The 72,089-nt window shown below is 36.0% G+C and overlaps 2 protein-coding genes and 1 pseudogene across 6 annotated transcripts; 1 reads left to right on the top strand and 2 right to left on the bottom strand.

The window, feature by feature from the left end:
- Nucleotides 1-3,608: 3,608 nt before the first annotated feature.
- LOC104099333 (uncharacterized) lies at nt 3,609-10,799 on the bottom strand. 4 transcript variants are annotated; one of them, XM_033656914.2, is made up of 13 exons: nt 10,546-10,799; nt 10,309-10,416; nt 8,425-8,571; nt 8,134-8,250; nt 7,275-7,382; nt 7,167-7,181; nt 6,912-7,038; nt 6,512-6,594; nt 5,976-6,192; nt 5,085-5,209; nt 4,391-4,465; nt 4,173-4,293; nt 3,609-4,015 (listed from the first exon to the last, which is right to left on the bottom strand). In XM_033656914.2, exons 1-13 carry the CDS (start codon nt 10,633-10,635, stop codon nt 3,912-3,914), a joined length of 1,437 nt encoding a protein of 478 aa, XP_033512805.1. In that variant the 5' UTR covers nt 10,636-10,799; the 3' UTR covers nt 3,609-3,911. The 4 variants fall into 4 exon arrangements, with proteins under 4 accessions (XP_033512805.1, XP_009604577.1, XP_009604579.1 ...); XM_009606282.4 differs by having other exon boundaries at nt 7,119-7,181; nt 10,546-10,797; XM_009606284.4 differs by lacking the exon at nt 4,391-4,465 and having other exon boundaries at nt 7,119-7,181.
- Nucleotides 10,800-17,281: 6,482 nt separating this feature from the next.
- On the bottom strand, nt 17,282-40,439 carry LOC138907404 (uncharacterized; annotated as a pseudogene).
- Nucleotides 40,440-47,192: 6,753 nt separating this feature from the next.
- LOC104099334 (protein cornichon homolog 1) lies at nt 47,193-55,232 on the top strand. Of its 2 annotated transcripts, XM_009606286.4 has the most exons (5): nt 47,193-47,493; nt 48,005-48,186; nt 50,127-50,249; nt 50,347-50,451; nt 54,785-55,232. In XM_009606286.4, exons 1-4 carry the CDS (start codon nt 47,419-47,421, stop codon nt 50,438-50,440), a joined length of 474 nt encoding a protein of 157 aa, XP_009604581.1. In that variant the 5' UTR covers nt 47,193-47,418; the 3' UTR covers nt 50,441-50,451; nt 54,785-55,232. The 2 variants fall into 2 exon arrangements, with proteins under 2 accessions (XP_009604581.1, XP_009604582.1); XM_009606287.4 differs by lacking the exon at nt 50,347-50,451 and having other exon boundaries at nt 47,201-47,493.
- Nucleotides 55,233-72,089: the final 16,857 nt, after the last annotated feature.

Here is a 72,089-nt window from a genome sequence, read left to right as displayed (position 1 = left end):
GGTATCTTTACTAAAATATTTTTTAGTGGTATCTTTACAAATAGATTTATATATTGAAATTATATAATTACATTAAATACAGTTAAATACATAAAAATACATTGAATACATGAAGTATAGCAGGTCATCTATAGTGCAAAAAATATATGAATGCATACTGCAGATACATTTGAATACATATATACATCTGAATACATAAATTATATTAATTAAAAAAATATATGAATACATTCATGGAATACAACGCAACAGTGAATACAATAAAATACATGTAATACAACGAGATACATTGAAATACAATGAATAAAAAGACAGTGAATACAATGAAATACATGGAAATACAACGAGATACATTGAAATATAATGAAGAAAAAGGTAACAGAATCTTCAAGACAAAGCAGCTACTTCTTTTTTTTCTTTTGCCGCTTTATTTTCGCATTCCTTCACCTTGTCGAAATCTTCTTCTTATAACATCATAGAATAAATTTGAATTAGTTGGACCGTGAATTTTGAATAACGAGTAGTTAAGCAAAAAAATCACTTCTCTACTTTCCATTCAAAATGGCGTGAAAGATGTTGGATCTTAGAGTTTTTCAACGTCAACTATTTTAGATCGTCACGTTTGGAAACCAAATGGTTTTCTACTGTAATCATCACTTCAGAAAAAGAAGAAGGTATCGCCGGCCGGAGGAGGGGGTTAGGGGTGACACATCCAGGAAGGGGGGGAAGTGGTCACTGACCGGATCTGTCATTGGCGGAACACAGCCCCTGCTAGGGTTTCTAAAAGCACGGAAGGAAAAAATCAGGGGAAAAAGAGAAGAAAGAGGAAAGAGAAAGGAGGAGAGAGGGAAGAGAGAGAGGGAGAGAGAAAAATAATACACAGCAAATTTAATGGCTTAAAGGTAGGAAGTGACCATAAATAGATATTTTGCTATAAAAATTAAAAGGTAGTTATAGAAGATAAATTTTTAAAAGTGTATTTATTTATAATAAATAAGGTATCAACCTTTGCTATAGGAGGTAAAATTTCATTAAACAAAGGGTGAATCTATGTATAGTGCATGTTAACGGGGTCAATTAACGTATGCGCTATACCCAGAAGTTGCTCACTGCCTCTTCACTTTACTTTGATCTCATGCTCCTGCGCATTCTCTCCTTTTTTTCTTGTGCTTCCTCAAGCATTCTTGGTTTACAGGTTTGACCTTCTGAATATATGTATTAATTAATGGACCAAAAGAGAAACTAGATACTACGGTTCTAAGCCAGGTATTCTTATTGTTTTTAATCTATACCAGTTCTTTGGTTTTTTAGATTCCTGATGATTTCATAGATTAAGAATTATTCTATTGCAAAGGGGAAAGGAATAGGACGAAAATAAGAGAATAGAACAACATTAATTTCTCAAACAAAATGTCTTTTCAATAAGGGGGATACATTAATACCCCAATAGCAAATGAAGAAAAGCAAAACCAGATGTGCACGTTTGCCTTTTTTTTTTCCCCATTCTTTTTGGCTGAAACATGGATATTTTCAGATGGCCTTAGAATTTTCAAAGCGTATAGTGCGTGTACACATGCGTTATATGTTAACGGGCTACTTAGCTCCGTAAATATATATCATATGTATTTCATGCGCTATAGATAAATTCGTTCATCTTTTTTTTACCATATATTTTGGAAGCTTGAGTTCAATTAATTATTACTTTCGTTCCGGACTAGTTCATTGTATATTTAACTCTCTTTAGATACTCTATCCTTTTGTATTTTCAAGTATAAATGTGTTAAAAAAAATGAAAAAATACATAAGTACTTCTCTGACCTATAATCGGATTTCCAACTACACACTTAAACTTTGGAGATGTCCCATTACCCCCTGAACTATTTTAAAGTAGAATAAATACCCCCTTGAGAGAGGACGTGGCACAAAAAGTGTGTTCACTTTCTTGGAGGCGCGTGAGAGCATAAAACTGCCTTAGAATTTTATTAAATGTCTACACATGTCTTTTTTACTATTGGATACTTTACAATTAATTATATTTTATTAATAAAACAATCTCTAACACATTTAATTATTTCTGGTCACTGTAAGGAATTCCCACAAGAACTCCGGCGAACTCCATTTTGCCCGTACATTTTCATTTTGCAGCAACAATAAAGACCCAGTAAAAATTACCAACTATTGAATTAAATATGATGATAATGATGGTTTGACAACTTTAAAACTTGAGAGTATCAAAACCACATGCGACGGTTTTGTCTCGGGCGATGATAACGATTCTAAATTTTTTTTATTTTTGTATTATCCTCTGAGAAGTTCTCGAGGATTAAAAGATCTACCTTTCTTTTATGTTGTACTATAATTGATGGGGCGTTAATTAGTTGAAATTATGTTTGTATTAATGTAATAAAGGTCTATGGTTATGGGGGAAAAGAAGGTGGAGAATGTGATAATAGGTGAAAATAAAAATGGTGGAAGTCAAAATTTTCTTTTGGAGGTGGTAAAGATATTGTGTCTGGTGAAGCATGTGTGATAATGATGATTTTTGGGGTTGTTGATAATAGAGGCGAGAGAAAGAAATGAGAAGATTGAAAAAAACTGGGAAAAAAAAAATCAATTTTAGTGGTAAAAAAGTTGAGGCGCGTGTACTCCACCACACAACATAGATGTGGTTGTGATATTTTAAGGGTAAATTTATTCCGTTTAAAAATAGTTTAGGGGGTAATAGGGCCTCGTAAAGTTTAAATATGTAGTTAAAAATCCAACTATATGTCAGGGGTACTTATGCATTTTCCCTAAAAAAAAAAAATTGTTCAGTCACGATTTTTATTTTCAAAGACGACAATATCCGCTTGATTTTCGGTGATTGTGCAGTACAAAACTCGTGAGTGATTTGAATAGGATATTTGGTGCCAACGTTTAACAGTAAATATTGGTAATCGTTAGAATTTTGGTCAAATCCCGACGGATCGCTAGGATTTTTTCAGCATTTGTGGTTGAAATCTTGGCAATTCATCAGGATTTGACCACATATTCTGGTGATCACCATGTGCTCTATTGAAATTTACCAACATATTTTTGTTCCAAAATTGATCCAAATCTAACTCCAAATAATTCCAAAATATACAACTTCATAATACCAATCCCGACAATTTTAAATAGTTTGATTCAATCCAAACCTTCAAAAATTAATAGACTCATTTTTTCTTCTTCAACAAATGTTTTAGGCACAACAAAATTCAACAATGGTATTTTTTAATTTTCTCCTTCCAAACAATCCACATTATTAAGGATACTATCCGCTGAATTCCAACAAAAAATAAGTAATGAATCTTAAATTTTCTAGAACGCGTTTTTTTTTTAAATTTAATTGTATGCTCATCATTGAAAGAAGAAGATTCTAACAGAAGGCTAAAAAGCACTAAGATTTTGTTAATGGAATCAGAATTAAAATGGATGTCCTAGTGGTATCCTCCCAACATAAAAACTTGAAGACTCGTACTAATATCTACTTTGTTATAATGTATTCACTCATTTGTAAAATATAAAAAGTAGTCGTTACTATATTTAGTTTCAATCTTTTACAAGTCTACATCTATTGCCAAAGTAGAAAAACAAGAAAAGAAAGATGGATGAAACTGTAAATACATTACAAGTGTAAAGTGAAAGGCCGAAACGATAAAAATAGAAAAAAGTTCAAAAAAATGAGTCTTGTTTAGTCATCTAATACAACTCTATCATAGCATTTAATTAATTATCTCAAAATCCCTTTACTGCCTTGGAAAACTACATCTCCAAGAATTCAGGCCTAGTAGTGAATTTAAAAGGAAGAGTGAATCTAGGAATATGTACATAAATTTAAAAGCATTACAAGGCGAAAATGGTCCATCTCCAATGAACTTGTGACGAGATGGTCACTCTAATGAGATAGCAAGCTCCTGAAAGGTCCTTCCTCGGTGCTCAAAATTTCTGAACTCGTCAAAGCTAGCACAACCAGGACTTAGTACAATGGCATCCCCTACAACCAAAATATATAGTTGAGTACTACTACTTGCAAACTTGAATTCACAGTATCTACTTAACTCAACCCTCAAAATATATGGTCTTCAATGCAATGACAAGGTAGATAGATAATAACAACCTAAACAGGAGATTTTGCAAAGTAAGAGACAAACCACGTTGTGCTATACTCCTTGCTAAGCTCACGGCATTCTTAAGAGTTTTAGCATTCAAACATGGAATTGTAAGGCCATTAGCACAGAGTGTCTTCTGAATCATCACTCCTGAAAATCCAAACTGTAGAACAACGGATACCAGTGTCAATTTTTTCAAAAGCAAAAGTTAATAAAGCATCCGCTGATTTCATCCCGAAGCTACAACAACAGTCACATACAGTGATTACAGCCCGATGGTGTTGAAGAGGTTCTACCAGCTGCTCAAATCCATTAGAAGCTTTTGTCTTTACCTCCTAAAGAGAAAAATGCAAAAGAAAAAAGAAAATTTTACATTTTACGAAAATTTTTGGGCATAGTGTGCACGGGCGAGAGAAGTCATGAATTTTTTTTTATTTATTAAAAAAAGATTATTGTGCATCACTTTGAGTACATACAGGATTTTTATCTGATTTTTGTTATTTTGATTTCCTATGCTTATTTCATATGTTTTGCATGGAGCATAACGTTCTTAAAGCATTCCAGATGACTAGGAGGTGATTTTACATGAGAAATAAAAATTACTCTAGACACTTATAATGTTGCAGGGATGTTACTGACTGGTCACAAGACGAATAAATTTTCTTTTGTCTTGGTTCTAGCATGACCACTGCTGAAGCCCTTAATTTTGTCGTCTCTACTGCACTTACCCTTTAGTTTTTACTTCAGAATCCAAATGTTTTATGACTACATTTTCCAATTTTAGAACTATCAAGCACCATCTCTTCTAATCTGCTCTCAAATCAACTAAGAGCATGCTTTAATCATGCTACAAGCTCTTGATTGCCCCGAACCAACTCAATTCTGTGAAGATTGAGATAGGGACAAAAACACAATAAGTTGGATTAACATTAATGAACCAGTAAGAATTTTAACCTTTGCAAGACCACCAAGTAGAAGCACCGATTTCTGTTCAAAGCCAATCAATCCAGAATATGTTGCTTCAACATTTGTTGCCTTGCTGTCGTCAACCCAAGTTATTTCATCATTGTCTACATGAACTGAAAAAAAATTACTATTAAATTTCTTACCATTGAGCATCCACCGGCAGTATTAGATAGTATTACGTAAAAGAGCTTAATCCAGAAAATATTTTTTAGCAGAAACGATATACATTTTCCTGCATGATAATGCATGTTTTATCTTAATATTGTGTCTATGCCGTTTACATTCCTTAGTTATATTCTAGAAGATATATCTGTTTGAAAAAGAAATGAGTTTCAACCTGTCAAAATCACATGCTCCATGAATTTGTACTTGCATTAGACATTCCAGTCGGACATGGATATTTGCATAATAAACTTGTGCAAGGATTTAGTTAATCATCTAGAAGTAAATTTGCAGCTAGGATTATTTGAGCAAGAATTTCAGACATAAAGACTAAGTAAAATGCAAATCAACAAAGAATTGCAGTACAAGATTCCCAGCCATTTACGAAGTCTCTTCTATTTCCCTTTAAAGGGTAATACTGTAGGCCCTTTGATACTCCTTTTGATATCGTATAGAGTTTCATTCCAAATGGGTAGCAGACACAAAAATACTCAAGCATTGCACTGGTATAAATCAATACACAACCCAAGAGAAGGAAAAGTCGATTGTGTTCTTTTTATCATGTTCCTTCAGCAAATGAATGCTTACATATACTTACTTTTCTGCTTTCATATTGTAAAATGTTAACAGTTTGTCTCTGAAAAAGATGAATGTCGAAGGATACAAACATAGTAATTAACCACAACGAATAGCATAAAGGATGTGGCTTCAACTCACCAACTTGCATTCGATGAGGCAGAGTTCTCAATTTGGAAATAGTTGAGCTTAAAGCTGTAGCGTTGATCTCAATATCCAACCCGATAACCGATAGTGCAGCCACTGCAGCATTAGTGTAATTGTGATTCCCAACTGCCTTCAGCTCACCTAATTTTAGTTGTGAAACACATCCTACTGTAGGAAGCTTTAAGTCAGCAATATTGGCCTCCACATCAACCTTCCAGTTACAGGTAAAAATTTAAGATACTTTGTCACCAAAGACCACCAACTAAATTCTAAGAGGATATGACAAGTGAAAATGTTCGTCTCAATTTCAGCCAGGATGATGGCACAAGAAACACCTATATTTCCTTTGTTATTTATGATTGCTTTAAGCTGCTACCTCATCCATATTCGGTATAGGAAATATTGCTTTTCTGAAGGACCTTAAGATTCATGGCTAAATCTACCAGCCCATTCTCTTTACACAAGTGACAATGCGTGACTCAATTCTTTGATTTCTTGATCTTTAGGTATTAAGAAATAAAGTATCTTACCCTGACACCAGGGCGAGATCCAATCCAAGCAAGATTAACGCCATTTGCGTGATCCATAATTGCTTCATCAAGATACTGGTTTCCTAAATAGATGTGAGGTTGTTAGGCATGCGTGGATATGAGATGGACACCAGTGAACTAATAATAATCTTTGATTCAGAAAAAAATTGAGGCTCGACATCACAGGCATCACACTATTGACCCCAATAGGTCATTTTGCTCTTTTTACCAGCTATTGTCATTCGTCTTTTAAAACAGCGATATCATCATTTCCAATACTTGCATATTTGGTTCCTTATTCAAAGCAAACATAAATTGTAATGGTCATTTGAGACAAGCAAGCCAACATATGGGTAAAACTAGTTTTAATGTGCCCCATGTGTTTCCTCTAATCACTTACCAAGAGCAATGATACCAATTTTCTGTCCTCTCATGTGCGAAAAAATGCGGCACTTGGTTGCAGCATAGTTCCTCATAGTTTGGTGCCTTTCGAGATGATCAGGAGTAAGATTAAGAATCACAGCAACCTAGACATGTTTTTAGAATTAGAATAACACGAACAGGTTGTTAGATGCGCTAGTTATCAAAAAACGGACAACCTACTTACTGAAGGACAGAAGTATTTGGGAGGGATTTCTAACTGATAACTACTGACCTCCACAACAGCAACCTGAAAATAAGAATATGAACAAAATTTATCAAGTATGAAAATCTCATATGCATAAATTAGGGGCTTGAACAAGTACAGGAAGGTCATACTTGCCTGTAAAGGTCTTTGGTGAGACCAAGTTAAGCACTGAAAAGCAGCTTCTGAAAGTGGAACTCCAAGGTTCCCGCCAACGAATGTCTCGAAACCCAAACAGTTAAGCATCTACCTTCAGAATAACACAGAGAATGATGTTTAGTAAAAGCAACCTAAACTCAACATGTATGATCTCTGTAAATTGACAAGAAAAGTTAATGCTCCATATGATACTGAAACTCTTATCCAACTATCAATAACATGCCTCAAAACTAAACGAATTGCTCTACCTCTGGTTTCTTGTGCTTTCATGTAAACCTATGATATGCAACAACTTACAAGACACTTGAAAAATTTACAGAAATCCAGATTTTGACAAATATATACTAGATTAGTAACATATTTGCAAAGATAACAAAGAAAAGGTTGACTAAAGGGTGTGTTTGGCATGACACAAGTCATTTTCCAGAAAAAGCATTTTCTGCTGTCTGGTTGCCAAAAAATATTTTCTTCCACCAAAAGGGGGAAAAAATGACTTCCCTCACTTTTGGGCAAAAGTTATTGTCCATCATAAACTATCTCCACTCTTTAACTTCATGTCACTGCTCCAACCACTAATTAGACATTACTATTAATCTTTAGTACTCAAAAATATCATAAAAACACTCTCTGATTTTCTAATATTATTATTAATCTTTAATATACATTTTCTTTGGAAAATACTTTTCACTTACTAACCAAACACCGAAATTCAAGAAAATATATTCCATGGAAAACATTTTCCAGGTTAATACTTTCTATGGACAATGAATTCTGTCATACCAAACACACAATAAAGAGACGAAAAAAAGCACAGAATATGAGCAATTAAAGGAATAACCTGTCCTGCAAATGTGGCAACAGTAGATTTTCCATTAGTTCCTGTCACAGCTAAGATCTTACTGCAACTGGGAATAACTTGGGCAGCAAAATCCAACTCCGAGAGTACTTTCTTCCCCTAAATATGAAAGAGAATTAAAAAATTGAGTAGTGGAAAAGGCCGCAAGAATCAGCCTATGATCCTGCAATATTTTCACGATTCCACTTTTTTTTTCCTTTCTCTGTGTACATAACAAAACTTGTATATCAAATTGGTCATATCACCCTCCAAAATCAGACTAATTATGCTTACCGAACATAACATGGAGAAAAGTCCATATTTTTCAAGCGGAACTCCAGGAGAAACAACTACTATATCTGCCTCTTTCAGAAACTCATTATCAAAATTACCAAACACCGTCTTCAAATCATCATTATACTCATCCAAGCAAACATTTTGCTGCATAAAAGCAAGGACATCTTTTTACTAACACTAAAATCAACAAAATGGATCACTGATTATTATCCTGAAAACATGTACTACTCCCTCTGTCCCGTTTTATGTGGCACACTTTTCCTTTTTAGTCTGTCCCCAAGAAATAACATCTTTCTATAATGGCGAAATACATAAACGGCTCCTTTAAGTTGTCCCCGACGATCAGTTGGACACCTTAATTGAGCTTATTTTCCAGTAGACACTTCATTCATTCACAAAAGAAGATCAACTAAACACCTGACCCTGTTAGCCCAAATCGCGTGAAATGCACTCTCCGAGACGCGAGTTGCCTACCTAAAATTAGGTTTATCTTTTTCTTTTCCTAAAAACAATGTGGACCCACCCTAAATCACCTTCTTCTTCAAATCTTTTCCACCCACCTCCAACTTAAACCACCATTATTACACACCAATGAAAAATACACAGAAACCTCACTTTAAACTACCATTTCATATATTACCAATTAAAATAATTACAAATCGAGTAGGGCCTTCGACTCCACCGTTAGATCTCGACTGGGGAAAATTTCCCAATCTTTTTCACCCACTTCCTTTCTCCCTTTAATCGAAGCAAAAGTGGAAGGACATGTAATTTCTGTTACTGGTGAGTAACAGAGAGGAGAAGGAGCGTGCTTAAGAATTTCACAATTTTCTCATCTGCTTGAATTTCAAACTAAAAAATCATAGAAAATCCTCTATGTAAAAGACCACAAAATATTGAAGATGGAGGAAATATTCATTTCCGCACTCGCATATGGATGGCTCTTTCTTCCGCCATTGTTGCGCTTCAAAGCACGACGAAAGAATTTGAGATAATAAAAGGAAATATTGGTCGGTGACTAGGGAGGATACACGGTGGAGCTTGTGCGACATTTAAGGTTCTTGGCTGAAGCGAAGGAATTTCATTAGTGTTTGGATTGGAGTGCTTGGTGGAGAAACGTTGATGTAGCGGCGTAGTAGCAGTGTTTTACGGTGGCAGGAGAGAGTGACTCAAGGTGGTTTCATGGTGGTTTTGCGATAGCCTCGTTGGCGGACATCCAGCCGGCGATTTAATTTTTATTTTTTAATAAGAGTGCATTTGTTTTTAAAATTCCAGGTGTCATTTAATGATTGGTCTGCTTGACACGTCATCCGCGATTGTAACTCACACATGAGGTTTATTGGACCGAGTGTTTAAAAGACACACTTTTGTGAAAGAATGAAGTGTCTAGCTGAAAATGGACTCAGTTAAGGTGTCCAACTGATCGTCGTGGACAACTTAAAGGGGTCGTTTATGTATTTCGCCTTCTATAATTAGAAACAGTTTAACTTTAAAGGTTTTACCCTTACGGGTTGTTTGGTACGATGGATAAGCAAAAATAATTCAAGAATTAAAATTTAGTACCGCCATAGGGTGAAATAGTAATCCCATGATAAGTTATCTCAGCAGTAAAATTGGCAATACCAGGATTAATACAACATACCAAACAGTCAATAAGAAATAATACGAGTATAACTAATCCAACATAACTAATCTCGGTATAACTAATCCCGACATAACTTGTATTCAAACCAAACGACCCCTTAATGTGATAATTTATAGTCACACAAATGGTTATGACTTTTTTTTAGCCGACAAGTTTCAAAAGTATTTCTTCCTTTCTTAAACTCCGTGCTTAGTCAAATACTGTCACATAAGGAGAGTATTAACCATAAATTGTACCTTAAAGATTGGTCTCAAGTTCTCATTTTGATCAATTGCCAAAACTGAAGCACCCCTAGCAAGAGCAAGCTTAGTAGCAGCTATCCCTGATTTCCCAAGACCAACTATCTGTAACCAAACCAACAGTAGAAACCCTTTTCAACATTAATCTAATTATAAAGATTTTAACCAAAAAAAAAAATGGAAGGAAAGAAACTAGCAAAATTCAAAGAAATGGCCTTATTTCTAAATACTTACAGCAACTGTTTGGCCTTTAAGGTCTTGTTTAGGAAAGCAAGATTGAATTTTTGTATGTGAGATAGCATTCTTGGCGAGTTTGAAGCTCATTCTTTGGTGCTCAGTGCTCAATATTGAAGCTTTTTGTTGCCATTATTTTGAACTCTTGAGTGGGATTTTAACGGTTTGATACTTCTATGGGTCGGGTCGATAATTTGGGCACAACCAACTCGTTAATTAAAGTGTTGGCTAGTGAAGTATCAATTCTTGAAAACAAACATGAAAATAGTCACCTCAATGAATTGTGCGTTTTCCTTTTACTAATTAGGTTATTTCACTTATGCATATAAACTTGACTGGATCTTGGTTTCTTTTTTTAGTTTTCTCTTTTGGACTTTCAGATAATAACAACTAAACTAGTTTAATTACTACAAGTTCACCACTTAACTAATTCAAATTAATTATACTAGTCTCATCGTACGCGCGTTACACGTGTACCTGTGTCGATGAGTAAAAATTTTTAAGAAATCACATAAATATTATAAAAATTTGTATTTTGAGTTACATAATAAAATTTCAAGAAAATAATATAAATTTATAATAATGATTACTATTTATCCTATTTAACTAACTTACTTACGAAAGAAAAATTGTTCCATGGAGTCCTTATAGCCTTAAGTCAAATTATTTACTCATTTATTAATTGAAGGAATATTTTATTTATTCCAAGAGAACCACTTGCAATTTGAATTGGAAGTTTATACTAATCATCCAGCTTTATATTGTTATAATTTAAGTGAGTTTTGTATTTAAATTTTTTATTAGTATTAGTGAACTTCAAGCTGTAAACAATTTTTCGTACAAGTTTGAACTTTGAAATTTGTCCTTTTAATTTTATAACTACATCTAATAGCAGTAAACTATGTCTCCTCATAAATATGAAACATATGATAGATATTTATGAAAATTGAAATCAAAATGTACAATTTTAAATTTTGCAAATAATTTTCCATTTTTTTGTAAGTATGGATCCGGCAAAAGAAATATTGAACATATTATTATAATATATAGAAAACATGTGATAAAAACCGTAATAATATAAATAGAAATAATATGAATGACAAATAAAATTGTGAAAAGAGCATGCTTTTAAATAACTCTCTCTCTCTCTATCTCATATCTATATTAAGTATGAGTAATGAGTTTAGAATTTAAATGTTTATCTCACATAATGTATTTAATTAAATTTAATACGTTGTTTCTTGTGGGCCCAACTTCTTTTTCTCTGCTTATATAAATGATTCCTTTGTACATAAATGACTTATGAATTTGTCTTTAATTAAATTTACATACTGGATTTATAAGTTGTTCCTTGTGGCCCAACGTCATTTTCTATGCTTAAATAAATGATTCTGTAACAACCCGGCCGGTCGTTTTGAGTATTACAACTCCGCTTCCTTCTTTACTGCTCGAATTGTACTTTACAGTTGTTGTGTGAATTGCCGGGGTAATTGGTTCGGGTCCAGTGAGGTTTTTGAAGGAATTGGAACACTTAGTTCCAAGGTTTAAAGCTTAAGTTAAAATAGTGACCGGATGCAAACTTATGTGTAAACAACCTCGGATTCGAATTTTGATGATTTCAATAGCTCCGTATGGTGATTTTGGACTTAGGAGCGTGTCCGAAAAATTATTTGGAGGTCCGTAGTGGAATTTAGCTTGAATTGCCGCAAGTTGAATTTTGGAAAGTTTGACCGGGGATTGACTTTTTGATATCGAGGTCAGAATCCGATTCTGAAAATTGAAATAGGTCTGTACTGTGAAATGTGACTTGTGCGCAAAATTTGAAGTCATTCTGGATTGATTTGATGTGTTTCGGCACAAGATGTTGAATTTGAAAGTTCAAAATTTGTTGATTTTGAATTGAGAAATAATTCGCTGTTTCGATGTTGTTAGGTGTGATTTGAGGCCTCGAGTAGATCCGTATTATGTTATGGGCCTTGTTGATACAATTGGTTGAGGTCCCGAGGGGCCTCGGGCGAGTTTCAGACGGTTAACAGATCAAATTTGGACTTAAGAAAATGCTGGAACTGCTGCCTACTGGTGTGATCGCACCTGCAAAGATTTTGATCGCAGGTGCGAAGCCACATGTGCGTGAAATAAGCCGCAGAAGCGGCCAAGAGTGGGACTGGGCAGTGCTCACAGGTGCGAGGAATTTTTCGCATCTGCGAGGCCGCAGGTGCGAAGGTGTTGGTACAGATGCGGACTGGGGCTGGCGTGAGGCGACCGCAGGTGCGAAGGGGAATGCGCATCTGCGAGCCCGATGCGAGAAAAGGGCTGCAGATGCGAGGTTTTGGAAGGCTGGCTATTTTCGCAGGCGCACATTTTTGTCCGCAAATACGGATGTGCAGGTGCGAGCCCAGGCACCGCAAGTGCGGAAATGCCTGGGCAGTGTTTAAAACGAGGGTTCCGAGATTTTTTTTCCATTTTCGGATTTTGGAGCTCGGGTTGGGCGATTTTGGAGAGGAAATTTTCCACACAACTTGGGGTAAGTGTTTTTAACTCCCTTGTGATTATATTCCATGAATTAATCTTCATTTTTGGTGTAAGATTATTGAATCTTCAAGAGAAATAGAAGGAAATTTCTATAATGTCACAAAACGATTTTTTCAAGTTTGAATACCAACTGGGAGTCGGATTTGAGTGAAATTAGTATGGTTGAACTTGTAATTGGATGTATTGTCGTATTTTATGAGTTTCATCATATTTCGAGACGTGGGTCCCACAGGTAATTTTTGGGATGTAATTTCGAATTTTATGGAAAATATTAACATTTTGATATGGAATTAATTTCTATAAATTGTGTGGACTGAATCAAATTAATGATGGTAGATTCGAGCCGTTCGGGAGTTGATACGCACATAATGAGATTTCTGGAGCATTGTTTAGCTTGCTCGACATTGGATTCGGCTTGTTCGAGGTAAGTAACTTTTCTAATCTTGGAGTTGAGGGTATGAACCCTAAATATATGTATTTCGTAAATTGTTGGGAGGTGACGCACATGCTAGGTGACGGGCGTGTGGGCGTGCACTATAAAAATTATGACATAATTATTTCTGTGGAATTTTGTATTTAAATAATTTTGGCATTTTCCATGCAATTTTATGAGTTAAGGAAATCGAGTTGAAAAGCATATTAAAAATCATGTTGAGGCTATGTGCAAGTATTATTGGGACCCACAGAGGTCATATTGTTGTGAAATATTTATTTTAAATTGAAAATTCAAAGTCATATTCATTTCATTGCATATCATATCTCAGTCTCTGTTGTTATTTATTGATACATCATATCATCATTTTGGGCTATTCTCATGACATTGTGAGCCCATAAAAGAGAGACTGGAAAGATTGATGACTGAGGGAGGCCGATGGCCTAATTGTACATATATATATATATATATATATATATATATATATATATATATATATATATATATATATATATAATACTATTGCACATGAATTGGTCGTGCGGATCCAGATATTATTATAGCACGTGAATTGGTCGTGCGGATCCAGATATTATTATAGCACGTGAGTTGTTCGTGCGGGTCCAGATATGATATTATAGTACGTGAGTTGTCCGTGCAGCACGTGAGTTGTCTGTACTTATAGCGCTTGGGCTGTAAGAGTCCCTCATGAGTCTGAACACCCCCCAGTGAGCGCAGTCGACTATAAACAGGGGTCGGGCTGCACGTCGTAATAGGTATTGTATAGCGCTGAGTGATTGAGTGTGCTGAGCATAGTGAGAGAGATTGTGAGACAATGAGATTGAGTACTCTGAGAGAGTGTAAGTACATGAGTGCAATCTCTGAGATACATTGTATTGACATGCACACATGACATATATGCATAGAGATATGTTTTCCTCATGCTGTACGGTGTCACATTATTCATGATTTCTCACACATGTTGACAGATGGGCATAGTGATGCATTGTTTTACACTGGTTATCTGGGAAAGAAAATGAGATATTTTATTTATTATTGAAAGGACTTTGGAAAAATTAATGTTCTCAAATTATTCATATTTTTGGCAACTTCGGCAAAAGATTTAGATTTTTACTGATGTACTTGAAAGGAAGAACTATTATTGCTGAAATCATGATGTGACTGAGCACTTTATCTCTCAGTTACTTATGGTAATATTTGCTTTATGTCGTTATTAATTGTCGTGGATTAATGGTTTTGGACCCGACCTTAGTAGAAGCTCGTCACTACTTTTAACTTAAGGCTAGATTTGTTACTTACTCAGTACATGGAGTCGGTTGTACTAATACTATACTTCTGCACATTGCGTGCAGATGATGACTGTTGTTATTGCTGTGCTCGATGGTTGCGGGATTTGAAGATGTACCTGCGTTTCTGTTGTAGCTGCCTCTTGTTCAGGGTAGCCTTAGATTTATAAAAGCTCTGTTTATGTATTATTCAAACAGACTATGTATTTATTTCATTTCCGCTTTATATACTCTATTCTTAGAAGCTCATGATTTGTACTACCAGTTCTTGAGGGATGTATAAGATTTAGACTTTTATTCACTTAAATTACTTTAATAATGGTTATTGGAATTGGATAATTGAAAGTTGGCTTGCCTAGCGGGTTGGGTTAGGTGCTATCACGACTAGTTGAATTTTGGGTCGTGATAGATTCCTTTGTACATAAATGATTTATGAATTTGTCTTTGATTTTTTTAATTTTGCAGAAAGCTTGACGTGGAAATGTTGATTCACTAAGGGGTTAGTGATGATATTACGTGCTTGTTATTTAATTATAACATATTTATAGATTTTGTAGGGGTTTAAATCTCTAATATTAGGAGCTAGTATCCAATCCAAATAAGGAAAGATTTAATGACCACAATTTTTTAATTAATGCTAAATCCCTAAATATTAGGAATAGATAAAATTTTAAAAGTCCTAAATATTAGAAAAATAATTAAATGACAAGTTTGTCCAATGAAAAATCTATTTTGAAAGGGTAAAAAAGGCGAACGATATTTCGCTAAGGGTCTTTGTACTTTTAATATAGTAATAGATTAATGAACTAAGCCCGTTATAGTTGATTAGGGTTGTTTAAAACCAAAATGTAACCAAACCGCAAATTTAACTTATTAGCTTACTAATATCGAGTTATCGGATTAACAGTTGTTATCAATTCGAGTGTCAAATTAGTCAAATTTTCTTAACGGATAATTTATATTCTCTGTCCTTATGTATATTAAGTATCTAACTAGTTTGTAGCATTTTACCATAACTACTTTGTAGCACTTTAAAGAGTGGAGATGTTACTTTATGATTGGAGAGTGGAATCGGTTGGAATTAAGACAAAATCAGGAGTTAATGATAAAGCGTTATAATTGCCAAATTTTGGTCTTCTTAGAGAAATATTTATTTTTAGTCAATAATTATCTAATAATTGCTAACCTGATATCAAACTACCCAATATCTTATTGGTAGTCTAGCGGATTAATATATTTAAAAGCCGATAACCAATAAGCTAAATTGTTAAACGAAAATAAGCAACCCTATAGTTGATTATTAAATAAAACCTTGTCTAACTAACAAATAGCATCCTCGTTAATTTTCAACATTAATTTATCTTCTATTGCACAATAACTATAGATGCAATTGATTTTCAACATCAAATTCTTTCTTTTTTGGTACAATTAAAACTAAAAGACAAAGTTAGCGTTTCAGCATAGATGTGGTGAAACTTGAAAAAATTAAGTTTTTGAAGATGAGATGAAAAATAGTCTTTGAAAATTAAAATTGTATTTGGACATATATTTTACTTGAAAAGAATTTAAAATTTTGTGAGTAAAAAACTTTAAAAACTACTTTAGAACTGTTTTGGGTTTTGAAGATTTTATTTTCAAAATTTGCCAAAAATGGTTAAAATTTATAAACAAATAGTTATTTGAAAAAGAAATTGAAAAAAAACTCCTAAATTTTATGGTCGAACGGGAGCAAAATCTTCCTAAACTACATGTCTTAAGGCCATATCTAACATTTCACTCCAAATCTTTACTCCAAAATGGAGTAAACTAACTCCAACTATTACTCCATTTTTTACTTCAAAAAAGAATATTCTTTTTTATATTCTTCTCTCTCTTCTATATTATATTATTATCTTTTATTTAAATTTTAGTTTCTTCTTTCCATTAAACAAATTCTATCTTTTTTATATATATATATTTATCCCATATAATTCATATTTGTTTTTTATATAACCATTTAAAATATAATTATTTTATACCATAAATATTTAAATAATATAATTTGTAAGCAAATATTATATTCTTCTCTCTCTTCTATATTATATTATTATCTTTTATTTTCTTCTTTCCATTAAACAAATCCTATCTTTTTCTTTTACATATTCATCCCATATAATTCATATTTCTTTCTTATATAACCATTTAAAATAAAATTATTTTATACCATAAAATTTTAAATAATATAATTTGTAAGCAAATATTATAGATTATACATATTAATGGATAATAAATAAAAGTAAAATAATTGAAATACAAGATAATTCAATACATATTACATGTAGTTTAAAATTTAGTTTAAAAACTACTTAAATATTCAACTTTCACCTCTAGTATGCTCTCATAAATGATCTATTAATGCATTACGAAGTGCAAAATGAGCATCTTTGTCCTTAATTTTTTTGTGTCAACTTAAAAATTATTCAAATCAGTGATTTTTATCTACTACAATTTCTACTGTTGGAGTTAGATCTTCCCAAGTATCTTGAATTGATGCATTAAGATCACGCTCATCCTCGATCATGTTGTGCAGTATAATACATGTCGTTATTATATCATGTAGCACTTCTTTTCTCCAAAAACGTAACCGTTCTACAATAATTGCAAAACGAGCTTGCAAAACTTTAAATGCACGTTCAACATCTTTTCGACATGATTCTAGTTTCATCGCGAAATATGTCTTATTTGATGAACGTGGCTCACGAATAGTTTGCACAAGAGTAGACTATTTTGGATATATACCGTCATCTAAATAATAACACGCATCATATTCTTTTACTTGAATAACATAATGGGCGGGAGGAGCAATACCTTTAGCTAAATTGAAAAACAAATGTGATGACTATAAAATATTAATGTCATTATTGGTGTCGGGCATCCCAAAATATGCATTCCATATCCAAATGTCATATTCAGCTACCGTTTCAAGAATAAATGTTAGGGATCCACTACAACCTGCATATTGTCTAGCTCATGTTGTTGGACATTTTTCCATTTCCACTGCATGCAGTCTAAACTGCCTAGCATTCCTAGAAAACCACGATGTCCACCTATCACGACCCCAATTTCTCTTCATAGGATGTCGTGATGGCATCTAGTCTCTAAGACTAGGTAAGCCTAACATTCATGCAGAAATAACTGAAATAATGATTAAAGTCTCAATAACTTAGCAACTAATATAAAAAGAACTCTGCGACTCAGCATACACAACTTCTCTATAACCCGTCGAATATAAGTCGCAATCTATATAAAGTGGTATTGAATATCCATATACATTAGTATCTATAAAAGGATAAGAAAATAAAATAGTCTAGGTAGAGGGGGACTCTGAGGCTTGCGGACGCCAGCAGGTATACCTTGAAATCTCCGAAGCTCAGCTCTCGCTAGTGCCTGGACTAGTAGGAGGTACCTGGATCTATACAAAAAGATATGCAGAAGCGTATCATGAGTACACCACAATGGTACCCAGTAAGTGACATGCCTAACATCGGTAGAGTAGTGCCGAGGTCAGGTCAAGGCCCTACTGGAATAAATAAGAAACAGGATGAATAATTTAACGGTGCAATAATAATAACAATAAAAATTAAACAAGCAAGGAATATGCCACAATTAACTACACAGAATCAAGGCAAAATAATGCATCACAGAAGAAAGCAAGAAATGTTAAGTGAAGAAAAACAAACCAACCAAACATAAGTGAAGCAATAGAGAAGTACCAATAAGAGTCACTATCGAGGTACCGCCTCGTAGTCTCAAATCACAAAAATAATTCACAATCTTTCCTTATATCACCGTGGGAGCCTTGCATTTAGTTTTGAAAAATATTTTTCTCGAAATAGCATCCTGCGTTTTAGCCCACCTTATCACACCACGTGGCTTCAAGTAGTTCCCCTACTAGCAATACACGTATTAAGCCCACCTTATCTCACCGCATGCGTTTCAACCCCAAAACCTTATACCACCATATGCGTATCAATAACACAACGTATCACAAATCGCACCTCAAGTGCCCAATATCACAAGTTGCCAAAGAAATCAACAACAATGGTATTTTCACAATAAATAGCCCATGGCTCAACCACAATATACACAAGAGTCTCAACAATAATAACCGGAAGTGAATAACTCAACAAGAATAGTATTTCATAACTTGACACTTTGCCTCAATGTATATCACGGCCTTTATACCTCAATACAATTTTAACAACAAGATATTCCAAGAATAACAACTTCAAGTAGAGAATTCAACGGTTACATAATGAATATGGAGTAAAGGAAATAAGAACTTCAACTAAACATGTAGAGCAATTAACAAGTAGAAGATAAGACAAGTAAAGCATGCAAAAATAGACTAATGGTGATGAATATAACATGTTAAGATAACTCAATTAAGGCATAAAGGGAATCTACATGGCTAAAATCGGAAAATTTTTACATTTAGCCCATGTATACACTTGTCATCTTGCGTACACGGCTTCCACACATCACAATTATCATAAAACAACACCAATCCTAAGAGGTAATTCCCCCACACAAAGTTAGGCAACACACTTACCTCAAAACACGCTAACACAATCCATTAGTAGGACTTTCCCTTGATTTTCCAACTCTGAACGGCTCGAATCTAGCCAAAACAACTTCATACTATAATATAAACTATAGAAAACTATTTCGAACAATAAAGTTACGATCTATGCAAAGAAATAAAAAGTAAATTCAAAAAGCCAACCGAGGCACGCGTCTCGGAACCCGACCAAAATTATAAAAATCTGAACTCTCATTCGATAACGAGTCCAACCATACAAGAATTACTCAAATCTGGCCTCAAATCGCCTTTCAAAACTCTAAAATTTAGTCTAGGAAGTTTTCACAATTTTCCCCCCAAATTTTCAACTCAAATCACTAATAAACTAATAACAGATTCATGAAATATAGTCCAATCCGGGTTACAATCACTTACCCCAATAATTTCCTTGAAAACCTCTCAAAAAATTGCATCACACCGAGCTCTCTAGGTCCAAATTATGAAAAAATGAGATGAAACCCACGTTTTGAAACTTTAAATTTTGCCTAGGTGTTCTTCTTCGCGATCGCGGTAAATGCTTCGCACTCGCGAATAACAAATTTCACAGGCTGCCAAAATACTCTCTGCAAATGCATAACTCCACACATGAACGCGACTCACAAACTCCACAAGCTATGCGATCGTGGAACCCTTGACACGATCGCGAAGAACAAAACGCGTGGACCTCCAGCCTCTTCATTTCTTCCTCGTCGACGCGACCAATGACACGTGTTCGCGATTCACTGACTCTCCAACTTCGCGATCGCGTAAACCATCTCACGATAGCATAGAACAACTTTCACCAATCACCAAACAGTTCTTTGCGATCGCGTACAAGAAAACCAGCAACAGAAATTTCATCAGTCTTCAAAGTTCTGAAATGCACCGAATATGATCCGAATTACATCAGAGGCTACCGGGACCTCAACCAAATATACAAACAAGTCTTAAACCATCATACAAACTTGCTCGAAGAATCAAATCACATCAAACAATACTAGAATCACGTATCATGCATCGATTCAAGCGTAATGAACGTATAAACTTCCGAATTTTAAAACTAATGCCGATTCATACCAAAACAACTCCGATTGACTTCAAATTTTGCACACAAGTCATAAATGACATGACAGACTTATTCCAACTTCCGAAATCGAAATCCAACCTTGATATCAATAAAGTCAACTCCCGGTCAAACTTTCCAACCTTCCAAACCTTCAACTTTCTAACTTTTGCCACTTCAAGATGAAACGACCTACGAACCTCCAAATCAACATCCGGACAAGCTCCTAGGTCTAAAATCACCATACCGAGCTATTAGAACCGTCAAAACTCAATTTCAGAATCATCTACACAAAAGTCAAACTACGGCTAACTCTTTCAACTTAAAGCTCTAACTTAGGGATTACGTGTCTCATTTCACTCCGAAACTCACCCGAAACCAAAATCAAATACCCAGCAAGTCACATAACCACAATATAATATAAAGGAGGCAATAAATAGGGGATCAGAGCAAAAATACTCTAAACGACCGATCGAGTCGTTACATCCTCCCCCTCTTAAAACAAACATTTATCCTCGAACGAGTATAGAGACATATCGGAAGTGGTGAAAAGATAAGGATAACGGCTACACATATCATGCTCGGTCTCCCAAGTCGCCTCCTCGACTGGTTGACACCTCCAATGAACCTTTACTGAAGCAATATTCTTCGACCTCAACTTTCATACTTGCCTGTCCAAAATGGCTACTAGCTCCGCAACATAAGACAAATCCTTGTCCAACTGGATTGAGCTGAAATACAACACATGAGACGGATCACCTTGATACTTCCAGAGCATAGAAACATGGAATACTGGATGAACTGCAGCTAGACTAGGTGGTAGTGCAAGCTTGTAGGCCACCTCCCCAATCCTCTTAAGAATCTCAAAAGGTCCGATATACCTAGGGCTCAACTTGCCCATCTTTCCAAACCTCATAACACCCTTCATAGGTGAAATCCGGAGCAAGACCTGCTCCCAAACCATGAATACAACATCGCGAACCTTCCTATCCACATAATTCTTCTGTCTAGATTGGGTTGTGCGAAGCCGGTCTTGAATCAATTTAACTTTTTCCAAAGAATCCTGAACAAAGTCTGTACCCAATCGCCTAGCCTCACCCGGATCGAACCAACCCACCAGGGACCGACACCGACTCCCATTCAAGGCCTCATATGGAGCCATCTGAATGCTCGATCGGTAGCTGTTTTTGTAGGCAAACTCTGCAAGCGGAAAAGACTTATCCCAAGAACCCCCAGACTCCATCACATATGCACGAAGCATATCCTCTAATATATGAATAGTGTGCTCGTACTGTCCGTCCATCTAAGGGTGGAATGATGTACTCAACTCAATCGCGTTCCTAACTCATATTGTACGGCCCTCCAGAATCGCGATGTAAATTGTGTACCCCGGTCAGAGATGATGGATACCGGCACGCAATAAAGTCAGAAAATATCGCAAATATAAACTTGAGCCAGCTGCTCTGAAGAATCAGTAGTCACCACTGGAATGAAATAAGCCGACTTTGTCAACCTATCTACAATCACCCATACTGCATCGAACTTCTTCTGAGTCCGTGGCAACAACAAAATCCATAGTAACCCGCTCCTATTTCCACTCTGGGATCTTTAGTCTCTGAAGCAATCCACCTAGCCGTTGATGTTCATAATTTACCTACTGGCAATTTAAGCACCGAGATACATACTCCACTATGTCCTTCTTCGTATTCCTCCACCAATAGTGTTGCCTTAAGTCCTTATATATCTTAGCGGCACCCGGATGAATGGAGTATCGCAAACTGTGGGCCTCCTAAAGAATCAACTCACGCAAACTATATATATTGGGCACACATCGCATGCCCTACATCCGTAGCATACTGTCCTCCCTAATAGTGACCTTCTTGACATCGCTGTGCTGAATCATGTCCTTGAGGACAAGCAAATAGAGGTCGTCATACAGACGCCCTCTGATACGATCATATAGGGAAGACCGAGAAACCGCACATGCCAAAACTCGACTCGGCTCTGAAACATCCAATCTAACAAACTGGTTGGACAAGGCCTGAACATCCAATGCTAATGGCCTCTCCGCTGCCAGTAGATATGCTAAACTGCCCAAGCTCTCTGCCTTATGACTCAAGGCATCGAACACCATATTGGACTTCTAGGGATGATATAGAATAATGATATCATGGTCCTTAAGCAACTCTAACCATCTCCATTGCCGCAAGTTAAGATCCTTCTGTTTAAATAGATATTGTAGGCTCCAGTGGTCGGTATAGACCTCACAAGGGATACCGTACAAATAGTGCCGCCAAATCTTCAAGGCATGAACAATAGCTGCTAACTCAAGGTCATGGACATGATAATTATTCTCATGTACCTTCAGCTGTCTGGATGCGTAGGCAATCACCCTACCATCTTGCATCAACACCGCGTCGAGGCCAACACGCGATGCATCAAAGTACACAGTGTAAGACCCCGAGCCCGTAGGCAACACCAACACTGGAGCTGTAGTCAAATCAGTCTTGAGCTTTTGAAAGCTCTCCTCACACTCATCGGTCTATCTGAATGGAGCACCCTTATGGGTCAATCTGGTCATAGGAGCAGCAATAGATGAGAAACCCTCTACGAAACGATGGTAATACCCTGCCAAACTAAGAAAACTCCGGATCTCAGTAGCTGAAGATGGTCTGGACCAACTCTACATTGCTTCAATATTCTTCGGATTTACCTTGATCCCCTCACTCGACACCACGTGACCCAAAAAGGCCACTAAATCAAGCCAGAATTCACACTTTGAAAATTTTGCATACAACTTCTTTTCTCTCAATGTACGGAGCACGGTACTCAGGTGCTGCTCATGATCCTCCTGGCTCCGGGAGTACACCAAGTTGTCATCAATAAACACAATGACGAATGAGTCAATAAAGGGCTGGAATTCATTGTTCATCAAGTGCATGAATATTGCTGGGGCGTTGACCAGCTCAAATGACATCACAATGAACTCGTAATGACCATACAGAGTCCTGAAGGCATTCTTCGGAGTATCCGACTTCCGAATCTTCAACTGATGATAGCCTGACCGCAAATCAAATTTTGAGAATACTCTGGCACCCTGTAGTTGATCAAATAGATTACCAATGCGTGGCAATGGATACATGTTCTTCATTGTAAACCTGCTTAACTGCCGATAATCAATACACATGCTCATAGAACCATCTTTCTTCTTTACAAACAAGACTGGAGCACCCCAATGTGATACACTAGGCCGAATGAAACCCTTATCAAGCAACTCTTGCAACTGCTCTTTTAACTCATTCAGCTCTGCTGGGGCCATACGATATGGTGGAATAGAAATGGGCTGAGTGCCCGGCAATAAATCAGTACCAAAATCGATATCCTTATCGAGCGGCATGCCCGAAAGATCCACCAGAAATACATCTGGATAATCCCTCACTATCGGAACTGACTCAACAGTAGGAGTATCAACACTGACATCACTCACATATTCAAGATACGCGTCACATCCCTTTCTAACCATTCGTTGTGCCTTAAGGAAAGACACCACTCTGCTAGGAACATAATCCAAAGTACCCCTCCACTCCAACTGCGGCAAACCTGGAATAGCCAATGTCACTGTTTTGGCGTGACAATCAAGAATAACGTGATAGGGCGACAACCAGTCCATACCCAAGATAACATCAAAATCTACTATACTAAGCAACAATAGGTTAGCTCTGGTTTCAAAACTACCAAGAACAACAAAACACAACCGATACACACGGTCAACAATAATGGAATCTCCCATAGGCTTGGACACATAGACATGAGAACTCAAAGAAGCACAGGATATACGCAAATATGGAGCAAAGTAAGACGATACATAGGAATAAGTGGAGCCAGGATCAAATAAGATGGATGCATCTCTATGACAAACCGGAACAATACCTATGATAACTGAGTCGGATGTAGCCGCATTTGTCCTAGTGAAAGAGCATAACATCTGGCTTGGCCTCCCCCTCTAGAGCGAACCCTACCCGCCCGACCTCCACCTCTAGCTGACTGTGCAGGTGGAGTGGCAACTGGTGCTGTAACCATGGCTTGAGAAGCCTGAGGACCCTATGAAATACGTGGGGCCTGAGTAGTCTGTGGAGGTGCATCCTTCCTAAGTCTGGGGTAGTCCCTCACCATATGATGAGTGTCATGACGAGCGCAAACCACACACTCAAATTGTGCCCGCTAGTCAAAGATAGTATAGTATAATTATTGTCTCCACAAGGATTGGATTTAAACAGTATTCTCTTAGTTCGTAGCTCGATTTCTATCCAGGAGGATCAACAATGGAGAATTGTACAATTAAGAATTGAAACTAAATAAGAACTTAAACTATTGACTAGTGACAATCTCAACAAAGGTAAGCAATGAAGTTATCAATGGGAGAAAATATGGGTTGTTAGGATAGGTGCAAGATAATTGTTCGCGATCTAACTCCAGATAACTCACTTCTAATGTTCAAGTGAGTCTCTCGAATTCACTTAATTATCAATACAAATGTTTAGCAGAAACTCCTCTCTCGATTAAATCTCAACCTCACAATATGAACCAATTTAAGCTCGGTGAAGATATGCAAGAATTCATAATGGATTGGTCTTTAGGAGAACATCTTTCGATTATCCTCCTAACTAGGTTTAATCAAGGATTCAACTAGCCTCTTTCGATTACTTAGAAGAATCTATGAACTCAACCAATAATATAGTGCAAATATATCACAAGTTATGCCTCTCTCGATTACAAGAACAAGTGAACATAGATGCAACAATTAAATCTTCCAAAAATAATTCAAATACATAAAAATAGAGTTATAATCCACAAACAACCATCAATACACTAAATCCATCAAAACCCAAAAGGTTCTACTCCATAGACATAAAGGAGTTCTTCACAAATGAAATAAAGGTAGAGGAAAATATAAATACAATCCAAACCCGGATCTTGAGTTAGGAAGGAATCACGAAATCCTTGTGCTTGTATTCTTCAAACTCATCCTTAGCCTCCTTGGCCTCCCTAGGTCGAAATCTCTCCAAAAGTCTGGCTAAAATGGTGTTTTGGGGTGTTTTATCCGCCCCCAAAATCAATCCCGGATGAAACTAACCTTTCTTAGCGAAATAAGACTTTTTCCGGACAGAACATGCGCAACCGCGCACCTGGTCGCTCACTTTGCACACCATTCTGCCCCAAGTGCACGACTGCGCACTTGGTCGCACACCTGGGTTGTATTAGTTGGAATTTGGGAAAGTGTAAAACAAGAAAGTTGTATCCCTTTTAAATATCTTTCCAACGAAATATTCTGGAGCCCAAATGAAGTTCCGAGTAAATATTTATGTGAATTTAACAGGACAGTGCGCAATATGCCTGCTCGATTCTTCGTTTCGTTCCCACTATCATCTGTTGATCCCCGAACTCGATCCTGACTTAATCCTTGGGCTTTTACTCAGACTTCAAAGCTCCAAAATAGCATGAATTCATGCCATAACACCTACATAGATCGGAATCACTCCTACGGGGCATAAAACACACAATAAGTGCAAAACACGCCTAATTAAAGCTCAACATAAGTAAAGTGCAGTGAATTAGAGTGCAATAAGCGACTAAAATACGGGATTATAGCCTACCATCAACACCCCACACTTAAACCATTGCTCGTCCTTGAGAAATAAAACTATACTTCACATAGACATTACCTTTTTAAATAGTTCTCCTAACTCATCACACCAATAATATTAGTAAAGATTAAGCACTAGAGCGTAACATCCTCGCCTCAAGAGTTGACTCAACAACACCATGCATTTTTCACAATCTGCTCACTTACTCTAACACATAGGTCAATGACATTACCATTCCTTCATGAATCAAGTGCCCTCACACAAAAATAGAGAGTAGTTCCACAAACAATAATGTTTAAGAACAATTAGGAACTCAATATAGGAAGAATTCGCTCACTCTCAAAACAACATTCATGTGCAACAAAAGATGTACCATAAGCTTGCCCATAGTGTACTACTCTACTAATTGAACTTATTTAGTCAAGGATCAAGTATAACTTTAATTGGTTGTAATGTAGGCTGTGGGACGGGTAGGATACATTTGGATATACTGACTATACCTCTCTAAGCACTTTAATAAATACAATTGACCATTCAAAATCCCACACTTATGTCAATCCATAACTCCACATTCACATCAATATACATTAACTCCCTACTTCTTTAAGCACAATTACATCAAATAACTACTATCAAGGAATATTTTTCACAATCATACACTTACTTTTTCTTTCTTTTTTAATTCAAGTGGCTCTTTATTTTTCAAAATAGTGCACAGTTCTCCTTAGTTCAATAGTCCCACTCAAAAGCCAAACCAACCACCCCACACTTCAACTTTTACAAAGTTCATACAATTTCAAGTGCTCACGGGAGGTAAATGGTTCAAATAGATGGTCAATTCAAACAAATGGGTAAGGCTTGTAATGTGATTGCCAAAGAAACAAGATTATAGGCTCAAAGGGGACTAACTAAGATACATAATAATTTGGTAGGTAAACACATATATCTGGCTCAACAAAGAAACGCCTATATCACTTCCAAGACTGAATAAAACTACTATTTCACTTTGCAAACACACGAGACAAGTTCTAGACATCAAATGCAATGCACATAATCCACGAAACCTCACACACACATGGACATAACTCACTCAGAATCGGACTCATCAAGACACTCTAATCAAAGTAGTTAAGCAAAGTTAAGATCGTACAATTTGAGATACTTATAAAAGAGTCAAAAATTGAGCCTAAGCGTCACAACTAAAACACTTATTTATTCTCAAGCCATAATAAAGTCAAGAGATATTGCTTTCATTTAAAATCACAGCACAAGGTTTCCTACTCCTAAAAAAAACTAACTACACCCGGTTCAAATAAAATTCTTGGAAAAGAATCACGGCACAAATAAATGTCAAGGGGAATTTATTATACTACCTAAAGAAGATAATATATATATATATATATATATATATATATATATCGACTTTAAAAATTTCAATCAAAAGCAACGAAAACACACACAAAAAACAAAAACAAACATTTATTTACATATTTACATCCCACCCCACCATTTAAATTGTGGCATGTCCCCATGACATACAAATAAAAAGTAAGAGGTAAAGAAAACTCTCGTGGACTTTTTTTGCTTCCGAGAACTTGTGAACTCCACCCCTAATTATGAATGCATTTTCCGATTTTGCCCCTCGGGATTCTTTATGGAGCTCATCAGGCCAAAGTCCTTTAGGAATTTTTGAAAGACCCACTCTTTTCTTTCTTTCTTGGCCTCATTTTGAGTGGAGGATTGTTCTTGTAGGATTATCCTTAACTTGTTTTTGCATTCATTTACAAGATCAATCCCTGCATATTTCTGTAAACCCCCCCCCCCCCCCAAAAAAAAATCTACATGATCAAGGTTAGAGTAAGAAAATGAAGAGGAAAGATCATGTGAGTACTCCTCTGGTAAGTCCAAGGCCATTTGTTCCTCATTTTTCTACTAAAAATTGCAACTGTGGATAGGTAGATGGGGGTTTGAACTCTTCTTGTATTGCTTTATAATCAACCAAAGCCTCATTTTCAATCATTTTAGTTGAAACAAAGTCCTCTTGCAAAGTGGACAACTCTCTATGTAGATGTTCATCATCTCGGGTAGGCTCATTCTCACCTGGTGTATCCTCCATATATTCACCATCACAATGCAATGAGCTTTGTGAAAGTGTACTTATTATTTGACTCACTCGCATTGTTAGGTTGTTAATGGCTTCATCATCTTGTGTAAATCTCTCTTACACCTTATTTATGAACTTATACATAAGCTCTTCTAAACTGCCATTCTCCTCTTGAGGTGGTTGTCTCACTTCGCTTTCATTCCAATCATAATAAAGGTATTCATCCCAAAAAGAGTCAGAATTGTACCCATATGAATCCCCATACCTATACGAACTAGAGACAAAGTGAGAGTGTTCAAAAAAATGAATCATAGGAAGAATACCTACCTGCTTGACTATCAACCCATAGATGATTTCCACCGCATTTAAAATACCTAGCAGACCGCTGCCAATGTTCAACTGCTAACTCTTCAAATATTTTCTTAGGCTGGTTGTACTCCATCTTCACATCATTTAGAGTTCAATAACAAGAATATGCTCTTTAAGATTTCTTCAATAGAAAAAAAAATCTTGAAGAGAAGTTAACCAAACAAACTAAAAATAAAAGAAAACAAAACTAATTCCTGAATTAGCACTACAAACTACTTCAAACACCATTGATTTCCAATTCCCAGCAACGGCGCCAAAATTTGACGAGCGCAAAACACACACTCAAATTGTGCTCGCTAGTCAAAGATAGTATAGTATAATTATCGTCTCTACAGGGATTGTATTTAAACAGTATTCTCTTAATTCATAGCTCGATTGCTATCCAGGAGGATCAACAATGGAGATTTGTACAATTAAGAATTGAAACTAAATAAGAACTTAAACTATTGACTAATGACAATCTCAACAAAGGTAAGCAATGAAGTTATCAATGGGAGAAAATATGGGTTGATAGGATAGGTGCAAGATAATTGTTCAGGATCTAACTCTAGATAATTCACTTCTAATGTTCAAGTGAGTCTCTTGAATTCACTTAATTATCAATACAAATGTTTAGTAGAAACTCCTCTCTCGATTAAGTCTCAACCTCACAATATGAACTAATTTAAGCTCGGTGAAGATATGCAAGAATTCATAATGGATTGGTCTTTAGGAGAACCTCTTTCGATTATCCTCCTAACAAGGTTTAATCAAGGATTCAACTAGCCTCTTTCGATTACTTAGAAGAATCTATGAACTCAACCAACAATATATATTCCTCTCTCGATTACAAGAACAAGTGAACATAGATGCAACAATTAAATCTTCCAAAAATAATTCAAATACATAAAAATAGAGTTATAATTCACAAACAACCATCAATACACCAAATCCATCAAAACCCAAAAGGTTCTACTCCATGGACATGGAGGAATTCTTCACAAATAAAATAAAAGTAGAGAAAAATATAAATACAATCCAAACCCGAATCTTGAGTTAGAAAGGAATGATGAAATCCTTGTGCTTGTGTTCTTCAAAGTCCTCCTTAGTCTCCTAGGCCTCCCTAGGTCGAAATCTCTCCAAAAGTCTGGCTAAAATGGTGTTTTGGGGTGTTTTATCCGCCCCCAAAACCAATCCCGGATGAAACTACCCTTTCTTAGCGAAATAGGACTTTTCTCGAATAGAACATGCGCGACCGCGCACCTAGTTGCTCACTTTGCACACCATTCTGCCCCAAGTGCGCGCCCAGTGCGCGACCGCATACTTAGTCGCACACGTGGGTTGTATAAGTTGGGAATTTAGGAAAGTGTAAAATATGAAAGTTGTAGCCCTTTTAAATATCTTTCCAACGATATATTGTGGAGCCCAAACAAAGTTCCGACCAAAAGGTTATGTGCATTTTATCGGATACTGCGCAATATACCTGCTCGATTCTTTGTTTCGTTCCACTATCATCCGTTGATCCCCGAGCTCGATCTAGACTTAATCCTTGGGCTTTTACTCAAACTTCAAAGCTCCAAAATAGCATGAATTCATGTCACAATATCTACATAGCTCGGAATCACTCCTACACGGCATAAAACATACAATAAGTGCAAAACACGCCTAATTAAAGCTCAACATAAGTAAAGTTCAGTGAATTAGAGTACAATAAGTGACTAAAACACGGGATTATAGCTGACCATTATGTAAATACACTAAAAACAAGATCTCGAAGGACGTGGCTGCTAGAACTGGCTTGTGCCTGGTCGGATAGATTGACCGCTGAAAGCACCTTGTGCAGGACGTGCACTAGATAGTGGCGGTGCATAGTGGGCGACCTGAGACTTAGGAGTGGCCGGAACATCGCTAGAAGCTGGGAGTGCTGAATGAATAGGACGGCTCATGTAGCCTCTACCATGAAGGGCTGCAACTAGGGCACGGGCACCACTATATGTGCCAAAATCTCGAGGCCTTTTGGCCTCTCTCTCCTCTCTCTCTCTCTCCTGACTCCACATACCCTCCAATATCCTAGCGATCTCCACAACCTACTGGTATGGGGTATCGGTCTCCAACTCTTGAGCCATGCTGAATCTAATACCAGGATTGAGCCCCTCGATAAATCAACAAACTCGCTCTCTGATAGTGGAAACTAATACATGTGCATGTCTGGAAAACTCGCTGAACTGGACTGTATACTCTGATACAGTCACAACACCCTGGCGCAACTGCTCAAAATTTGCGCGTCATACATCCCTAAGACTCTGGGGAACAAACTCCCTCATGAACATCTATGACAATTGATCCTAGGTGAGTAAAGCTTCCTCGGCCGGGTTACCCAACTCATACGCTCTCCACCACTTATAAGCCATTCCCTTAAGTTGGAACATAGTGAAATCAACCCCACTCAACTCCACAATACCCATAGTACGGAGGATACGGTGGGTGGTACTTCTTGTACCTCTCGAGCCTAATCTGTTCCTCCTTAGATACTACTGCCCTAACCTCGAGCTGAGCTGGGACAACCAGCTATATTGGTATGAGCTCTGGGACCTGGTCAACCTGGACTCACTACTCTGGGGTACGGACTGTGAGAGTCTGTGCTCCTTCCCCGGCCTGAGATGTGGCAGGAGTAAGTGAAGTCAACCCCGCCTGGGCTAGAGTGCCAAACATACTCAAAAATTGGGCGAGAGTCTCCTGAAGTGTAGGGGTAGTAACAGGCATCTCAGGTTCCTGCCCTCTAACTAGAGCTACTGGTGGCTCCTCTGTAGCAGCTTGGGCAAATGCTCTGGATGCACCACGTGGCTGTCCTCGGCCTCTGCCCTGGCCCCGGACTCTCGCGGCTTTGGCAGGGGGCACGAGTGTCTGATCATCAGATCCAGCTGTGCGTGTCCTCACCATCTGTGAGAGAATAGAAAGACAGAAATATAGAATTTCGAAGTCAAAAAATTGGCACGATAAGGAATCAAAGAAGTGAAACTTTTCCTAACAATTCCATAGCCTCCCGAAGATAAGTACAGACCCTCTGTACCGATCTGTGAGACTCTACTAAACTTACTTATGACTCATAACACCTATGAACGTAGAGCTCTGATACCAACTTATCACGACCCCAATTTCCTTTTAGAGGATGTCGTGATGGCACCTAGTCTCTAAGACTAGGTAAGCCTAATATTCGCAGAAATAACTGAAATAATGATTAAAGTCTCAATAACTCAGCAACTAATATAAAAAAACTCTGCGACTCAGCATACACAACTTCCCAAAACCCGACGAATACAAGTCACAAGCTCTATAATGTGGTACTAAATATCCCTATACATCAGTATCTACAAAAGGATAAGGAAATAAAATAGTCTAGGTAGAGGGGGACTCCGAGGCCTGCGGACGCCGACAGGTATACCTTGAAGTCTCCGAAGCTGAGCTCTCGCTAGTTCTTGGACTGGTAGGAGGTACCTGGATCTGCACAAAAAATATGCGCAGAAGCATAGCATAAGTACACCACAACGGTACCCAGTAAGTGCTAGGCCTAACCTCGGTAGAGTAGTGACGAGTGTTGACGGCCAATTTTGACCCTCCCTTTTAAAATTAATTTATTTATACTTAATAATTTATAATAAATGTTTTCAAAGTATTTTCCAGTAACGAATACCTATTTCTACAAATTAATTCAGTATAAGTCTCAAAATAAATCATTTGGTATTAGTACTATGTAATTACAACTTATATTTACTATTTTAGGATTATGAAAATAATTTCTATATGTAAGATTTATAATTAATTCAATAAATTACTTCTTAAAATAGTTAATAGTTTACTACTCCCTCCGATTCAATTTATGTGAACCTATTTCCTTTTTAGTCTGTGCCAAAAAGAATGACATCTTTCCTTATTTGGAAACAATTTACCTTTATGCAATGATTTATAGCCTCACAAAATATATGTGCCTCATTTTACACCACAAGTTCAAAAGTCTTCTCTCTTTTCTTAAACTTCTTGCCCAGTCAAATGGGTTCACATAAATTGAAATGGAGGGAGTATTTCAATAATTCAAAATTAATGCCTAGTGAAGTATTTTTACAAATAATAAATTAATTACAATAATTAGTAGTATTTAACAATTATAATTTTTATTATATTTTATTGAAAATTATTTAGTTTATTTAACTTAATTTCAAAAGGGACCAAAGACCAAAAGGCCACAATTGTAATTCCTTAACCAATTATAGAGTGGCTATCTTTTAAATGATTTTTAGCCCAAATACAAGGCCCAATTCAGAACCGACCCAGTCCAAACACCCATCTCCTTCTCCACTTTGGTAATCCATGCCACTTCTATTAGACCAATCGGACCTCTCCATGTCACAATCACTCTCAACTCACAGAACAAACACACCCACATCTAAGCTGTTGATCCATCTGATCAACGACTCACGCTTATTCCCTAATTTCTCTTTTAATTTAAATACCCGTCCCCCAGAGACCTAATCTCAACTGTCCAAACCCTATCATCTAACGGCCACCAATTTTCTCCATCTAAATCATTTCTAAATTCCTAATTATCAAAATGATATAAGTTGTTGATCAACAGATCCAATGGCTCCCATTCCATCTCCCTATCTTAACTCAGAGACGGCCAAACTCATTCCCCAAACCCTAATCATTTCATTCAGAGACTTGGTTGCCTCTCTTTACCTTTCTCCTCTCTTTTCTCTCAACCTTACGAACTCAATCAGTCACAAACCTTGCACAAATTAATGCAAGGTCACAAATCGATCAGAGACTTCATCTTCTTTGCCTTCTGAATTCGCGAATCTCGCCGATTTCATTCCCTTTTCATCACACAAATTCAAAATCCCCAAAGCTTAACCCTAGACTCAAAGATGAAAGCTCAAATCGCCTGAGCTCTATTATGATCTTTCAAATCGGAGCCTGCAATCACCTCTTGCCTCCTAAAGTCCGTGAATCCTGCTAAAAATTCCTTTTTCAATCACAAAATTCAAACCTCTGAATCTTGAAACCCTAGACCCAAAGACGCAATATCAAGTCTCTGATATTCTTTCATCGGAGCATGCATGAATCCTTCTTAAGAAAATCATCATGGAATCCTATACCCAGAGATCAAACGCAGTGGCCTCTGGGTTTTAGGGTTTGTCCATTGGTTCGAAGTTTCAATAACCAATTACCCTCCACTCAGGTAAACTCAATACTGACTTCCCCCCCTTTGTCTTTTGATTTTCACTCGATTTGCTATCATAATTATCATGAGTCATCTTCTACTATCTTAGTTGGAATCCTGAAACGCTTTCAATGCTCTCACCTAACAAGCGATAACCTAAGAACTAGGACCTAACACTGAAGAGATACACACAAAAAAACATTGAGAAGTTTAGCCTTAGGTTTCTCACTGTTTTTCTTTTCCTTTTTATTGAGTATTATCGTTGGTCCAAACTCGAGTGTTCTAGGATCTTAAGAAGTTGAAAAAAGATCTCGTTTGGTCTGCTTCTCTCAAAAAGGTCACCACCTCTCTCATTCTCCTCTTTTATTCGTTTTATTTGAATACTACAAGCATGCTAAGTTAGGTTCTGTATATTACAGTTGTTCTATGGTGTTTAATATGTTAATATTTATGCTATGTTAGTTTAATGACTACTTGTGATTAGTTGTCCTGCTATGAGTCTTTAAATGATGGTTGATTAAACTATATGATTGATTCTTGCTAATCTTATTCCCTAAGTTCTAACAGTCGACATGCTTAAGTTGTTATATGTTCATGTTCACATGAATCTTATAAGCTTTGTTGGCATACAATAACCTTTATCCTTGCATGTTGCATCTTTGTAGCTTGTGAGTTTCTGAAGTTGAACCTATATTCTGATAATTATGATTGAATGAATCTTAAGGTGTTTCAGTTTATATCTCTTATCCTTTAATCTTAACCAGGAACTCTAGGTGTTTATATGTTATTTTCCTGCTCATGTCTGTTAGACTATTTCTGAGTTACTATTATGGCCTTTCATTTTGTTTAGTTGCTTGTTGCTTCTGTTAACATGATTTTGTTTGAACTAAACCTCTCCTTTCTTCTCTCTGTAATCTTATTGTACACACCTATTAAGGTTATGTCATCTTTCCTCATAATGTGATTAGGATTCTGTTCTTTCCTCTCTATTATAAAGACTGGTAATTGGATAAATTGAACTTAACTATTTTCTTGATTAGTCAACACCCTCAGCAGCATGTTTATTTGATATCTCCTATCTCTTATCTTTAGGGTCATCATGCATATTTATCTTTTGAAAGAACCTAGCTACTCTGCGCTAGTTAAGTAATAACTTGTAAAAAGGAAGTATGATCAACCTTCTATTCATATACTGACTTAGAACTAAGTTTTGAGTTAAACCTGTCTTGTTGTAGTGTCTTTCCCTTGTCTGTAACCTTTTGCTTAATTCAACTCTCAAAATGTGTAAGGTTTTCCTCTGTTTACATAAGAATCATCACTGCATTTGAAATGTTTAAGTATCTGACTGAATGTTGCATGCTCTTGTTTAGTTCCTAATTATATATCATGTCCAAAACTACCCTAATCCTTGCTCTTTTGATAACTTTAAAACCAAGTCTAATCCCTAAAGTCTCATAAGGATCCTGGCTAATGTTATCTGAACTTGATGATTTATTATGAGTACGATTTGTAGAAATCCTTAGGAACTCCCTGTTGTGGTCTGTAAATTGTAAATCTGTTGAAAGCCTTGATCATGTCCTAGATGTCTTCAACAACCATTGAAAAATGACTAGTCATGACTGTGTTGCCGGAATTGATATTGTTGATTCTCTTTAAAAGTATTAATGTAGCAGTACCAATCTATGTATATACTGAAAAACAAAGTCAGCCAGCTCACACTAGGTTTACCATACACAAGAAACCTTTATATATGATGAGTTGCTGTTGTATAGCTTTACCTTTCTTTGGAGTATTGCTTTACTCTAAATTTGGACTGTTATAACATGGTCACCTGTATGAGTTTCAGAATCAGATTTTTTCTTTCATGTGATACATATGTTTGTTTGGTCATCCAATATAGTCCATATGTTCTTATGATATGAGAGAAGGTATATATTTTGTGATAGGTAATACTGTAGCATTTAATTTACATTGGAAGGGCCTCATTGGCACTTAAACCCGTAAGAAAAATATGTTGTTAGTATTTAAGGGTATTTGGGAGCGGAGTTCGACTCTAGGTTGGGCTGCTCTCTCCGGCACAAGCATTACCTTGGGCCTTGAGTCCCTTGGGAACTTTGAAGTGTCGGGGGATCCAAAAGGAGCATCGACCTCGAGTGGAGCTTCCTCTTTAGCCCTTAATTCATTGACACATTTAGTTCTTTAAGGGTTTAATGTTTAATGACAACTAAAGATTTTCAATGTGAATTATTTGCTAAATAAAACCACCACTTTAATATATAATTTCCCACAGTATTATTCATTTCCTCGTTTTAATTATTTGTTTATATACCTATCTGTGTATTACAATATACTGAGAATATGAAGTATATTTCTAATAACCTTCTTTGTTCTTTTGGGCATGTATACATTTGGGCCTACCGAGTTTTTAAGGAACTCAGGCCCAAACCAGCTCTTGTTGTATTTTTTAAGAGTTTAGTCTTGTCATGGCCGCATCTCTCAAGTCGCTGGGCCTACCTTGTTGAGGCCCAATCATCAGAGTCCAGTCTTCTCTCCCTACCTTTTTCGTTACTGTTCTTCATTTCCATAGCTTAGTTTACTGCTTTCATTATCTTTCACTTACCGCCCTTGTTGTTTTTTTTACCATATGATGTACTCTTGTATTTAACACTCATAGATTAGATTATATGTTTTTCTTTTATGCTCTAGTATTACATGGAACATAGGAAAACCTTAACTAATATAGGACTTAAAAAGAATAGCTAGTAATTAATCTTCGCCTCCTGTTAATTATAACCTTCCATCTTGCACACTCATTTTTTTCTTAAAGATTTTTGTAGCTCAGGTCCTTAATCAGAACGGCAACCCGTTTCCAAAGAAAATTAGGAAAGAATCTTTGATTTTCACTAACAAGGAATGGAATCAGATTTTCATAAAAAAGCAGTAACGGACAGTCTCAAATGAATTTTCAAAGACTCGCTTCTTGAGATCTTCTTTTTTTAGAAAAACCAAGGTACATTTGAAAATCATCTTTCTTACAAACAACTCTTAAGACTACTCTATCATCTATTCTTCAAAGTACTTACTTTCATGATTTAATAATTCAAGCTTTAAAATATAAATCACTTTTAAAACTCTCAGCCTCCAATAACCTTTTTATAATCCCACACCCTTCTTAAGTCTTACACATAACATTCCCTTAGTATATAGTGACCCCTGCCTTAGTAATAATCAAAGCATAGTATAAATAATTGATCCTTTAAAATTAGTCTAAGTCCTATGAAGCTACCTCAGGTAGATTTTAAGAGATGTCTAACACCTTCCCCTTAGAAGAACAAAAATTCTTACCCATAATCTCACCAGTTTGCAGACCTGTAATGAACATAACTTAGTAATTAAATAGGTACCCTGGAATACCATTAAATATTAGGTGGCGACTCTCTTTCATCAACAACAAAGAAATCACAGGTTGAATCATGTCTTATTTAATACAAAATAGGGTGCAACAACGAGGTCAGGTCAAGGACATATTGGAATAAATAAGAAACAGGACGAATAATTTAACAGTGCAATAATAATAACAATGGAAATGAAACAAGTAAGAAATATGTCACAATTAACTACACAGAATCAAGGCAAATAATGCATCATGGAAGAAAGCAAGAAATGTTAAGCCAAGGAAAACAAAACAACCAAACACAAGTGAAGCAATAGAGAAGTACCAACAAGAGTCACTACCGAGGTACCACCTCATAGTCTCAAATCACAAAAATAATCCACAATCTTTTCTTATATCACCGCGGAAGCCTTGCGTTTAGTTTTGAAAATTATTTTTTCCGAAATAGCATCCCGCGTTTTAGCCCACCTTATCACACCGCGTGTCTTCAAGTAGTTCCCTTACTAGTAACACGCGTATCAAGACCACCTTATCTCACCGTATGCGTATCAATAACACAACGTATCACAAATCTCACCTTAAGTGCCCAATATCACAACTTGCCAAAGAAATCAATAACGACGGTGTTTTCACAATAAATAGCCCATGGCTCAACCACAATATACACAAGAGTCTCAACAATAATAACCGGAAGTGAATAACTCAAAAGGAATAGTATTTCACAACTTAACACTTTGCCTCATTGTAAATCACGGCCTTTATACCTCAATACCAATTTTAACAACAAGATATTCCAAGACTAACAACTTCAAGTAGAGAATTCAACGGTTACATAATGAATATGGAATAAAGGAAATAAGAACTTCAACTAAACATGTAGATCAATTAACAAGTAAAAGATAAGACAAGTAGAGCATGCGAAAATAGACTAATGGTGATGAATATAACATGTTAAGATAACTCAATTAAGGCATAAAAGGAATCTGCATGGCTAAAGCTGGTAAATTTCCACATTTAGCCCGTTTACACACTCGTCACCTTGCGTACACGGCTTCCACACATCACAATTATCACAAAACAACACCAATCCTAAGGGTTAATTCTCCCACATAAAGTTAGGCAAGACACTTACCTCAAAACACGCTAACTCAATCCACTAGTAGGCCTTTCCCTCGATTTTCCAACTCCGAACGGCTCGAATCTAGCCAAGACAACCTCATACCATAAATATAACTATATGAAACTATTTCGAATAATAAAGTTACGATCTTTGCAAAGAAATAAAAAGTCAACCAGGGCCCGCGTCTCGAAACCCAACCAAATTATAAAAATCCGAACACCCATTCGATAATGAATCCAACCATATAAGAATTACTCAAACCCGACCTCAAATCTCCTTTCAAAACCCCAAAATTTAGTCTAGGAAGTTTTCACAATTTCCCTCCAAATTTCCAACTCAATCACTAATTAGATGATGAAAATAACAACAGATTCATGAAATATAGTCCAATTTGGGTTAGAATCATTTACACCCACGATTTCCTTGAAAAACTCTCGAAAACCCACCTCACACCGAGCTCTCTAAGTCCAAAGTTATAAAAATATGAGATGAAATCTACGTTTTGAAACTTTAAATTCTGCCCAGGTGTTCTTCTTCGCGACCGCGAAGCACAAATTTTATAGGCTGCCAAAATACTCTCCACGAATGCGGACGGCGGAACTCCACATGCAAACGTGGACCTCCAACCTCCTCCTTCCTTCTTTGCCGACGTGACCAATGACACGCGTTCGCGATTCACTGACTTTCCAAACTTTGCGATCGCGTAAACCATCTCGCGATCGCATAGAACAACTTTCACCAATCGTCAAACAGCTCTTCATGATCGCGAACCTCCACTCGCGATCGCGTACAACGAAACCAACAATAGAAATTTCAGCAGTCTTCAAAGTACCAAAATGCGCCGAACATGATCTGAATTACACCTCAGGCCCCTATGACCTCAACCAAACATACCAACAAGTCCTAAAATATTATACGAACATGCTCGAAGAGTAAAATCACATTAGACAATACTAGAACCACGAATCGCGCATCGATTCAAGCCCAATGAACTTTTGAACTTCCGAATTTCAAAACTAATGTCTATTCATAGTTTCATACCAAAACAACTCTGATTGACTTCGAATTTTACACACAATTCATAAATGACATGACAAATATATTCCAACTTTCAAAATCAGAATCCGACCCCGATATCAATAAAGTTAACTCTCGGTCAAACTTTCCAACCTTCCAAACCTTTAACTTTCTAACTTTCGCCACTTCAAGCCGAAACGACCTACGGACCTCCAAATCAACATCCAGACACGCTCCTAAGTCTAAAATTACCATACGGAGCTATTAGAATTATCAAAATATCATTCTAGAGTCATCTACACAAAAGTCAAACTACGGTTAACTCTTTCAACTTAAAGCTCCAACTTTGGGACTATGTGTCCCATTTCACTCCGAAACTCACCCAAAACCAAAATCAAATACTCCGGCAAGTCACATAACCACAATGTAATATAGAATAGGCAATAAATAGGGGATTAAGGCAAAAATACTCAAAATGATCGGTCAGGTCATTACACCACCGATGTGCACTAGCCTTGCAACATCGTTAGCTGTTGATCATCTCAATACTGCTCGCCAAAAAACTTTACGATAGCTCGACAAAATATCTTCATGATTTTAATTGTAGTCGACTCTAAAATTTTCCCATATTCGTCAGTGGCATCCGCTGGCAAACCATATACCAACATTCTAAACACGATTGTGATTTTTTATAGAGTAGATAATCCAAATCTACCCCATCGCATTAACATGTTGTTCGAAGTACATATCATGACCTTTAATTGTATCAACAATTTGAAGGAACAAATTCTGGGACATCTGATATCTACAATGAAACATACCCTCATTAAAGCATGAATTATCTAAAAAATAATCGAGAAATAAATTATTATCAGCACCTTCATGGTCTCGATTGATTACCAAATGACCTGGAATGGAACCAACTATGATAGGATGATTATTTTGATTTTCTTGCAAACACTGCAATACATAATTGTTCATGTGAATTGTTTGTATGCACAATTGCATCTCAACTTCATCATTGGAAACTAAAGATAATGATGCTGATGCTGATGATGATGAAGTGGAATTTGAATCATTATTATTAGATGAACCTCCCATATAGAAATTCATTTTCAGAAGACAAATAGGATATTTAATTTGATTTTAAAATAAATTGAAAATCCAATGTCTAGCGATAACCTTGCCTGACCGCTTCTGCTCTGACTGAGCTGACCGTCACACCTGACTTCTATATCCCATTATCTATAGATCTCCTTCCTTATAGTTGTAGGTCTAAGTAGAAGGTTGCTAAGTCAGATGTTGGGTGAACACATTCGTGAAACTCTTTCATTTCATAGAAGTGGATTCTTATTCTTATGAAACAAATATCATTTTCTATTGATTTATCTTCTGAATTATCCGTCACTACGCTGTTCCCAAGGTATTATTTTCCTAAATGATGTTCACTTTTATAGAATGGAATTTTAAAAAAAAGATAAAATAGGAATAAAGATAAAATCTATTGGACGATTGAGATTAGGATGAAATCCATTCGACGGTTGTGTCTACTAGTTGTCTACACATTGAATAATGTGTAGAGATTTTTTAAAAGATAAAATAGGAATAAGGATAAAATCTATCTGACAGTTGAGATTAGGATGGAATCCATTCGACGGCTGAGATCAAGATAAATCTATCCTATTCTTATCTACTAAATTATTGTATCTACTAGTTATCTACACATTAAATAATGTGTAGAGATTTTTAAAAAAGATAAAATAGGAATAAGGATAAAATCCGTCGAATTGTGGAGATTAGGATGAAATCCATTCGACGGTTGAGATCAAGATAAAATCTATTTTATTCGTATCTACTAAATTATTGTATCTATTAGCTGTCTACACATTGAGTAATGTGCAAAGATTTTTTAAAAAGATAAAATAGGAATAAGGATAAAATCCATCGGACGGTTGAGATTAGGATGAAATCCATTCGACGATTGAGATCAAGATAAAATCTATCCTATTCTTATCTACTAAATTATTGTGTCTACTAGTTGTTTACACATTGAATAATGGTAGAGATTTAAAAAAAATATAAAATAGGAATAAGGATAAAATCCATTGGACTCCATTCGTCGATTGAGATCAAGATAAAATCTATCCTATTCTTATCTACTAAATTATTGTGTCTGCTAGTTTTCTACACATTGAATAATGTGTAGAGATTTTTTAAAAAGATAAAAAAAGAATAAGGATAAAATCAATTGGACGATTGAGATTAGGATGAAATCCATTCGATGGTTGAAGATCATGATAAAATCCATCCTATTCTTATCTACTAAATTATTGTGTCTATTTTATCTCTATATATTGAAGTGCCAACATACCCTTCCATAACCACAATTGGCTTTTATTTTTCTTTATCCATATAATTCACTTTTCCTCCAAAATCACTTGAAAAAATGTCCTCTCGATCTGCATGATACTTTACAAATGAAGATGTTCTATTATGCCAAATTTATTTAGATATTTCTCAGATCCAATAATGGGAGTCAATCAATCCAGAGATCATTTTTGGGGTCGAGTCGTAGATGGATACAATAATGCAAAGTTAGAGAGTTGGGAGATTCACACCAAAAAATCGTTGCAATATCGAAGTCAAACGATTGAGAAGGCCGTAAGAAAATTAAATGGGTGTGTACGTCAAGTAGAAAATTTGTGTCATAATGGTGCTTCGGATCAAGATATTGTGAGTATTTATTTTGTAGTTACTTATACTTTACTTGTATATATTTACTTAATGTTTTCCTTAATTTTCTAATATTGTAGATTACACAAGCAAAAGATTTACTTATACAAGATCCGAACTTCAAAAAGTTTTTAAATTTGATCATCTGCGGGCTATAATGAAAGATTTTGAGAAGTTTAACGATGACGATGCTGGAAGAAAAAAAGCAAGAAAGCAAGGCTATACTAATATATCATCTGTAACGACCCGATCGGTCGTTTTGAGCATTTGCATTACGTTCAGCTGTTTGAGGTCTTGAGTAGTTTCATATGACATATTATGACTTGTTTGAATCATTGGTTTTGATTTTTAGATGATTCGGGATCGATTCGGAAGAGGGATTCTCATGTTAGAAGCTTTGAGTTGGAAGAGTTGACTGAGTTTGACTTTTTGCGTATTTGATCCCGGATCGGAGTTTTGATGGTTATGTTAGGTCCGAGTGGTGATTTTGGACTTGGGAGTGTGCCCAGATTTGCATTTGGATAATTTTAGGAGGTTTCGGCACGAATTGGCGAAAGACATAAATTTGAAGATTTGGAATGTTCATAAGTTTGACCAAGAGTTGACTTTGATGATGCCGTGTTCGAATTGTGGTTCCTGGAATTGGAATAGCTTCTTTGTGTCATTTGGGACTTGTGTGCAAAATTTGATTCCATTCCGAATTGGATTGATATAGTTCGACATGAATTTTGGAAGTTGAAAGTTCAAAAATTCATTAAGTTCGATTCGAGGTGCGATTCATGATTTTGATATTGTTATGTGTGGTTTGAGGTCTCGATTAAGTTCGTGTTATGTTATGGGACTTATTGGCATGTTTGGACGGGGTCCCGAGGGATTCGGGTATGTTTCGGATTGACTTTGAACCATTTCGGAGTTACATGAGATTGCTGGTTTTCTAGAGTTTCAGTTGTGCTTCGTGATTGTGGGAGATGGAACGCGATCGAGATGGGTATTTTTGTCAGTGGAGCTATTTTTTCTTCGCGTTCGCGCTTCAGAGATCGCGTTCGCACTTTGTTGAAGTTTTTAGTCTTCGCGTTCGCGTCCATGGCTATGCGTTCGCGTAGTGTTGAGCGGGGCTGGTCAGTCTTGATGGGTTCTTCATCGCGTTCGTGATGGTTTGTCCGCGATCGCGGAGGTCTGGCAGTATGCTTCATCGCGTTCGTGAGGTTGTTTTCGCGAACGCATAGAGTAAAGTGTGGCAGTGTGAGTTTGTGCTTTGCGAACGCAAGGCTGCTACCGCGTTCGCGAAGGGTATTGCTGGAGCAGTGATATAAAGTACTCTATTTCGAAGGTTTTGGCCATTTGAGCATAGTTTGAGCCATGTACTCGGATTTGGACGATTTTGGAGGCGATATTTATCACATGGATTGGGGTAAGTGTCTTATACTCGGTTTTGATTATATTCTGTGTTTCCATCTTCATTTTTGGCATTTGATTCATGATTTCAAAAGGAGAAATTGAGGGGTTTTGTCTAAACTTTCCTAAAGAAAAATTTTGAGTTTTGAACATTGATTCAGAGTCGAAATTGAGTAAAATTAGTATGGTTGGACTCGTAAATGAATGAGTTGTCGGATTTTGTGAGTTTTGTTGAGTTCCGGGTGCGGGCCCGAGTTTGAATTTTTGGTTGACCTTGAGTAAATGCATAAAGATTAAACCTTTATCGATTGGGTTTGCTTCCTATGGCATTATTTGATGATTTTGAGTTGATTTTGGCTAGTTTCGAGCTGTTTGGAGCATGATTTGAGCAGTATGACGCTTCTAGTATATCGATTTAGCTTGTTTGAGGTAAGTGTCTTGCCTAACTTTTTTGGAGAAATTTTTCCTACTAATTGTTATTATTTGCTATATGCGGGGGTGATACATATATGAGGTGATGAGCGTATATACATGTGCCAGGGTTAATCATGCTCGGGGGTAAATTATACGATTAATTGTGCCTTGTAGAAATTACGTGACCTTCTTGTTTCATGTATTACTTGACTTCTAGATTACTAAGAATATGAAATTAAATACTAGAAACCAAGATCTGGCTTATTATAACTTGATTAAAATTTGACGGATTTTTGTGAAACTATTGATGTGTTTAAGTCGGGCACCACTATGCTTAATCACCAATACATCACTATGACCGTTATTCTTGAGATATTGGATTCTATACTTGAGTTGAAGATCATTTTGAGACTTGTTGAAATATTTGTACAATAAAGTAATTGAGGTTTATTGAATTGTTATTGGCTTGAAAGCTGTGATTGATGTTCATTTGGAATATTCGCTTAAACACTCTCCTTGATGTTATTCATGCTTCCTACCATGTTTGTCATTGATATACATATACTTGGTAAGGAAGAGTGTAAAGAACGAAAGGTGATGCTGTGCCATTGCATATACATTATCATGTGAGGAAGAGTGTAAAGCACGAAGGGTGATGCCGTGCCCTTTTATTTAAATTATCATGTGAGGATAAAAGTAAAATCACGAAGGGTGATGCCGTGCCGTTTTATTTATATTATCGTATTTTCATTTACATTATCATGCGAGGAGGAGAGTAAAAGCACGAAGGGTGATGCCGTGCCATTTTATTTATATTATCATGTGTTCATGGCACGAAGGGTGTTTCCATGCAGGCGAGGATGATGGACATGTACTATGTTATGATATCTTTTTCTTGTGTATACATTCATGACTTTACCTTGAATTGTTACTGTTGTACCTATGCTTTCTATATGACTTGTCGTGGTTGTTCTGTCTTTGTCCTCTATCTCAATTGTTGTTGTGTTATCCATACATGCTAGTTGTTTAACTTGCAAATATTATATTTTTTCTTCTTGTTGTTATATCTACATCCATGTTGTTCCCCATTTATTGCACTTTCGTATAAGCCTTCTACCATGTTAGTTATTCATGCCTTCTATTTGTTAGCTCATGAAATCGTGCTTTCTCTCTTATTTGTTATATCTACATCCAGGCTTTCTACCATGCTAGTTAGTGAAATTTGTGTTCTTCTTTCCTAATTCCTATCATTACTTCTATGCCTTTTACCTAGTCTGTTACCATTGTCCATACAGACTGCCTTGTTCGTTATAACTACATGTGTACTTCCCGCTTTGTCATTATTGTTACTGGCATTCTTTCATCTGGTTGGTATTGTTATACGTATATTTGGGGAGGATGAGATAAATGCACGAAGGATGTTGCCGTGCCACTCGATTTGATATCTTGAGTACATTTCTTACATTATGAAAGTTATGGATTTACTATTGTGGTTTGTTGGTTATCGCTCTAAGGAAAGGATTGGTCGATGTATTGAGGAATATTTAATTGTGATTTCTTCTAGTAACCATTTACTACTTTGCATATTCGTTTATTGTACTCTTTTTCGTTATGTTGTAATTTTGTTCTATTGATAGTCTTCTGTACGGGTTATATCAGTGAGTATTTTTTAACTAAAAAGTTTCGTCACTACTTCACAGAGGTTAGTCAAAATAATTACTGAGTATATGGGGTCGGTTGTACTCGTACTATACTTCTGCACCTTACGTGCAGATCTTGGAGCGGAGCTGCGGTGGATGACGGGGGCTGACACTGAAGATGTTCGTGCCTTCCGGGTGTGGCTACCACTTGTCCCTGGGTGATTTTAGAATTGAATCTTGTTTATATACATTTCAAACAGAAGTTGTATTCATTTCTTATCAGTCTTAGTAGCTCATGACTTGTACTACCAGTCCTTGGGATAATGTATGGAATCGAGATATATCATTTGTTGGTCACCTTTACTTTATTAGAATTGTGTTAACAATTAAGTGGCTGACCTAACGGGTTGGGTTAGGTGTCATCACGACTAGTGAATTTTGGGTCGTGACATCATCAGAGTCTGAGACTCCTACCCCTGATTCACCCTTTGTATCTTCTCCTAATTTATCATCATTTTCATTGAGTTTAAATGAGGATGTTGCAGGTGATTCCACATTATCACATCGACCTAGTGGGGTGAAGAAAGTAAAAATGAAGAGAAAAATAGATGAAGATTATATGAAAATGGTCCAATCAGAATATAATCAGATTGTTGAGGTGATGAAAGATTCAAATAAGACAAAAAAGAAGCTTTGAGACTAAAAGAACTCAAAGAAGAGAATAAAATTTTACTCTTCGATGTGGATTCTGTTGTAGATCCGAATTGTCGTGAATTTTTGTGACAAGAACAAAAACGAATAATGAATAAAAGAACTCAACAATTTCAACAGCCACAACCCCAACAATCCTCTACACCCATTCACTCAACACAATTTTAATGTATTTTCAATTTACACGTTTCAATTTTAGCAACCTCTTGTATTTTATATTTGCACCTTTCCTTTTTGTGATGGTTATATAGTTTTTTATACAATCATAACTTATAATGAAATTAACTTACAATTTTACATAAAAATAATATATGCACGAAAATTAATTTATCAAATTATACGCCAAAATTAAGAGGTAAAGTTAATATTATAAAGATATTACATAAACATAATTAGGTATATATAATATGATAAATTAAAAGGATTAAATAGTAATAAAATAATAGGAAATAATGATGGAGTGGGCGAATAGTATCACTGTTCACATTCCAAAATGGAGACAAATTTGCAGCTGAATTAGAGTAAAATTCTTCTATTTTTGACTCCAAAATGGAGTTTGGAGGTAAAAAGGAAAGGTGGACTGAAGATGGGGGTACAAATAGCACGTTGGGGAAGATGGCCTAAATCAGTCAGGTAAAAAAGCTCCAAATTCTTGAAGTTGATAAAATATTGTAAGAACCATTTTCTAAATATAAAAAATACACACACATTTAACCTAAAACAAAGGCGTTTTTCTTATGCTCTGTTTTCCACACCTTTTATGATTGGTGTTGTTCGGTAAAATACTAGATTAAATTTGAGATAATTTTACTATAAGATTGGTGAAATAAAATTATGATATAAATTATAGTGTTACTTTTATTTGCTAAGAGGGTGGAGTAATAATTTTGAAATTATCTTAAAATAATTAATGCTACCATAACTTATTTTTCAATCAAACGACCCTAAATAATCATCTTAATTCTTGTTCTGTATCCTTTTCTCCGAGGAAACAAAAAGTCTCATTTCTGAAAAAGGCCAAAGACACCCCCTGAATACTTTTTCTTCTTTTGCCTGGGGCTGTTCCTCCCAAGAAAACACCAGCCATCATACTAAAATTTGCTGGGGTTTTCTTCTAAATCACCATTTTTACAGATTTGCTTTTTCTTCCTCTGCATGTGAAAAAACAAACAAACCAAACAGAAGAAAGCAAAACAAAAATGGCTTGGGAACCTATTCTTTGGCTGATATTTTTAGTCATTAATATATCCCTCATCTCATTAATCATCTATCAGGTACCCTTTTTGCCCTTTATTCCCGAACTCCATTCAGTTTCTATTCTTTGTTTCTCTTTCATATGGTTTTTGGAAGATTAAATGAAAATTTAATTTAAACGTTTATTTCACAAATTCTATTTCGGAAAGTTATATTTTCTTTTCAGAAATTTAATGATTATTTGTGTATAACAAAGTATTACTAGTGATTAGTGCATAGTTAATTAGTTATTGTTATATTTTGTTTTATTTTTTTTCTGTATTTATTGTGTGTTATTTTTAGGAGTCATCTTTGACAAAGTTTCAACTAATATGTTCATCTAATAGTTATAAAAAGAATCTTTGTAGACTTGTAATAAAGTTGATGACTAAAGGTTTGAGTTTTTTCTTGTATACGTTTCTAGGTTTAAATGTTTTTGCAGTTATGAAGGTTCTTGTTAGTTATTTACTTCATTTCAAGACCACTAAATTGTTCTTTTTATGCACATTATGTTAATTTTATGTCTGAAGTTGTTTATTTGGCTTTTTGTAGATTGTGTGTTTAACAGATTTGGAAGCTGATTATATGAACCCTTACGAGTCTTCGTCTCGTATCAACTCTGTGGTCCTTAAAGAGTATATATTACATGGTGCATTTTGCATCCTATTCCTTATCACAGGGCACTGGTTTATCTTCCTGCTAATGCTTCTTCCTGCTTACTATAATGCCAGAAAGTAAGTTTCTTTTTTCAAATTTTATGTCTTTTACAAGTTGATATTCATGCTATGTAGTTGGACATTATACTTCCATTCCTGACACCAGATTATATTTTCAATGCTCTGTTTCGAATGCCAACAAATTCACAAGGGATTACTGTCTCTTTCATGTGCTTAGTTTCAATAAGTGAATTTATCTACTCGGTAAAGGAGAAGAAACAGAAGTGGAACCTTCACGGGTTCGAGCCGTGCAAACAACCTCTTGCAGAAATGCAGGGTAAGGCTGTGTACAATACACACTTGTGGTCCGGCCCTTCCCTCGACCCCGTGCATTGCAGTAACTTTGTACACTGGGCTGCCCTAAAGGAGAAGAAACGGTTTTCTAGAATGTACATATGTCGAGAGGAATTTCTTAAAATGGGAGATACGTATGGCTTACCGTAAAAAATGTCGCTGTTCGTTAATCTTCTGATTACTTGTTCGGCTATTTTGTTTTGTCAAAGTATTGTGGAGAACTTGGTGTCTGTATAGGTATGCAACCTCATTGCTTACTAATGCTGATATGCAGCTCACTGCTTTTATCTTATTTTATTCTGTCGCTATTACTTTCTGAAATTAGCGAAGGAGCTTGGTAGATTGATATTTGACCTGATGCTATTGCTTAAGTTATAAAGTGTATATTTACACCTTATGTATGATAAAATAAAACTCTTCCTGATCTGTCCTTTCAATATCTTAAAGAGATACCACTTAAGGTCTCTTTTACTGTTGTGCAGTTTGCAACTATGCCTATAACTGTGGTAATTCAGTTTACTGGAAAACTCCATTCTAACAGATTTACGTGTGAGGAAGATGAATTTTCTAGATAGACAGATATTATATGTGATAAGGAGGAGTACGAGCTGCTTCTTAGTCAATGGTTAAGCTCAGATGTTGACAGACCAGTTGCCAAATTCTATGTTTATACTTCCAAATATGGTTATGATTGAGCTGTTCATAACTGCATCTCAAGAAACTTTTGCAAGATCTAAAATCTGCGGAACGTAGTATAAGAAAATAATAAGAGCGTTATTCTATTACAGTAGATACATGTGCAATGCTTTCTAAATTGAACAAAAAAGTAAGAGGAACTGGATGACACACAGTGGCAGAAAAAGCTTAAAAGTCTGTCTATTATCGACCACAAAAATTCATGGTGGTGGAATGAATAAGGTGCATGGAGATTTTAAGCAAAAGGAGACTGGTATAGAAAGTTATTGACATCGAAAGATGGAGAGAGCTTTTGAATAGTAAAAGAAGTTAAGAAGACAATTAGCAGAATCTCATATAAAGCATAACGACTTCTACTAGAAGTTAGGGATGCTGGAAATGGAGAAAGAACTTTATAAGCTAAGCTAACATGATTGTGAGAGAACAATTTCCTTTCTCAAAACAAAGAGAAGGTAAAGATAATTTCCAATAAATTGTGACAGGAGAGAGTGAAACAAAAGAGAGATAGCGATGCTGCTATTCTGATCAATTGCTCAACACAATTGATGAGGATAACTACAGATCTTCATACATTTGTGAGAGACTTGAACCTTAGCTCCTAAGTTTCTTCCTCTTCTACCAACCTTGAACTCTTGACCTAGTGGGGTGGAGTAAACTCCCTCAACCACGATGGCAAGAATGGCCGGTGAGACATAAACCTTAGCCACACTCATAGAGTTAGGTCTACTAAGATGAGAGAGTATGACAATTAGAAGAGTATGTGGTCCAGATGATATCTTTATAGTGGTTTTCTTTCAGTTAAATATTCATTTGTGTCTTCTGCTGTGACGATGCAGCTTGTTTTGTTTACATATTTACATGAAATCAACACAAAGGATTCTAGATACAATTTAAAATGTATGTTCTTAGATGCTTTTTTAGATTGCTTTATTTTAATCTTAACTAAGGGAGGTGTTATTGCATTGCAGATTCTTAAACCGGCAGCATCTTATTGACGTGACTGAAGTTTTTAGGTTCATTGAGTCTGAGAAGAAGATTCGGATATTCAAGCTGGGTTTCTACTTGGTCCTCTTTGTTCTAGTGCTTGTCAGGTTTTATTATGACTCTTGACCCTATTATTTTCCTACTTTTACTCATATCCTCTCTCAAGATATGCTAATACATAGCTTGATTGCTGTTTCTACATAGAATATCCAATGGAGGGACGCATCCTACTTTGCTATCAGTTTTCCAGTCCAATGATGGAGATTTTGATATTCGCTCCTCAGTTCTTGAATTCTAGACAGTTTTTAGGTCTGATTAGGTGTCTCCTTTGATTTTGAAAAGTAAAATGTGTTCTTTTTCTCATAATAAAACAGACAGGAATGCATATGTTGATATGACTCCCTGTTCTTGTTTGCACTCCATTTTAGGCTTTCTGTTTCTTTGGTTTTTTTAACTATTAATAATTACTGGTATAAAATAATAAAATAAAGATTATAGAATAAGCTTGGGTCGATCCAATGAGAATATCTTGCATCTTATACAGCTGTAGTTTGCTCAAAGTTTCTTCACATCTTGTGGAGCCTCTATCTAACCATCTGATAAGTCCAGTAATGATGTATTATAATTAAACTCAATTCCAATTTTAGCTCCAGAGAAAAACTTTGGCCTTAGTACAATGTATTCCAGTTTCCATGGTATGAGCTTGACATTTTTTAATTCAAATTACAGCTAACAGATGACAAGGTTGTCCATCTGCATTACAGTACATGGAATCTTGAATATTTTTTTCTTTTTTGATAAGGAATCTTGAATATTCACTTAAGGAGAAGTGATCAAGATTATCTTAAGAGCTACTAAAAAAGGAATGGCCAGTGTTTGTTTGGAAAAGTTGGTACTTGTGAATTGATGTTGAAAAGTATATTGGAGCTGCAGATAGCTAGAGAAAAGAAATGGTAGGCTAGCACAAAATGATGTCACATGTTCAGTTAAGCAGTAGCAGCCATACTCATACAACCAGTGCAAAATGAAAAATATTGTAGGTTAACCTGAGTGGTATTGTTTAGTTACTGAAAACTGCGATATTGGTCTGGAGTAAAATGTTAGCTCAAAAATGTTATTCCCTCTGTCCGAATTTATCTGACACTCTTTCTTTTTTAGCCGGTCTCATTCCCAAAAAGAATGACACTTTTCTATATTTAGTAACAATTTAAACTTCTTATTTTTCCTTTAATGTGATGATTTATAGCTATACAAATTTCTTTGGCTTGTTTTAAACCACAAGTTTCAAAAGTCTATCTTTCATTCGTAAACTTTGTCCCCGGTTAAACACCTTAACACCATCGCGTAAATTGGGACGGAAGGAATATCAAATTCTCTTAGCTTCGGGCTGTTCGAAGATGTGATAGAGCTACATGTAAGAATTGTAAGGTTATACCAAGAGAAACACTAACTTCTACCCACCATAGACTAGTAGTCTTAGATGTGAGAGGAAGAGTATTGCATCTAAGGATAATACAAGATATCGAGAATTAAGGGACGGGTACTAAAGGGCACAAACCAAGTAGCATTGAAGGACATGTTACAGAAAGAAGGGGCATGGGATGTAGAAGGATACGCAGATACTGAATGGAAGGAAATGTCAAGTAACACTGAGAAAGTAGCAAGTGAAGTTCTAGGAGCATCTAAAGGTCTAGGGACTCGACCAAAAGATTTGTGGTGGTGGAATGAGGAAGTGTAAAAGGCTGTTAAGATCGAGAAAGGGTGATCCTTATCAAAGAAGACCTAGAGGGAGTACTAAAGGAAGCTACTAAATTCATAAGGAAGAGAAACCTTGAGGAAGACAAGAGAGCTAAGAGAGAAGACAAGAAAGTAATCATCAGAGCTAGAGGGAAAGCTCTAGATTGTTCGTACGAAAAGTTAGGGATACGAGAAGAGAAAGCAAAATTTTATAAAGTAGCACAGCTAAGAGAGAAGTAAAGATTTGAACTAGGTTAAGTGCATCAAGGACGAGTCCTAGATAGTCTTACAAGGAGATAGTGAGATAAAAAAGAGATGAAGAGCCTATTTTGATCAATTGTTCGACTCAAGCCACTAGGATAATTTGTCAGATCTTCATACTTTTGTGCTAGACAACAACTGTGACTACACTCGTAAGATTAGACTCATAGAAATAAGGGATGCCATGAAAAACGTGGAAGTTAGAAAAACTTGTGGACCTGATGGTGTCCCTATTAGAAGTTTGGAAGTGCCTCGTAGAAGTTGAAGTAGGAATTACAAACACTCAATTCCTTCTAAAGAAGTATTTATCTCTTTTACACCAAATTGTTCAAATACTTGAGTGAGTCAGAACCCATATGCCAGTGCATCCCTTCCTTGAGATGGGGTGGCTGCCCTAGTTACGTGCTTTGATCCGAAGAGTACTTCGATTCTCGTATTCAAGAACTAAGGAGATATTCATAGTTGTGATAACTATCAGGGCATTAACTTTTCAGCCATACGATGAAGCTACGCGAAAGAGTAATCAAGCGGAGACTTAGGTTACCAATTTGGATTTATGTCTTGTAGGTGTACAATAGAGGCTATATTTTACTAAGAAGATTAATGTAAATTTATAAGTAGAAAAAGAACCTACACTTGATATTTATTTACTTAGAAAAAGCATATACTAGAGTGCCAAGGAATGTCCTTTGGTGGGTATTTAAAATAAAAGAACTCATGTCGAATATATATAAATGTCATAACGAGTATGTAAAAAGCAACTGTCACACGTGTGAGACCAGCATCAAAAGACATAGTGGAGTTCCCCATCACTGCGAGTTTGCACCATGACTCTTTGCTAAGCCCATATCTTTTTACCCTTGTCATAGATGACTTAACCAACAATATGCATGATGAGGTTACCATGGTGCATGCTCTTTCCGGATAATATGTCTTAATTGATGAAACTAATGAGATTGTCAATCAAAAACTCGAGCTGTGGAAAAATACTTTAGAGAGTAAAGGATTCAAGATAAGTAGGGGTAAGTTAGAATACATGCACCACAAGTATAGCCAACGAGATAGGAGTGAAGTTGAGGGGAGATTAGATGGAATTGAGGTGCCTAAATATAGACAGTTTAGATATCTAGTTTCAATGTTCGAGGAGAATGGAATGATAGATTAAGATGTTATTTCTACTTTACTTTATCAAAAAATAGAAGAACGAAATAGATGGAAGATGTTACACACAAGATTAAAATAGGATGGCTGAAATGGAAGAGTGCCACAAAAGTGTAATGTGATAGGAAGATACCTACTAAAGTGGAAGACAAGTTTTATAAAACGACTGTAAGGTCGGCAATGTTGTATGAGAGTGAATATTAGGCATCTAAAGCCCAACATATCCACAAGATAAGTGTTGCAAAAATGTTAAGATGGATGTGTGGTCACACAGGATTAGATAAGATAAGAAATGATCACATCCGTCAGAAGGTGCAAGTAGCGCATATGGAGGATAAAATGAGAGAATGTTGCTTGGATGTTCTTGCCACGTGTTAAGTAGGCCTCCAGATGTATCGGTTCTTAGCGTGCAAAAATGATGATTGAAGATGTTGAAAGAGGAAGAGATAGACCTAAAATTACATGAAAAGAAGTTATATCAAAAGCTTTGGAATATCTTGGAATCTAGGTAGATCTTGCAAAAAGTTAGATAACATAAGAAAGTTGAAAATCCATATAGGTGATACCAACTTGAAGGCTAATATTTACTAGGAGGCTCTTAGTATATTAGAGATATAATCACTAGAGTATATTAGAGAATTCCTAGAAAAAAAAATAATCCTTAACTGCGGAGTATTGAAATATTATGGGACCTAACTAGAGTAGTTATGATATTGAGGATCTATACAACCGAAGCTTGGGATTGAGCTGTTGTAGTAGTTGTGTGTGTGTGTATATATATATAGGGGGGGGGGGGGGGGATGGTTATGACCATACATTTAGATTCCTACTTATCCGTGTTCTGTGCTTGAGTGTCTACAATTATAAGTACAATAGTCGAAAGCAAAATGGAGAATCAAAAGTTATGTAGGAGAGAGAGAGAGAGAATCAACTAAAGAAAATTTATTTGTTCGACTAAGAACTCATTTCAGAGCAAGTAGGAACATCTTGCTTGTAGTTAAAGTTACTTGTGGCGTTGAAATCCCAGCCACGATGGCTCTTATATTTTTGTATGCTTTTCTGAATCCTTTTATGAAGCAAAGTATGAAGTCGCTATGAGGTCATTGGTATTGTAAATTATGCATAGTAAAGTGTTAATTCATGCCTACAGATTTTGCATCGTATTTCTGAACAGAATAGATGATATAGCTGTTTTATGAAATGTTTGACATAGTTTCAATAGCAAAAAGCACTTTTGATGATGTTCTCTTTCTGGAAAATCCTGTCAATTATGGAAGGAGTAGATGTCATCTTAACAAAAAAGTTTGATTATACCCTGCTACACCATAAGGATGGGCATATTTAGTTGTATAAAATACTGTTTGCGGCATTTAGAAGCCTTCTATTCCTCTTCTGATATATTTTTGTTGACTATAACATACTATATACTACTAAAAAGGGTCGTTGCCTTTCTTTTCTGATCAAAATGATTTCTTCCATGCAGTCTGGTCCTATCTTTTATCAACGCTCTAGTCGATGAAGATGATGCTATCGATTTTGGTTCCTTACCACTGCCCAGTTTCTTTTGAAGATATTTTCCAGTTTTTGGTCAAGGAGATAGATAGCTGAGGTCTATCAACCAATATAGTCCTGGGAAACGTCTGCTTGAATTCCGAGCTAACCTACTTACTCTAATTTGTATCTGCTGGTTATTTTTGAAGAAAAAATTGTTCAAACTATATCAGGGCTGACTTTTGACAGCCATTTCGACATTAGATTGTTCGCTTACTCTTTTTGCCTCAGTCTGGACTCTTCTTCAGTTCGACTTTTGGTTGGGTAACTCTGGCAGTTGAATATCCATATGAGCTATATGTGACTTAATTTAGAGGTTACATTATCTTGTAAATGTCCTGTAGACTTTTTTCGAATAGAAAGCCTCATTTTGTCTCCCAGATTGGAGGATTTTTTGTTTTTGGCTTTTGCTTTATGTGTTTCCCTATAGCATAACACAGAGCTGCTTTAACACATCTAGTTTGACTTTAATTTTGGCATATTATGTAAATAATTGAAGAATTTGTGAACACGGAAAAAGTATTTCTCTCCTCAATAGTCAGTAAATCAATATATAATAGTATTTCATTGCATCATTTCATGCTCATAATTTAAATGAATAATATGTTTCTTAACAGATTTAGTCATAAGTTTGAGATTTGAACTGCTTCTAGTTGGCTTATTGGAACTCTTTATGGTTATCCAATTACGAATGTGAAACATTGATATTCAATTGTTAAAATGAAAGATAAAAATGATATTACTTCAAGCTAATAGCAATTTCTTTGTAGAGAATAATAAGAGTTAACAGAAATCTCGTCTTTGTTTCTCGCGTATGAAGACACTATTACATTTAAAAATAAATAAACAAAGCTGTATCAGCTCCTTTTGAATCCCTTTAATATGTGTCACGAATGATCCCTTTAAAATTATTGTATGGTCAAGAATATACTTTTTTTTTTCTGGCAAAATATAAAATCAGCCGGTCGTTCAAAATTAATTGTATTTTTTAGCCAAAAAGTGTATAATATGTACACACAAAAAATACAATTAGTATAGCGATTATTTTTGGGACAGCTAAAAATATATATTTCTCCTTCCAGTGACCGATAAATTAGCGGGCCAACTTTTTTTTTTATTTAAACCCCTCCCAAATTAGGAGGATCTATAGCGGACCAACTTAATCTTGCATCTGTCGTAAAAATAGCACGGGCTAGCCAGTTTTCGGACTAGTCATGGAAAAATAGCCAGCATTTGCAAAGTCATTGAAAAATAGTCACTATTTTGCTGCTACACGGAAAGTTCTAGCATAATATATTGGAGATCGGTGCACCTGTGTATGAACTTCCATCATATTATGTTGGGCCGGTATATTATATTGGAACTCCAGTATATTATGCTGAAAGTCCAGTATACTTATGCTTGAACTCCAGTATATTATGCTGGAGTATTTTCAGGATTTTGAACAGTGTTTTTGTTCAAATTTATCTTTACATGAAAAGTAGCTAAATTTTGATTATTTTTAAAATTGTGACTATTTTTGAATTTCTCTCGCATATGTTGATAAGTGATTATTAGGGAGACAAGACTTTGACATTTCACGTACAACTGTTTCATGAGTTACCTTTCTCTGTTTACGTAAAAACTACGGTAATTATTGAGTGCTCGTTTGGTACAAGGGATAAAGAATAATTAATTTTGGGATTAAATTTGAGATGAGTTTATCCTACGTTTGGTTGGGATAAAATCGTGGTATAATTAATTGCGGGATTAATTATTCCGGGATTGTAATATTTTTTTTTATCCATATAGGAGGTTGGGATAACTAATCCCGAAATAATTAATCATGCGATAACTTTTTTTCCAACTACGCTCGCAAATTTAGTAGATCAGGCCAATCTAGATTTTGAAAAAGCGCAATGGAGACTTTTGCACTTTTTGTTGATTTTTTATGTTAGGCATCTATTACTTAGTTACTTGATTAATTCGTTTTTGACTCTCAAAATTTGAACTGGCTCAATTGGGATAGAGGAAGTATTTATTTGGGCAAGTTACATATTTAATCGATCAACGAAAAAATTATATCCGCTAGCGTGAACAGGCAAAAATTCCGCATTCCAATCATCATTAATCTATATTGTTAACTGGCGTCCAGGCTTGTATGTTGGTTTTATTAGCCCAAATGTTGAGCCCAGTAGGACAAGGCATTTATGAGATTTTTATCTTCCTATACACTATTTAAAACCTTATTACCCTCAATATTCAAGTTTCAATTTAATTATATGGTCATATACAATTTACCAATTATATACAAATAAGTTTTAAATGAGTATCCCTTTATATTAGGAATTGAATAAGGAATATCAGTTATTTTCTTATCCCTTTATACTCCCCCCCCCCTCTCTCTCCGTCTCTCTACTCTCCTTCTCCGTTTTTCCCCAATTTTTCTTCATTTAATGTTCTCTGTTTTTTTATGCTTTCTTGTAGTATAGAGTTTTAATGAAATTTATCAATGGATTTCAATCGTTTTAACTTAGCAATTCTCTTTCATGTTGCACAATTTATGTTCGAATTAAAATTGTCAATCAATAAATTTTGAAATTGTTTGATTCTCCACCATTGACAGCCATTAAAAACTTTCGAAGCTTTGAATTCGAATTTGAGTTTTTAAAAACTATTATTTGTTTGGATTGGGTGTTATTGCAAACAATTGAGAATGTTTTTTTAGAGTTTATATCTCAATTTTGAGGGTGTTTGGTGAAAATTAGACTTGATTTTGGCTGAATTTCATATTGAAACTCGAAGAAGAAGAAGAAGAAGAAGAAGAAGAAGAAGAAGAAGAAGAAGAAGAAGAAGAACATATGACATACAATATACTTACGAAATTGTAGTAAAGTTTATTATAATTATATATAAATTGTATTATATTGTAGTTATATATATATATTTTTTATTTGAATGTTGTATGAAAATTGAAAAATACTTGGATAATATATGAATCGTTGTATAAAATTTATAATTAAGTTATTAATATTATCTTTTTACATAAAGTTGTTGATATGTATCAAAATTGTATTAAGAAAGTAAGTTTTGATTGGAATTTTAGAGAGGAAGAAGCACACACCACATACATTAGACTTATTTTCTCCAAATTACTATGGAAAGATAGAAAACTCAGTTGAATTCGTTATACATACATCTTAAACTAAAAACTCATGAATCGTGATATTGTGGTTCAACGTGTGTCCTAGGCCTTTTTCTCTTTTCTTTCATTCTCTCGTGTGATAACTAATCCTGAAATAATTAATCATGTGATAACTTTTTTCCCAACTGGCAAATTTAGTAGATCAGGCCAATCTAGATTTTGAAAAAGCGCAATGGAGAGTTTTGCACTTTTTGCTAATATTTTATCATAGGCATCTATTACTTAGTGACTTGATTAATTTGAACTGGTTGCACTTTTTGCTAATATTTTATCATAGGCATCTATTACTTAGTGACTTGATTAATTTGAACTGGTTGCACTTAAATTGCACTCATCTATTGCCCCTCTTTGCTTGAAAACACGAAGTATTTTTGAGCAAAGAAATAAGTAAGCGACGTAATTGATTTTCTGACCCGACACTTATTTAAAAGAAAAGAAAGATGGATAGAAGATTGTGACCGAGCCCTGGTATATCTGAGCTGCCTACATATCCTTGGCTATAAAGGAATCAGGCTACGCGTAGTTCAAAAATGAATGAAGTGATGGAGTGTGTGGAGAGGATGAGAGAGTTGAGTGAGGTTCCGTCGAGGCTCCGGTCCGTGGTTCTATTATTACATTAAAATCAAAACCTAAAAGAACTAAACAAGTCTATCAGCTATGAGTTACAAGATTCCTATCTATAAGTCTTCTGAAACTTGATCTTGAATCTTGAATGGTTCTTCATGCAGACTTTTGATTTGAACCTTGATGCTTGCTAGTTGCAGGTGCTAGTTCATTCTTCTTCAGCTTTTCGGAACAAGACGATACATGCAAAGCTTGTGACTTCAGCCATGTCTTGAGCAGTTCACATCTTTCATCGGCTTCTGCATTTTGGATTCACTTTTTTTTTATTTTCTTTTATTCTGGATTGAGACTTCTTCCTTTGGTCATCTCGGACTGTCGACTCGCATTCTTGAGGCGATCTTATGCTACTTCTAACTTGAATTGAATTCTGAAATGACTTCCCTCGTTCTCCAGGTGGGAGCCTGCTACTGACTTGAAATTTGAAGTAACTCTGAAATGAATTCCCCCGTTCTCCAGGTGGGCGCCTGATGCTTCTTGAACTTGAAAATTGAAAGTTGACCCTGTTCTTCAGGTGGGATCCTGATGCCTCTCTAACTTAAAATAAATTCTTTCATTCTCCAGGTGGGTGCCTCGTTCTCCAGGTGGGCGCCTGATGATTTAAAACTTGAAATAAATTCCTCGTTCTCCAGGTGGGCGCTTGATGACTTAAAACTTGAAATAAATTCCCTCGTTCTCCAGGTGGGCGCATGATGACTTAAAACTTTAAATAAATTCCCTCGTTCTCCAGGTGGGCGCCTGATGACTTAAAACTTGAAATGAATTCCCTCATTCTCCACGTGGGCGCCTGCTACTGACTTGAACTTGAAATGAATTCCCTCGTTCTCCATGTGGGCGCCTGCGACTGACTTGAACTTAAAATAAATTCCCTCATTCTCCAGGTGGGCGCATGCGACTGACTTTAACTTGAAATGAATTCCCTCATTCTCCAGGTGGGCGCCTGATGACTTAAAAGGTGAAATAAATTCCCTCGTTCTCCAGGTGGGCGCCTGATGACTTAAAATTTAAAATAAATTCCCTCGTTCTCTAGGTGGGCGCCTGATGACTTAAAACTTTAAATAAATTCCCTCGTTCTCCAGGTGGGCGCCTGATGACTTAAAACTTGAAATGAATTCCCTCATTCTCCAGGTGGGCGCCTGCTACTGACTTGAACTTGAAATGAATTCCCTCGTTCTCCAGGTGGGCGCCTGCGACTGACTTGAACTTAAAATAAATTCCCTCATTCTCCAGGTGGGCACCTGCGACTAACTTTAACTTGAAATGAATTCCCTCATTCTCTAGGTGGGCGCCTGATGACTTAAAACTTGAAATAAATTCCCTCGTTCTCCAGGTGGGCGCCTGATGACTTAAAACTTGAAATCAATTCTCTCGTTCTCCAGGTGGGTGCCTGATGACTTAAAACTTGAAATAAATTCCCTCGTTCTCTAGGTGGGCGCCTGATACTGACTTGAACTTGAAATGAATTCCCTTGATCTCCAGGTGGGCGCCTGCGACTGACTTGAACTTAAAATAAATTCCTTCATTCTCCAGGTGGGTGCCTGCTGACTTAAAACTTGAAATAAATTTCCTCATTCTCCAGGTGGGCGCTTGATGACTTAAAACTTGAAAACTAAAAGTTGACCCTGTTCTTCAGGCGGGCTCCTGGTACTTCTGACTTGAACCTAAAACCGATTTTTGAAATATTTTCCCTCGTCCTCTAGGTGGGTGCCTGCAATCAAAACAAACAAAACAAACAAAATTTTCTGTCCCAGTTTGCACTAGGAAGATTTGTGAGTTGTTAGCAAAAGTGTAAATCACCTATGCTATCGATGAAGGATGCAATGATGAGACTAGAACCAAAGACTCTACTAGGATGTGCGTCTCCTGTGGGTAAACCAAGAAAATTTTGACTAACAAATGCGTCTGCTAAAAATAAAACCTGAATGCCCCAAACTAGAAAGTGCATCTTCTAGGGGTGACACTTGAATAACCCAAACTAGGAAGTGCGTCTCCTAAGGATGAACTCAAACTACCCAAACTAGGAAGTGCGTCTCCTATAAACTGAATAACTCAAACTAGGAAGTGCGTCTCCTAGATGTGAGATTGAGCTTGAGGAAAACTATAAACTAAGCTTGACTAGAATAAAAACTGACCCCATTTTCCAGGCGGGACCGCTGAACTTAGGGAGCACTAAAGATTAATAACTAAGAACTGAAAATGGACCCTATTTTCCAGGCGGGACCCCTGAACTAAAGGAAAACTAAGATTAACAACTTAAGAGAATTAAAGACTGACCCTATTTTTCAGGCGGGATCCTGAATTCAAAGAAAGCTAAAGACTCTTCCGACTAGGGAGACTACCTAGGAGGTACGGTTCTTTTCAACTCTGGATGATGTCTAAAAGGTACAAACCTTCTCAAATAGCCTTTGTGCTGACAAAATCTGGGCACGACACCCGAAAGTTTCAAGCTTCCGAGCTTTGATTTGGACATAGTCTTTCCCTGTTTCAAACAAAGAAAACTTGTGAGTTTAAAACATGGTGGTTGGTTTGTGGCCTTGATCGTGATGGCGATTGCTCCTACACTTAGCATGATAACTTTGATTTTAACTTGGAAGATCTTGATTGTTATTGACTAACCACTTTATCTGCCAACCCTTGCCACAGAAAACACCGCTGATCCGTTCAGAACCAATACCTTCTGTCTCTTGCATTGTGCTCATGAATTGACATTTACCGAACCTTTACATTTCACATGAATCCCGAAGCACGTCAATTGTCGCCTACTCAGTGCGCATACTGCTCTTTCCTGACTTATGCCACTTTGATATGCTAGCCAAAACTCCGCTTTGTGTAATCGGAAAGCTGGTAGCAAATTTTGAAGTCATTTCTCACTTGTTCTGACAAAACAGACTCAAGAGGACTTAACAAAGCAAGAAAAACAGAGAAAGGGGACAATGGAAAAAGATGACATCTAACAAGAAAATTACCAAGTAGAAGCTTATCAAATGTGGATACCAACTCTAATGACCATGACATACATTTTGGATTAAGTGGCCTGATCTTTCACGCAAGTCTGATCTTCAACTCTTGTTGTACCTCTAAGCCGTGAAACTGAGATTCAATGCTCCAATTATCCTGTTTGATTCACGATCCTTATTCGACTTGTAGTGCCCGAAGGGTTTTCACTATCAAGCATCTCTCATTTTGCTCTTTCTCTCAACTCACTATCGTCTTATGGTGCCCGTGAGGATTTTTACCAATAAGACTCTCTCATCTTGTTCTTTTCTTCTTATCTTCTCCGATTCTGCAGATGGCAAGGCATTGACCATAGTACAAACATCATATGCTCCTAGCATATCTATCTCAGCACTCTCAAAGATTATCTGGGAGGTCTTTTTTGGACTGTAACATGGCTTTTGGATGGGGTTAGAAAGAAAGGATATCATGAAGGCTCAAAATAATCAAAACAACAGGGTTAATTTATTTACAACTTTTGGAATCCATTTTAAAACTTTGCCCCAATTTCTAAAACAAGATAATTTGATTTTTTTTTTGAAATGGAATTTCTAAGAAAACTCCCCACTCTTGACTTCGTGGGATTATGAAATGTTTTATTTGATGCGACCGAACCGTAAGGCTGCCTACGTATCTTGTGGTGACAATAATCAGGTCGAACGTAGTTCAAAGAACTACATGGTATGAGGATCTCTCTCTCTTTCGTTTTCTTTCTTTATTTTTCTTTTTCGTTCTACCTTTTCTTCTCTTTTTTTTTTCTTGGATATTAACATTCAAACGGGAACAATTCTAGACCTTGACATGCACTTGATTCCAAAAGAGGGTTGCCACTGAAAGAAAAACATATTAAAGCTCAAAGGGTTGACAAGTGGTATTAGAGTTTGGATAGCAGAAAAATAGCCTTTCATCATTTCAACTCTAAAAATGCCAACTCAAGACACGTTTCAAAATGATTTCACCTGGATTATCCTGAAGGATTATCGTACATCCGAAGGATAGAACTAAAACTACTTTAGATTCCACTGCAAATTTTCTCTCTTCTACTGAGTCCTTGAGGTGCTTATCATTAGCTCAAAACCCTGCCTCTTTCTGAATGTGAAGTTCATTGTAATCTTTTCCCTTGAAACTTCATTATCTCATGACTCATTGCCAGAAAGCTTTTGCTAATGTCCAAACCTTGCCACTGGTCATGAGGCATGTCACATTTAGTAGGCTAGAAAATGATGAATTGTATTGAATGGGAATGAGAATGCAAGAACAATGGGGAAGGGTAAAAAATTACATTTAAGAGAGAGAAGTGAAAAAGGACACGGGGGTTGAACAAGACAAGCAAAACACGATCCAAAACCCCTGATTGAACCAGTCTATTCGAAAGAATGACCAAATTAAAACCACAAGCAAATCCCTTTGGCACGAGAAAGGATTGAGATCTGCACTATTTTTGAGTCCTTTGGATAAGGTCGTAGGATATTATTGGCATGTGAGACCAAGGGGCATTGGTATCCTCCATTTTGAATCAGCTCAATGAATCATTTTAATTAATCAAGACCTTGAAGTATTCAAAAAGGGCACGAAGGGAAGTGCAGGTTTGTATCGAGTGGTACATGGTCTATGTTATCTTTTGATGTGAAAATGGATTGAAAGAAGATGTGTATGGTATTGAAAGCACACGAGTTGTCATTTCTGGCCAACATTGCTTTTGGTTGAATAGAATCGGAATGGTATTTTTTCAACTCCAAACTTGTCATGAGTCAACCTTTATTTTGGAAAATCTCTTTCTTTTTTATTTTTTATTTTTGAAAATAATTCGATCGAAACCGATGTAGGTTGCCTACGTATCCCACATCTGGTGAGAATCAGACCAAGCATAGTTCTGGAAAAGTGATAGACAGAATAAACTAAAATCTTTTTGGATTTTTCATTTATAATTATTTTTGGTTTTTCAAATACAAAATAGAAAGTACGCTAACAAAAGGCTCGACAAACTCAACTAGACTATGACAGACTCTGACATCACCTAAAAGACTCAATACTACTGGACAAGACCAGAAAGTAAAAGAAATATGAAAACAGACTCAAAAATATAAAAAGTCTCCTCAAACAGCATCTAAAAGCAACGGTCCTGACTGGGATGGTCCTAAGGCGTCTGGCATGCTCAACCTCTGTTAAGTGGATACAAACCTCAATGATAAGGATAAGACCAAACAGAGTTAGTGACTCAAGACACTATGTGAGACCATAACGCTTCCTATTGGGCACATGCAAGGCACGAGATGGGCTATTTCAACAAAATGACCTATGTGGCCAAGGGTGAAAACTCAATTAGGACGACCTCTAAAATATGGAAACACCTCACGGAGGCTCATAAACTCTCAGGAATTGCGGTCCCTAAAATTTCTTTGCAAAAATGACCCCACTTTGCATAAATGACCTATGTGGCCGAAAAATGGCTAAGCATGCAAGTTCAACATGAATTGACCTTAAACTGAGAGAACATCTTGTTGTGGACTTAGGCCTCTAAGACATGGGTTAACAAATCACTTTAAGAAAAATAGCCCTATTTTGCAAAATAACCGATGTGGCCAAACATGGCTAGGCATGCAAGATTTGGCTACGACCACCGAAGCCAAGAACTTAAGACTCACTAGGAAGACCGGACCCTATGTGGGTTGCCTACGTATCCCGCCTCGAAAAACGAGAATCAGGTATGCGTAGTTCGGAAAGATCATGAATAAAGTAAATAAACTCACTCTTTTTTTGAATTTTGGAATTTCTTTTTAATTTCCGAATGAAAGACTTACAAAGAAAAATAAATATTTTGGATTTTGATTTTTTCTTTTTTGAGAATTTCGAAAAGAAAGACTTCTAAGAAGAAAGAAAATATTTTTTTTGAATTTCGTTTTTTTTGGAATTGCAAAAGAAAAACTTCTAAAGAAGAAAGGAAATATTTTTGGAGTTTTGAACTTTTATTTTAAATTTATGAAAGAAAGACTTCTAAAAAAAATATTTTTGGATTTTTAGAAGAAATTTTTTAAAAATATTTTTGGATTTAAAAAAAAAAATGTTTGTCTCAAAGAAAGACCTTTCTAAAGAAGGAAGTATAGGAAAATATTTTTGGATTTTTTAAAAAATTGTGGGCCGGAACCGATAAGGTTTGCCTACGTATCTCACATCCGGTGAGAATCAGACACGCGTAGTTCTGCCAGTTTTGACGGAACAGAGGAAATAATGATTTTTGAAATTATTGGCTTATTTTCTCTCTCTCTTTTTTTAAAAATTTTGGCAGAGTTTCGAAATGTTTCAAATACCTACCTCACTCTTGTTTTTTTCTTGATTTGTTTTCCCTATTCTGGTCAACATACAAGCCGAAGCAAATGAATACACATGTAGCACGTAAAATGTATCAGAATGATCTTTTAATTTTTGGGTATACCTGTCCTAGACGGACCCAACCCCTGTGTTGAGTCCCCAAAGTCAAATGCACATGATGCAAACAAGCGTACCTACTAGGGATCCGACATGAGGTTTTGTCATTCTAAGTTTAAATCCTGGGTGTATTGTTCTAGACCTAGCTTACCCGAGCGGACAACTCGAATCGGGGAGGGGAGGGGGGCAGCGTACCGGGAATACAGAAGCTTCACCGGCTTTGCAACTTGTCCGATCCTCATTCTAAAATTAGGGATATGACTCTAACAGAAAAGAAGCCACGCGAAGCGCACGCTTCCCATAAGATTTAGAAGACTCAGAGAGAAGATGGGTGTCGTAACAATTTATATACAATTCACAGAATATCAAAGCGGTAAATGAGCGGCAATTAGCACATTAGGCCCAAACATGTAATATCAAACAATCAACAAAAGCCAAGTATAACATTTATCTAAGCTCGAATTTTGAACCCTGAACCAGAGATTCTGGGTTCTTGTCCCCAGCAGAGTCGCCAGAGCTGTCACACCTCCTTTTTCTCGAGGGATGGGCAAGTTACACATTTAATCGATCAACCGAAAAAATTATATCCGCTAGCGTGAACAGGCAAAAATTCCGCTCATCATTAATCTATATTGTTAACTGGCGTCCAGGCTTGTATGTTGGTTTTATTAGCCCAAATGTTGAGCCCAGTAGGACAAGGCATTTATGAGATTTTTACCTTCCTATACACTATTTGAAACCTTATTACCCTCCATACCCAAGTTTCAATTTAATTATATGGTCATATACAATTTACCAATTATATATAAATAAGTTTTAAATGAGTATCCCTTTATATTAGGAATTGAATACTCTCTCTCCCTTTCCTCTCTCTCTCTCTCTCTCTCTCTCTCTCTCTCTCTCTCTCTCTCTCTCTCTCTCTCTCTCTCTCTCTCTCTCACTCTCCTTCTCCGTTTTTCCCCAATTTTTCTTCATTTAATGTTCTCTGTTTTTTATGCTTTCTTGTTGTATAGAGTTTTAATGGAATTTATCAATGGATTTCAATCGTTTTAACTTAGCAATTCCCTTTCATGTTACACAATTGACGTTCGAATTAAAATTGTCAATCAATAAATTTTAAAGTTGTTTGATTCTCCACCATTGACAGCCATTAAAAAACTTTGAAGTTTTGAATTCGAATTTGGGTTTTTAAAAACTATTATTTGTTTGGATTGGGTGTTGTTGCAAACAATTGAGAATATTTTTTGGAGTTTATATCTCAATTTTGAGGGTGTTTGGTAAAAATTAGACTTGATTTTGGCTGAATTTCATATTGAAACTCGAAGAAGAAGAAGAAGAAGAATACATGACATACAATATACTTGCGAAATTATAGTAAAGTTGTATTATAATTGTATATAAATTATATTCTGTTATAGTTATATATATTTTTTTATTTGAATATTGTATGAAAGTTAAAAAATAGTTGTATAATATATGAATCGTTGTATAAAATTTATAATTAAGTTATCAATACTATCTTTTTACATAAAGTTGTTGATATGTATCAAAATTGTATTAAGAGAGTAAGTTTTGATTGGAATTTTAGAGAGGAAGAAACACATACCACATACATTAGACTTATTTTCTCCAAATTACTATGGAAAGATAGAAAACTCAGTTGAATTCGTTATACATACATCTTAAACTAAAAACTCATGAATCGTGATATTGTGGTTCAACGTATGTCCTAGGCCTTTTTCTTTTTTTTCTTTCATTCTCTCATGCTATTTGATTAATTTTTTTCTTCATTCTATTTAATTGATTGACTAAGATTTTGGCTGAATTTTAGATTGAAACTCGAAGAAGAAGAAGAAGAACACATGACATACAATATACTTACGATATTGTAGTAAAGTTGTATTATAATTATATTCTGTTGTGGTTATATATATATTTTTATTTAAATACTGTATGAAAGTTAAAAAATAGTTGTATAATATATAAATCGTTGTATAAAATTTGTATTTAATTTATAAATATTATCTTTTTACATAAATTTATTGATATGTATCAAAATTATATTAAAAGAGGAAGTTTTGATTGAAATTTTAGAGAGGAATAAGAACACACCATATACAGAATATATACAAATCTTTTACAAAATACATACAGAAGACATATTGTATAAAATTTATATGAAAATTGTATTTAAATTGTATGATGCTGTAGTTGTTTTTAACTGCTTAAAATGATAAATGAAAGTTGTAGATAAGTTATAAATAAGTTGTATACTATATAATTAGTTATACAAAATTTATTTTTTATTTATATGTTATAGATATATCAAATTTGTATCAAATTTGAATATACCGACATTTAACTTGTCTGGTTTAAGTGTTGTGTATCGTCAATGTCTATTGTTTTGGTTTGGCGCTTAGGGATAAACGCAAATTGCTGGTCAATGGGCGTTGAATCCAGAACATCACTTCTTGATAGATGCCACTTTACAGGATTATTTACTGTATATGAATATAATGAAGTTATGAATAGAATGAGCGCTAAATCCAAATAATGAAGTTACGAAGATGCTGTCAGACTTCCACATTATACAGATCAACATATATGATATTGGTAGAACGCTCATATGTGGGCAATTTGCATCATATGTTATGTTGAATTTGAGAGCTCATGTAGCTTACTCGTTACATGGATTGCTAATTGGAGGCATATGTAGCTGATCCTTTGAAGAAGGATCTGTTCGTTCCTCTATTGTGAATTTTGAGGGTGTTAATGTATTCAAAAGTTGTAATGATGGAGTTATTTGATGAGATAGGCGGCAGTGAATAGAAAAAGAAGAGAGGAGAGACAAAAAAAAAAAGGAAAAGAGTAATTGAATCCCCTAATTTAAGGCACTAATAATAGATTGTATACAATTTATAAGTAATCCTTATTTAGGACGGGTAATATACAAAATTAGGACAATTTTGATAAATAAATTTTAAATATTGTATAGGAAGAAAAAATCCCGGAATTTAATCTAGGTAGGCACAGCTGGCCCACGTCTTACAATTTTCTTTTCTAAAGAGAAATTATTAGATTGCTCATAATAAAGCATAATGTTCAAAAGAAAATTGAGAAGTATGTCCGTTTAATTTATTGCAGTTGGATTTTTTCTTCAATGCAGCGGCCACTTAAATCATTAATCTCCAAAATAGAATGTTTTACTCATTTTTAGAGGGTGACAATTGCACTTTTTAATTTTTTTTTTGGGTGAGGTGGGTGGGTGGGGGTGGGGGTGGGGGTTAGTGAATTGTGCAAAAGTGAAAAATAGAAGAATAGATGAGCTTTGGTCGAATTGAAGGTTTAATTGTATATTAATATCAAAATGGATGAAAATCATTTATACCCCAAAATTATATCAAAAGGTTTAATCATAATTCTTTGGTCTTTGTTGACATGTTATTTTTCCATTGGTCTTGTTTGCTGAAAGCAAGTAATATTCTACACCAAACATGATTTGGGATTATCAAATTTGTATTTAATAAGTACTAGTCTTAGTTGATGTGTTAAAAAGATGAAAATTATGGACAACTTTGATAGGTCGTCTATGTATTTGACAAATGAAACAGAGGGAATAGTAATTTTATGAAGATTCAGATGATCACAACAAAGAAAGAAATCAAGCAATTTTTCAACAAAATTTATATAAGAACCACTAGAAAAATATTAAATTTTAAAAATAAATAAAAGAAAATTGCAATAATAGAAAGAAAACGACAGGTCATTCACAGTGTGCTAAAAAGATTGTCGGGTTTGGTCCCCGATCCAGTATATTACCATAATGTCACGACCCAAAAATCCAACTAGTCGTGATGACACCTAACCCAACCCGCTAGGTAAGCCAACTTTCGATTATCCAATTTCAATAATAATTATTAAAGTAATTTAAGTGAATAAACATCTTAATCTTATACATCCCCCAAGAACTGGTAGTACAAATCACGAGCTTCTAAGAATAGAGTATACAAAGCGGAAATGAAATAAATACATAGTCTGTTTGAATAATACATAAACAGAGCTTTTATAAATCTAAGGCTACCCTGAACAAAAGGCAGCTACAACAAGAACGCAGGTACATCTTCAAGTCCCGCAACCATCGAGCACAGTAACAATAACAGCCAACATCTGCACGCAATGTGCAGAAGTGTAGTATCAGTACAACCGATCCCATGTACTGAGTAAGTAATAAAACCTAGCCGTAGGTTGAAAGTAGTGACGAGCTTCCACCAAGGTCGGGTCCAAAACCAATAGTCCACAATAATCCATTACAACATAAAACAAATAATACCAGAAGTAACTCAGGGATAAAATACCCAGCCAAATCATGATTTCAAAAATAGTAATTCTTTCTTTCAAATACATCAGTGAAAACCCAAATCGTTTGCTGTAGTTTCCAAAAATATGAATAGTTTGAAAAAAATAAATTTCTCCCAAAATCTTGTCAATAATAAATAAGATATTTTATTTTCCTTCCGGATAATCCGTGTAAAACAAATGCATCACTATGCCCATCTGTCAAAAATATGTGTGAGAAATCATGAATGATGTGATGTTGTACAGCATGAGGAAAAATACATCTCTATGCATGTATGTCATGTGTGCATGCCAACGCAATGCAACTCAATGATAAAATTATAAACAGCTCCTCGGGCAGAACATCACTCATATACAGCCCCTCGGGCAAAACCTCACAGTCACTCGTGCCACTCGGGCATACCTTACAATCACTCTTACCACTCGGTCATACCTCACAATCACTCATGCCTCCCAGTCACTCAGCACTCGGCACTCGCACTCAATAGGTACCTGCGCTCACTGGGTGTGTGTACAGACTCCGGAGGGGCTCCTTCAGTCCAGCGCTATAATCTGCACTGACAACTCACGTGCTGCATGGACAACTCACATGCTATAATAATAAAGTATACTACAGGCGGGCAGCCCCGATCCACACTCATCCTCACAAATCAGGCCCTCAGCCGATATCAAACATGCTGCGACGTGCAGCCCGATCCCATAAACATGCAACATGCTGCGGCGTGCAGCCCTATCCCATACATATGCAATATAAATCAGGCCCTCGGCCTTACTCAGTCATAACCTCTCAAGCCACTCGGGTATTTCAGTAAAACAAGGCATTCGGCCCAAAATATTTATATGCATCAAAATAGAGTCATAAAACTGAGTTATGATATGCAATGAAATGAATATGACTGAGTATGAATTTTCAATTTAACACAATAATTCACAGCAATATGACCTCTGTGGGTCCCAATAATACTGGCACATAGCCTCAACATGATTTTTAATTTGCTTTTCAGCTCAATTTCTTTAACACATAAAACCGCATGGAAAATGCCAATGTTATGTAACTATAAAATTCCATATAACAATTATGTCACAATTTCTATAGTGCACGCCACACGCCCGTTACCTAACATGTGCGTCACCTACCAACAATTCACAAAATACATATATTCAGGGTTCATACCCTCAACTCCAAAATTAGAAGAGTTACTTACCTCGAACAAGCCGAATTCAATGTCGAGCAAGCTAAACAATGCTCCAGAAATCCCATTATACGTATATCAACTCCTGAACGGCTCGAATCTACCATAATTCATTTGATTCAGCCCACAAATTTTATAGGAATTAATTCCATATCAAAATACTAATATTTTCACAAAATCTGAAATTACGCCCTAAAAATCACCTGTGGGTCCCACCTCTCGGAATCGGACGAAAGTTACAAAATATTAATACCCATTCAACCACGAGTCCAACCATATAAATTTTACTCAAATCCGACATCAACTCGACCCTCAAATCTCCAAATTAAACCAAGAGGGTTTTCACAAATTTTTCTAATTTAATTCACCAATTAAATGCTAAAAATAACCATGGATTCGGGTAATTTAACCAATATTGAGTTAAGAACACTTACCCCATTGTTTTCTCTGAAAATCTCCCAAAAATCGCCTCAATCCGAGCTCCAAATCGTTAAAAATGGGAAATGGGACGAAGTCCCATTTTCTGAACTTAAACTTTCTGTCCAGACCTCTCTTCTTCACGAACGCAACAGGTCCCTCGCGTTCGCGAAGCACAAAATGTGCTTTCCAACATTTGTTCTTCACGAACGCGAGACACTGCTCACGAACGCGACGCTTAACGGAGCCCTTCTTCGCAAACGCAAGCTCCCTTTCGCGAACGCGAAGGCAAAGACCCATGCCCACTATATTTCCCTTCGCGAACGCGATACCCCATACGCGAACGCGATGCACAATCCAGCTTCTCTTCGCAAACGCTAGACCCCCTCGCGAACGCGAAGAGTAAATCCTGCCTTCTACAAATTCCTCTTCGCGAACGCGAGGGCCCACTCGCGAACGCGAAAGAGAAAATCTGAAAAATGCACCAACAAATATCAACAAATCTCACCAAGGCCAAAAATGATCCGTTAACCATTCAAAACTCACCCGAGCCCCTCGGGACCTCAACCAAATATATCAACAAGTCCTAAAACATCATACGGACTTAGTCAAACCCTCAAATTACCTCAAACAACGCTAAAACCATGAATTACACCCCAATTCAAGCCTAATGAACTTTGAAATTTCTAGTTTCTACAAACGACTCCGGAACCTATCAATTCACGTCCGATTGACCTCAAATTTTGCATACAAGTCATAAACGACATAACGGAGCTATGAAAATTTTCAGAACTGGATTCCGACCTCGATATTAAAAAGTCAACTCCCCGGTCAAACTTCCCAAAAATTCAACTTTCGGCAATTCAAGCCAAATTCCACTATGGACTTCCAAATAATTTCCCGGACACGCTCCTAAGTCTAAAATCACCATACGGAGCTATTGAAATCATCAGAATTAAATTCCGAGGTCGTTTACATATAAGTCGACATCCGGTCACTATTTTAACTTAAGCTTTAAACCTTGGATCTAAGTGTTCCAATTCATT

Source organism: Nicotiana tomentosiformis, chromosome 3 (genome assembly GCF_000390325.3).
Source record: "Nicotiana tomentosiformis chromosome 3, ASM39032v3, whole genome shotgun sequence".
Lineage (NCBI taxonomy): Eukaryota > Viridiplantae > Streptophyta > Magnoliopsida > Solanales > Solanaceae > Nicotiana > Nicotiana tomentosiformis.
This window is presented reverse-complemented; position numbering and strand designations above follow the sequence as displayed.

Bases quoted from the DNA above. Each gene is read 5' to 3' on its own strand.
- LOC104099333 (XM_009606282.4), bottom strand. From the start codon at position 10,635: ATGAGCTTCAAACTCGCCAAGAATGCTATCTCACATACAAAAATTCAA. The intron at 6,595-6,911 runs GTAAGTGATTAG...ACATCTATTTAG, and splicing joins AATTGGTATCATTGCTCTTG to GAAACCAGTATCTTGATGAA. The intron at 4,294-4,390 runs GTATGTGACTGT...GTTGTTCTACAG, and splicing joins ACCATCGGGCTGTAATCACT to TTTGGATTTTCAGGAGTGAT.
- LOC104099334 (XM_009606286.4), top strand. From the start codon at position 47,419: ATGGCTTGGGAACCTATTCTTTGGCTGATATTTTTAGTCATTAATATA. The intron at 47,494-48,004 runs GTACCCTTTTTG...GGCTTTTTGTAG, and splicing joins TCTCATTAATCATCTATCAG to ATTGTGTGTTTAACAGATTT. The intron at 48,187-50,126 runs GTAAGTTTCTTT...ATTGCATTGCAG, and splicing joins GCTTACTATAATGCCAGAAA to ATTCTTAAACCGGCAGCATC.